At 36.9% G+C, this 71,475-nt stretch overlaps 7 protein-coding genes and 1 pseudogene across 9 annotated transcripts; 2 read left to right on the forward strand and 6 right to left on the reverse strand.

Annotated features, from left to right (window-relative positions):
- Window positions 1-8,757: 8,757 nt before the first annotated feature.
- Window positions 8,758-12,680, reverse strand: LOC143571637 (histone-lysine N-methyltransferase ATXR4-like). The gene is made up of 7 exons (XM_077057013.1): window positions 12,286-12,680; window positions 11,111-11,166; window positions 10,647-10,773; window positions 10,360-10,429; window positions 10,083-10,262; window positions 9,909-9,980; window positions 8,758-8,921 (listed from the first exon to the last, which is right to left on the reverse strand). The coding sequence occupies exons 1-7, from the start codon at window positions 12,670-12,672 to the stop codon at window positions 8,803-8,805; spliced, it is 1,011 nt and encodes a 336-aa protein (XP_076913128.1). The 5' UTR covers window positions 12,673-12,680; the 3' UTR covers window positions 8,758-8,802.
- Window positions 12,681-13,360: 680 nt separating this feature from the next.
- On the reverse strand, window positions 13,361-15,101 carry LOC143571649 (serine/arginine-rich SC35-like splicing factor SCL33). The gene is made up of 5 exons (XM_077057020.1): window positions 14,814-15,101; window positions 14,658-14,735; window positions 13,979-14,143; window positions 13,781-13,903; window positions 13,361-13,694 (listed from the first exon to the last, which is right to left on the reverse strand). Exons 1-5 carry the CDS (start codon window positions 15,008-15,010, stop codon window positions 13,472-13,474), a joined length of 786 nt encoding a protein of 261 aa, XP_076913135.1. The 5' UTR covers window positions 15,011-15,101; the 3' UTR covers window positions 13,361-13,471.
- Window positions 15,102-25,948: 10,847 nt separating this feature from the next.
- On the forward strand, window positions 25,949-29,631 carry LOC143571638 (IQ domain-containing protein IQM6-like). The gene is made up of 8 exons (XM_077057014.1): window positions 25,949-26,336; window positions 26,429-26,543; window positions 27,448-27,513; window positions 27,593-27,681; window positions 27,990-28,077; window positions 28,187-28,426; window positions 28,669-28,770; window positions 28,846-29,631. The coding sequence occupies exons 1-8, from the start codon at window positions 26,095-26,097 to the stop codon at window positions 29,440-29,442; spliced, it is 1,539 nt and encodes a 512-aa protein (XP_076913129.1). The 5' UTR covers window positions 25,949-26,094; the 3' UTR covers window positions 29,443-29,631.
- A 330-nt stretch (window positions 29,632-29,961) lies between these two features.
- Window positions 29,962-35,029, reverse strand: LOC143571651 (homogentisate solanesyltransferase, chloroplastic-like; annotated as a pseudogene). The gene is made up of 10 exons (XR_013142132.1): window positions 34,795-35,029; window positions 32,844-32,964; window positions 32,612-32,758; window positions 31,066-31,291; window positions 30,910-30,983; window positions 30,731-30,823; window positions 30,535-30,652; window positions 30,393-30,455; window positions 30,287-30,319; window positions 29,962-30,214 (listed from the first exon to the last, which is right to left on the reverse strand). The product of XR_013142132.1 is annotated as a homogentisate solanesyltransferase, chloroplastic-like (transcript).
- Window positions 35,030-36,968: 1,939 nt separating this feature from the next.
- LOC143571650 (putative receptor-like protein kinase At2g39360) lies at window positions 36,969-39,633 on the reverse strand. 2 transcript variants are annotated; one of them, XM_077057022.1, is made up of 2 exons: window positions 38,176-39,633; window positions 36,969-37,137 (listed from the first exon to the last, which is right to left on the reverse strand). In XM_077057022.1, exons 1-2 carry the CDS (start codon window positions 39,341-39,343, stop codon window positions 37,031-37,033), a joined length of 1,275 nt encoding a protein of 424 aa, XP_076913137.1. In that variant the 5' UTR covers window positions 39,344-39,633; the 3' UTR covers window positions 36,969-37,030. The 2 variants fall into 2 exon arrangements, with proteins under 2 accessions (XP_076913137.1, XP_076913136.1); XM_077057021.1 differs by having other exon boundaries at window positions 36,969-37,140.
- Window positions 39,634-42,617: 2,984 nt separating this feature from the next.
- Window positions 42,618-45,632, forward strand: LOC143571652 (small ribosomal subunit protein uS7-like). The gene is made up of 5 exons (XM_077057023.1): window positions 42,618-42,709; window positions 42,830-42,928; window positions 44,791-45,062; window positions 45,147-45,350; window positions 45,434-45,632. Exons 2-5 carry the CDS (start codon window positions 42,833-42,835, stop codon window positions 45,486-45,488), a joined length of 627 nt encoding a protein of 208 aa, XP_076913138.1. The 5' UTR covers window positions 42,618-42,709; window positions 42,830-42,832; the 3' UTR covers window positions 45,489-45,632.
- A 1,534-nt stretch (window positions 45,633-47,166) lies between these two features.
- Window positions 47,167-50,597, reverse strand: LOC143571654 (tubulin alpha-5 chain-like). Its single transcript, XM_077057025.1, has 4 exons — window positions 50,261-50,597; window positions 49,093-49,495; window positions 48,062-48,570; window positions 47,167-47,467 (listed from the first exon to the last, which is right to left on the reverse strand). The coding sequence occupies exons 1-4, from the start codon at window positions 50,371-50,373 to the stop codon at window positions 47,167-47,169; spliced, it is 1,326 nt and encodes a 441-aa protein (XP_076913140.1). The 5' UTR covers window positions 50,374-50,597.
- Window positions 50,598-51,017: 420 nt separating this feature from the next.
- Window positions 51,018-56,156, reverse strand: LOC143571653 (pentatricopeptide repeat-containing protein At3g13880-like). The gene is made up of 2 exons (XM_077057024.1): window positions 54,499-56,156; window positions 51,018-51,827 (listed from the first exon to the last, which is right to left on the reverse strand). The coding sequence occupies exons 1-2, from the start codon at window positions 56,154-56,156 to the stop codon at window positions 51,104-51,106; spliced, it is 2,382 nt and encodes a 793-aa protein (XP_076913139.1). The 3' UTR covers window positions 51,018-51,103.
- Between the last annotated feature and the right edge of the window lie 15,319 nt (window positions 56,157-71,475).

The raw sequence follows: 71,475 nt of genomic DNA on the forward strand, positions 1-71,475 counted from the left end.
ACTGCCCCATGCCAGGCACTCGTCCATGCAAAGAGGTGCGACCCCTACGAGTGGGCGGATCAAACCAGCAGTCCCTACCCTTAGAGTTCCAATGGTAAAGTGATCACTTACTCGAGTTCTAGCGCACATACATTGAAAACCTTAGATAACCGTTTGCATTGCTCATCATGAAACATAACTTAAACACATAATCGCTTGCATAGCTTGTAAGTATACCATGATAAAACATTATTTAAGTACGTGTCCCTCGCCCCGAAAGCAGTTTAAAAACAGTGAAAACAGTGAAAATAGGGGCTGTGAGACTCACCTGTGGTTCTTGTTAAGGGATTAATCGAGATTCGGGTTTTCTTGGTGTTGGCCTCGGAATCGAAGGTCTAGAATACGATTAAATAACAAGTATATATATTAAGATCAAGAAATAGGAGAATATAAGGGTTGGATAGTAGGTCTCAAGGTTATATTCTCGGCTTACCTAGTAACAGGATCGGAGCTGGAAACAACGGATGCTTGGGAAAGGATTAGTGCAAGTTTGTAGTTCTTTGAAGTGTGTTTTGGGTGATAATTTAGGCTACAAATTTATAGGCAAACTCAAGGGAACACAATCCCTTGCTTTAGGGGATTGAAATCTTTTCATATCTAAATGTAATGATGATAAAGTATGGAAGTTATTATTATTTACTTAAGAGTGGAGTGGTGGATAAAAGATTTTGATTTGATTTGGACAGAACATGCAGGTCTGGGGTTGGTGAGAATAGGGTGGCTGACAGTTGACTTTTCATGTTACAGTGTGCTTTTTCAGGTACTTTTGTCAGTGTACAGTAAAAAGTGGAAAATCTCTGAAACACACTACTGTTTCCTTTCGGGCGGGAGTAATCTCCTTAACTGGAGAATAGACCAAGTGTTCTGCGCGTATAACTTGGTGCGCATAGCTTTCTGCGTATAGGACATGTCTTTGCTGCGGGTAGGTGCGTAACCTTCTCGCAGTTAGGGACATTTGAGTTTCATTTGTGGATTCTCCAGGTGGTCTTGGTATTTCAACATAGTGATCAGTCATGTTGAAGTCAATTCCATCTTGGAGCTTCAGACAAACTAGCTCTCAACGTTCCCGCCATGCGGGTAGGTTAGTTCCCTTCCGCACGCGCATAAACGATGTAGGATGCACCCGCCTTAGCATCATGCGGGATGGCCAAATCATTCACGCATGGCGCATATAACATATGCTCACGCTGGTTCTTAACATGGTGCGCTCGCGCAGGTTGCACATAACAACTGCACGCGCTGACTAACATGGCGCGCTCGCGCAGGGCGCACATAACAAATGCACGCGCTTAATATTTACAATCACCTAATTATTAGGTTGATTACTTAGCTTATGGGTTTGGGAAATTACCGGTTGTCACACTTGAAGAGGTAGGTCCCAGCAGAGCCCAGTTGGACCCGCAAGACTCACCTTGAAGAGGGACGTCTGCGCAACGACCAACTGCTTCCGCAGGACCCACCATGCTCAGAGAAGACCTTACGCGCAGTACGCCAGCTGTTCCCGCAGGGAAAGCCTCCCGATGGTAAAGTACCCCGCTTGTTCCCGCAGTTGCGGATACAAGCCATCAGGGAAGGCTACCCGCACTGATAGCAAGGCTACACGCATAAGGCACTAACTCTTGATACTTCAGTAATGTCACCTGAAGGAATGAGGAAGGCGGGAATACTCCCGCCCAAATGAGCCAGTCCGTATGCTTCTGGAAGATCTTTTGTACTATACCTGCCAAGGTATGGGCAAAACAGACGATCTGACCAAAACAACCCGTGAACCAATCACAGGGTGACAGCTCACCGACAACAGTACGAGGAGGAGCACCCTCTAGTACTGTTTGTCACTATTAGCCGCTGCCTACTCACCAACCCTTACTATGGGACGTGCGTAGCCTACAGTTGGTGGAACAGTGCATAGCCGGCAGCACTATCGGCCGCAGCCTATCCACCAACCAGCATGGCTTGTACGCAGCCCACTGTTGGTAGAACAAGAATACTATTCAGCCGGCTGTACCTTCTTGGAAACCTACCTTCGGCTATAAATACTCCAACACCTTGGAATGGTAAGGACATCATCTGATATCTCATTATCTTATCTTCTCTAGCAATCTCTTAATATACACTTATATTCAGAGCAATCTAGTCTGATTCTCACGCCGAAGGGTGGTCACAAGGAGGAACCCCCCCTTCTCAGTGACGAGCTTACGGTGTCTGTTTTGCAAGTCACCTGAAGAACAACTTTCTTTGCTGGACCTCATCCTCGTGGGAAACATCTATTTAACCTCCAGATTATCCGTAATCTGCCCGGGGTCGATTAGTGTTTCTTCAGTTTTCTAGCAAAACACAAGTGACAAATGATAAGTGATTGTTAACGTGGCCACAAGGGCTTACACACAAATATGTTTGTAAAAGCAGGAACGTAATTATGAAATAATGTTAGTAAAAACACAAATGTGTTCAGATTAATATATAGATATAATATAACATAGTACAACATTAATCATAAAAAGGATTATGTGAATTTGGTGTTTGGAATCCTATACCACTTTTACAGTAAAAGTTGAACTTACTTTGCCTTGATTTTGCCAAAAACCTGAGTGCATGGGTGTTTCTGGACTGTCCTCAGCCGCTAAGATTGAGCAATCTTATGCAACATTTTGGGACCCATTTTTTATTATTTTATTTTTAATATAGTGTATTTAAATAATCAGAGCAGTGTAACAAGGAAGTATAAAAACATTAAAGAGTAAACTACGGTTTAATACCTGTGGTTTGTTTAAAACTGTAATTTTAGTCTAATAGTTTCAAGTTTGTAATTTTCGTTTATGTGTTAATTTTATTTCACTTGCAATTAAACGATCTCACTAATCCTGTTAAATCTGGCCGTTAAACCCATCAACGTGCCCCTCTCACATGAGGTGCAGTTGTGTCCTTTTTTTTCCTAAATACACCCCAGCCCCTCACGTAAGGGGGCTTGCAAATTAGGTTTTGGGTTTGTTTTTGGAGAAAAGTGGCAAAACTGTCTCTCATGTGAGGAGCACGCTGATTGGTTTAACGACAAGACTTAACGGGGTTAGTGGAACCAGGTTTAATTGCAAGTGAAATGAAAGCACAGAGACGAAAATCGCAAATTTAAAATTATTGAACTAAAATAGCAGTTTTGAACAAACCACAGAGATGAAAACCGCAGTTTACTCAACATTAAAAATACACGTCTACTCAGTTAACACATCATAAAAGCTTTCTCTAAAAATATTCAAACCCCACTCAATAACTTTTTTTTTAAAACACTAAAAAATAATATCACATCATCACCACCTTTGCACCCATACCCCCCCCCCCCCAACCCGACCTCACCACCTGAAAAAGACCCCACCTTCATCTCATTTTTTCCCGTTTTTACTCAAAAACGTCTATTAAAAACAAGTTGTAAAAATGATGTCTATAATAGGTAAAAGTTATTGACATGTAAAAAACACCTAAAAATAGGCCGTAAAAACTCTTTATGGATGCCCTCTTGCATGACTTATTTAACATATCCGTCCTTTCTAAGTAGTTTATATATGCTTTCATTAAGAACTAGCGAAATCAAACCTCTGTGTATTGTGACGAGCATAAAGTTTTTCGGTTTTGATATATTCGCTATAACATATGAAAAAGAGACCCAAATTTATAGTCATAATATAAGCAAAAAGGTATCAAAACATGTTCATTTCGTTGGTTTTTTCTTTTTAATTATTATGTGACGCCCAAACTCATATGGTGTGGCGGTACTAAAAGAAATAAACTCAAACACTATAGCATGCTCGGTTATTTGGTTAGTTTGAGTTAATTAAAAGAATGAATAAGAATAAAAAATAAGAAACAGAATAGATAATTTCCAAAAGTAATTAAAAATAAGAAAAAATATGTGATTAAATTGTTTTTTTTAATTTACATTTAAATTTGTTTGCGGTTTGACTTCTTACGCTAACTCCATTCATTATCTAAGCAAGAGATCGTGAATAGAGTTTATCTAAGGCTATGCGTAGTGAAGGAGCTATAAATTGGGGTGAATTGTGACACGTGACGTGTCACACCCCGACCAAAGGCGGAACATGTCGGGGTGCAACGTGATTGGACAAATACACAAGACACTGTTTAAAGTGACAATATTTATTCAACTCATTTTATTTCAACAAATCAGTAATCAACACATCTCGTTCACACGAACAAATTGAATACAAGTAACAATTATATTATTCGTTTTACTAATACCCTAATAGTCTTGGTAACGTTTTCATCAAGTCCTCGAGTCAACAAAAGTCAAACATGTAACATTTCATAAAATAAAGTTTATCAACACAAAGGTTGGTGAGCAATTCATAAGTTTGAGCATCTAAGTATATAGTAATAAAGAGCCACAAAACTTGTATACAAAACAATAAATAAAAGCTATAAATTTGGATAAAATAGTTATCGCTAACAAGTTAGCGACACCCAACTATAAGGGGTTGCCAAATAGTTTAGGATTTTATAGACAGTTGCTAAACACATTAGCACCACCTAGCTACAAGGGGTTGCCGAGTAGTCTAGGATTTAATAGTTATCGTTAATTGATTACGTTAACGACACCTTGCCATAAGGGGTTGCCAAATGGTATAGGGTTTATAGTTCCACCATCCAAAAGCGATAAACACATAAGCATATAAGCATGTAAGCATAGAACACCAAATCGAGCAATTATTCAAGTAAGGTATACAATCACGTTTGTGGGTTTAAGATTCAAGTATATAAAGCATTTAGTTTGATAAGTATGAAATGTCACCCCAAAACGAAAGATGAAAAAAAGGGGTATGAAAGTACTCACCTCGATTAATGAACCGAGAAATAAATAGATAAATAAATGAAGCTCGAACGGTAAACGAACAGATCCGACTTGAAACGATAAACACCTTAGCTAAAATAAATAACGTAATATATATTAATGAACTTGAAACCATAATGAAACTATATTGGAAAACATTGAACGATGAGGTTCGGTTGTTAATCGGGTTACCGGTTAATTTGTTAATGATTAGGGACTCATACTAAATTGATAATTAAAATAAGATAATATTGTTTTATTGGACTTTTAAATAGCTAATCCAATATTAAAAGAAACAAGACGAGCTTAATTTAGGAGTTTGGTTTTATAAAACTGAATAAATAATAAAGCTTATAATAATATTATTGATGATAATGATAGTAATGATAATAATAGTTTTAGAACCTGTTATGAATATATATATAGATATATAAGATAATGATAATAATAATAATAACAATAATTATTGTTAATAATACTAATATAGTATAATACTAATAATATTAGTTAAAGAATAACGATCTTAGTATTAATTAAAATGTTGTTGATAAAAATAATAATAATAAATAATATTGATAGTAAATAATGATACCACCCTCGATGTCGGTTCGAGTTCTAAACGAGTTCACAAAATAAATATAATAATATTATTGCTAATAATAAATGATAAAAAAATAATTTTAATAAATAATAATAATATGATCTTTAATAATAATAACTTCAATATTTATAATAATAATGATAATAATATTAATAATAATTAATAATAGTAATACTACATAAATGTAACGATAAGTTAAACATAATAATACTAATAATAATTTTTGTGTAATAATATTAGTACTAATGGTAATCGAGATTTGTTATGTATAAAAATAATACTGACACCGTTCTAGAATGAGACCTGAACCCGTGACCTCTAGTTCAACGACTTATGTACAAACCAACCGAACAAAAATATCAATTGTTAATTTAAACCCATAAGAAAATTTATATATCCATTACCCGAGTATTTATCCTTTCCCCAATTCAAACCAACAACGCAAACCCGATTCGTTTCAAAGTATTTAACCAAAATTAAACGATACTACCAAACCAATTATTAACAATTTAAATCCGACAATCGATATATGAAAATTAATAACACCGAAGCCTAAATTATTTACCGAGGGATAACGAACGGCGCTAGCGAGCGACACGAGATCCAACAAAAAAAAGTCCAACAACAACAGCGGTTCACAGCGGTGGCTGCGCGGCTGTGAGTGGTGGCGCTCTGACGGCAGCGGCGGAGGTCGGAGGATAACGGGGCGGAGCTCGCCGGCCCCCGGAAAACGAAAGTGAAAGAGAGGGGCGGCTGTGGTTTATGATTTAGGTTTAGGTTTTTTTTTCTTTTTATATGTAATATAAATATTTACAGAATGACCCTCCAAGTTTCAATAAATGTTTAATATGAGTTTAAAGGTTCTAAAAGCTTATAACAACTTAACGAAAATTAGTTTGAACCCCCTTATGTTTTTTTTCTTAACGACATTATAATATGACCAATATCGATTTATTGCTGATCGAGATATATAATAATATTATATATTAATTAAATAAGGTTCTAAAAATGTTTGAGCGGTTTTATAAAATAAAAGTTTATAATACGAATATAACTCGAGACTCAAATTTGACGAAATGACGCCCAGTCAGCAAAGAGTGGGAATTTGTTTTTGGGGTGTAATGGTGTAGGGGCTACAAACTAGGCTCACGGTATCTTTTTTTATTATTTTCTTTTTATAATTAAACTAATCAAATAAAAATCAATTTATTTAAATAATTAAATAAAAATGCATTAAAATTAAAAAGAAATAAAAAAAATACATAAATAAAAAAAGATATAACTAAAAAAAAGATACATAACTTAAAAAAATACTGATATCCATAATATTCGCGCATTTTTTCGACTCGTCGTCGTTGCAACAATGCGGCCTCTTCGTGTGACCCGGCCGCTTTGAGGGATTCGTATTCTTTACTCATTTCCCGCAACTCCATCATAGCGGCAATCTTTTCGTGTTGTTTGTTGGTTTCTCTCATGGTATCGTTGAGTTTCTCAGCAAACTTTTCGTTTTTTTATTATATAGGTACCGATACCGGTACGGTACCGGTATCATTCGGTACGGGTACCGATTTTGCTCATCCCTAGCGGTGAGTTTCACGGGTTTCGGTTGGTTCGGGTTGTTTGTAGGATTCATTTTGCTAGATGTTTTGAAGAATTTGGGTATAAATTATGTATGAATTGGATATGAAATGGAGAAGAAGGTGTATGTTTATATATATATATATATATATATATATTGTTTTAATTAAATCTTTTTTGACCTTTTGAAAATGGTCATAATAATAAAATATTATTATTTTTAAACCACGACGGCGACAAAATAACCGCGCCCCCGCCCCTTTTCGCCCACATATCCCGGGGGGGTTGTCCGCGCCTCTTCTCGCCTAAGTTGTAGCCCCACTACACTTAGTCTAGGCCAAAACCACAATCAGCCCTTTAATTTTGTGGGTTTATACATCCCCACGGTTTAATATATTAAAATTCGTATCTTATCGAAGGAAAAAAATGGGTAAAATATCGGTATTGTAAGAAACCGTCCCGTTTCGTTCCCAAAATCTCAAAAAATTGGTACCGAATTAGTACCGTTACATGGTACAATTTTCTCATCACTTCTAGTATAATAATCGCAAAAAGAACAAATATATAAATAAATAAATAAATAAATAAAAGATTATTAGAATATGGGGTTTTGGAATCGTATACCCTCCGTGACTACTAGTAACGCGTGTCAGATTTAACCACATCTTTATATTCCTGTTTATTCTTGTTCCTTCTTCAAGCACATAAAATAACCGAGTCACGTATATGTCAATATATAAACAATAAACATTAGTAGCTAACTAGACATATAAAAATATAATTTTGACATTACTATCCAATTCATGAATTTAGGAATTCGGTTTGGTTCGGTTTTTTCGGATGCAAAACCAAAACCAAACCGTTACTGCAATTTTTACAAAAACATAAAACCAAACCGTCGGTTTTTGTTTCCATTCGGTTTTTTTGGTTTGGATTTTCGGTTTTTTCGGTTTCTTGCACACCCCTAGTTATTAATATCAAATAAACAAAAAATTTAGTTTTTGGTTACAAATATTCAATATTATTTATAAATTTTCATTATTATAAATTTAATTAATTATCTATGTAACCAATGTGGTTAGTGGTCCATTAGCAAAGACAAAACTTTTAAAACAACAATGTGTTGGAGGTATTGGGTTTAAGTCACACTATGACCAAAATTTTTCGTCAAAATAATAATAATAATAATAATAATAATAATAACTCTATGTTACGTTTTAGAATATATTATAGAAAAAAGAAATAAATAAAAGAAAATGTTTTATATATATATGAATAAACGGATTTTTAAACTTCTTACTTAAAATAAATTTAAAAGAGAAGAAAACGAAAATAAAATTAAATATAAAAATCAGTTTAACAAAGTTATTAAAATATTTATATGTTAATAAAAAACAGTTTATTCAAAATATAATATAAAATGTTTTTATACTCTACATGTATATACTATTTTACATAAGAAAAGGAAAGGAAAATGAAGAATAAAAGAAAAATATAATAATCTAGACAAAGAAAACCATTGTATGCAATACATAAAAAACAACAATAAAACCGAGTCCAAACCGAGCTCGGATTTTAGGCATATGGCTGAAACGAGCCAAACTCAAGCTCAAGCTACTTATACCTAAACAAGCTTAGTTAAGCTTGGACTAAAGTCTTTTAACTTATTTTGAAAGTATCTAAAACCTATAACAAATGTAGTCAAGTGAGCAAGAAGCATGTTCAACAAAATGAGTGCATGAATGGATCAATCATTCGACATACAACGAGGGCAATTACACTCGAAACCAAATCCGTTGGACAAAATATTTTGTCTAGCATCGCGATCCATGCTTGCATCGATGTAACATATCCTTAGTTCTTCACCTGCCAAAACAACACAACTATTATTCATGGCTCTTACTACATAACAACATTTCAATATGCATGTTACAATGTTAATGGTTTACGCCTTTACAGTTCAATTTATCATTGTTGTATAGTACTTGGAGGCCTTTGTAACCACGAACTAATACTTAAGCAACGATCGATGAGGAATGGGAATCGATGATTTGAGTAAAACTTTCTCCTAACAGTTCATAACGAATCAACCTATTTCGGGGGGCGATGAATTCTTGTCGCCCTGCATGTGTTTTCTTTTATTATTATTATTATATATGTATGTGTGATATATATAGGGCTACAACATCATTACACCCCTAAAACAAAAACTCACCCTTTGCTGACTAGGCGCCACATAGCCTTAAAGGTTTTGGAGTTAAAAAAGTTGTATATTTTAACATATAATATGCACGCATATGGACTATGGAGAGAGGCCGGTTCGTGTACACTGTACTAAGTGATTTTTCTGTGCAAAGTGTGTGAAGTTACAGACACTTGTTTGTATGATTACAAAACAAATGTAAATAATAAGGCACACCTCATGTCTATAATTACGCATACAAAACACATTTATATACAATAATAACTACGCACGGTAAATGAACTTTTTTTTATAAAATTCATTGTTTAATTTAGCAATTCTGTACATAAAACAAAAGAGAATAAAATACTTGATTTTTTGGTATAATTATTTTAAAAATAATGAAGTATATAAAAGTTATCCGAGTTTTTTTTTTTAAAAAAAAAGTAGTGAAACTAGATAAAAAAAAAGTCACAGATTTTCCTTTTTTGCCAATTTTTTTTTTCTAAACTTAACGAATGATAATAAAGGTTTATGTTGAATTTAAGTGTAAAAAAAGTAAGGGTTTATGTTGAAGTTTATATAAACCCTTTTTATAAAGTACAATAAGAACCTATATACCAACAACAATTTCAAATTAAATCAAATAATTTTAAAAATATTGACCTAACCTGCTTCAATTTCTCTCAGAGCTTTTAATCTTGCTTCCACATTTTCCACCCAAACTATGTGCGTATTCGGATCTATAGCAAAGAAAATAAAACATGCATGTCAAATATGTAATAAAGTCTTATTTAACTTGCATATAGTGTTATGCAGACCGGCGAAAGAATATAAGTAGTTACCACAGTCATGATTATAGAAAGATGGAAGCATGTAAACGGCATTGCCAACAGCAGCTTCTGATTCTACTGATGCAGCAGCTAATGCAAGTAAATCTTCATAACTGTTTCCCGCCAATTCGATACGGAAGGCATTGATACGTATACGTGCCAGGACACCAGCGTACCATTCAATATTTAGAACTGTGTATCAGTTATTCAAAGTTATAAAAACATAAAAGAATATTTTCATCAATTATATTTGTAAAAGTAAGTGTTAATAATAATATAATGAAATTACATGTTAGCTGTTCGTCTTTCAATCCTGAATCTTTTAAGGCGTATCTCAGCAAACAAAGCTCTTCTTCCATCTGGCAAAATATGTGTAGAAAAATATGCTCACTTAAAACTGTTGAAAATAACAAGTGTTCAAATGGCAGCTAAATCTTCTTACTTGCATAGTGTCCTTAGATAATAATAATGATAATAACAATAATAATAATAATAAAATAATAATAATAATAAATCTTCTTACTTGCATAGTGTCCTCGAGATAATAATAATAATAACAACAACAGCAAAGCTTACTTGTGATATCATTTCAGCAGACAAGCGTGCAGGCTGAAGTATGTCCAAACTATTTGCAGAAGTCGCTCCTGATATTACCATGCAGGCCAGTCGTTTGGCGAGAAGTGGATATTTTAAACCCCGGGTTCTTTGAAAGACAGGTTTTGAATCAAAATATGATAAATACATATATTTTTTTATTTTTTATTTTTACTTTTTTCGAAATAGAATTCAACTTTTTTTCTGATAAAAAAATTTAAAAAGTGAAATTAAGATGAGTTCAACTAATAAGAAATTAATAAAAGCATTTGCTTTTACTACCCATGACCAAGTGAATACAAAGTTTATATATTTTCTCAACTTCATGAAACAAATAACAATATCTGCTTCTTATATTTTTGATGCTAATAACAAGATTTCTGAGTTTTTGTTTCACATGTAACTGGCTAAAGCTAAAAGAGAGAGTTAATTCGAAAAACGCTTACCTGCAATGAGCGACAAATGCTGACCAGTCAGCTTCCTTTTCAACTTCATAAAAGCCCTAATAACATACGAGTATCCAATTTCAGGTAACGATTGCAATTCGCATAAAATTTTCAAATTCATTTCTAATTGATGGTTATTAAGATTATAAATTGCAAGCTTTACCAACATTGCCAGACTTCGATTAAATGATTCAAATATGTTACGCTTCAGTTGCAAACTAATGTGGGTTGTATTCTTTCTAAACATGTTACACTGCCAGTAATATAAGTAACTCCTTGTGGTGGAACCAGATGCAGTTAGGGGTGTGCAGAAACATAAAAAAACGAAAAAATCTAACCAAAACGAAAACCGAACGGTTTGGTTTTATTTTTTTGTTTATGGTTCGGTTTTGGTTTTGCATGTAATGAAAACTGAAAAAACCTAATCGAATTTACAGATTTTCATTTTTTTTAAGTAATAATTTATAAGAATTTAAGAAATATGTAACTCAAACATTTTAGCTCAAATGTATAATAATTAATTAGTTATTAAACTAACAAAATGATTTAGACCTAAAATCATTACTTTGTGCAAAAATTTGCCTAAATTTTCAAGCTCAAATGGCAAAACCAAAAAACCGAAACCAAACTGAACCCAACCCGAAAACCAAAAAACCGAAACCGAATAATTTTAAACATTCAATAACCAAATTTCGGTTTTTGGTTCGGTTTTAGCCCACAACCGACCCAATCCGAACCATGTACACCCTTAAATGTAGTCATCAATATTTGTCATAAAGTTTCCGAATCAAGACCGAATTAAAATCGTCACTCGACCACAACTATCTAGTGATCAATTAAGCTTTTCTAGTTCTAGATCATGTACCATTTCATTTAGTGTGAACCAATCCCGCATAATATTTGGGCTAAATTTGGTCTTTCGGCCCAAAATTTTCAAGCTCAAATGGCAAAACAGAAAAAACCAAGACCGAATGTTTTCAAAAATTCAAAACCGAATTTTTTGGTTTTTGGTTTTTGGTTTTTGGTTCGGTTAGCCCAAAACCGAGCCATACAGTCATCAAAAATTGTCAATTAAGATCATGTACCATTTAATAATATTTCATTTAGTATAAACCAATCCCACCCAATCAACTCTTACTCTCAGAGACATATTATCAAACACTTGGTGTGCAAACCTTCGCTTGATCCCGGCATTCTTCGCTACAAAACACCACTCTCCGCGCTTCATAGTCCGAACATTTCGGACTATTCTTGAGACAAAAGTAACAAACTTTATCAACTGAGGAGATAGATGGGTGAGATATTACGGGTTTGGCGGTATGAATGAGCTCGCCCGGGTGTATTCTACGAGTAGCGAATACGCCACGACCGGCTGATTCAGTGAGGAGAACCTGGATAGGAGGCGGTGGTGGTGGTCGGCTCGGGTTCGGGTTAAGGTGGTTATTGGTGGTTGAGAAGAAGTAATAGGCGGTTAGAGGTAGTTTGGTTGGCGGGAAATATTGTTGGGTGATGCGTTTGGAAAGTAACGGTAACATTTTGGACTTTGGTTTGGAAAGAATCATAGACCGGGCTAATAATTTTATACGGCTCGTATCAGCATCAGCTTTTGTTTGACTGATGCTATATGACTTGTAGAGACCTGCACTATAGTCTTGTGTATATTAGTTTCGGTAGAATATTATGTCGTGTCAAATAATCTACGATGGAGTCTTGTACCGAGTTAAATAATTTATAGAATCTTATTTTGTTAGATAATTGGCGGAATTCTATATCATGTCAAATGACTGCTGGCATATCGTATTGTCTCAAATAATTCGTGTCATGTATAAACCGATTAGAATCTTATACGACAAGCAATAATTTGATTTGCATACAAGTTGTATGACTACATCTAAACCCTTATCAGTATTTATACAAGTCCCGTGCATAAATACCTACTTGGGGGGGGGGGGGTCCGAAGGGAGCCCGAATGAACCCAATACCGGGTGGAAACACCCCCAGTTTCTCTTCACATGTTACTCCAAGTTTTATCTCGGATTGCAAAGCAAAATGTGAAGAAAAATGGAGAAGTCGGAAAGGACCCCCAGAGTTTTTATCAGGAGAAAGGTGGGAACACCGCCCTTTTATCGTTGAAATTGTTAAAGGAATAAACGCTTAAATAGCATCCGAATACCAGATTCAAGCATCACGAGATTTGGGCACAATTGTTTTTGTTCAGAAACTTCGAAGTCTAATATGTCATGTCATGATAACCAACTTGCAACATCCACCAAATCAACACACAAAAGCAGGAGACTAACAAACAATTTACGTTACATATAAAAACATGCTTCCGACTTCCTTTCTCGCATCATTCATTAACTAATAACCTTCTGGACTCCTGCTCCTTGCTGGGCTTGGACTTCGATATGGGCTCCTCAAGTAAGACCTTTCTCTGTAGCTTCTGTATTGGGGACTTTGATACGGGCTCCTAGACCCGGAGTAAGACCTTTCTCTCTGCCTTCTGTCTCCAGGACTTCGATAAGGGCTCCTAGACCTCGAGTAAGACCTTTCTCTGTACCTTCTCTCTCGGGGCGAGATGGACCTGTTCATATTCAACCCGAATGGTTAAAATTTTCATAAAAAAAAAGTAGATAATTTTTAAAAATTTTAAAATCTATAAATGCGTACCTTGAGTAACGGCCCTGCCTAGGGGAAGGAGAATAATAACTTGGACTGCGGTGGTACGACCTTCCACGACCTGGCGAACGAGAATAACGGCTCGACGATCCTCTACGGTCATATGAAATTCCCCTGTAATCATTTTTATTTATTAGCAGAGAAATTATTTTAAAATTAAATAGTAATAACTAGACCCGTTTAACTCACCGAGAACGCTCTCTTGCCCTCATTTCTGAAGGCTTTTTCCTATTTTCCTCAGCAAACACAACTGTCAGCTCTCTACCGAGTAGGATTTGACCATCCATATGATATTTAGCCTCAGCAGCATCATCCGGGTCAATATATTGCACAAAACCAAACCCGCGCGGTTCTCTGCAATAAAAACATTTTAAACATCATTTTACTATATATTAACTTCTTAAGAAGCATGCCTATATAAGGCCCATGTATGCACAATTGCACATACAAACATGTCTCTTAAGTTCACCACATACCATAAATATATATCTTTTTTAATAAATAAAGAGTAAAGGTAAGAAAAAAAATCCTAGAGAATGCGGTCTCCAAAGAAATGATACAAACATATGGTTGCTAACCTTGTATTGACAACTTCTTCATTATGTAACATAAACAACTTCAATCTTCAAGTAAATAAAATCATCTTGACAGAAGTCTTGATTACTTCATGTCTTCAACGCTTTCAATAAACAAACCAATGCCCATAAAATATTATAATGTAAAAAGCCACTACATACCGTTGACTCGTTTAGTGAGCAAAAGCATTTTTTTAATTATTTTAATAAATTTAGGTTAATGGTTAGTCTTATAAAGATGAAAAACAGGCAACATGGAGTTAGACAGCTAAGATTATTATTTATTAACTCACCCGCTATAATAGTCGCGGGGCAAGTAAACATCCTTCAAGGGGCCAAACTCTCCAAACGGTCCACGAAGATCTTCTGGTCTGCAAATAAACAAAATTATTAATAAAACGATGTTCAATTAACAATTAATAAGTTTGTAAGCAGAATTCAGAACAAACCTGCAACCACGGCCAAGGTTGCGAACCAAAAGGCTAGTAGGAAGATCTCTAACACGACCGCCATAACGACCCCTAGGGCTAGGACTTCGGTAGTTTCTGCCTCGGTATCTTGGTGGTGAAGGGCTGTAGCTGTAGCTTCTTCCTCTCATTTTCAACCTGCTTATGAAATCAAGACCATATGAGTCAAATACGAACATAACCAGCTAGTATAACTAAAACTGTAAACAAACCGAACAAAACAATGCTTTGCTCATGTTCGTCCGTTAAGCTACTTTCAGACAAGCGAACGGCTCACGAACACCTAACCAAACGAAATTTCGTGTTTGTGTTCGTCCGTTAATCTTTTATCGGGCAAGTGAACGGTTCACGAACACCTAACCAAACAAAATATCTTGTTCGTGTTCGTTCATTAAGAAAATGAGCTTGTTCGTGAACGGTTCAAGAACACAAACGGACGAACACAGACAAACGAACACAAATGAACATAAACAATGTTTTATTTGATTTGTCCAACAAGAATGGTTAGTGTCTAACGGTTTGGTCCGGCTACCAAGTTTATGTTCGTGTTTTGTTTTGTTTTATACAATTATATTCATATGTTAATTTACATATAAATTAATCAATCCCATAATACTCATTTATACTTTAGTTTTATAGTTAATTACTCTGTTTATATCTAAAAACTCTTTAAAAAGGTATTAACTACCTTTAATGAACAAACATAAAATGAAATTCCCTGTTCATGTTCATTCATTTATTAAATGAACAGACTTAGCGCCTAACAGTTCATGTTCATTTGCCGTCCTAAGTACAACGAACGGCAAATCACGTTATTCAAGTTAGTTTAAAAAATATATTGATGAATATAACGCGATCCATTAAGTAAAAAACGAGATCTAACAAACATGACACAAATTAAACTAGGGGTATGCAACAAACAAAAACCCCGACCCAAAACCGAAAAATCCGAACCGAAACAAAAACAGGCGATTTGGTTTTATATTTTTCTAAAAACAGGACTAACGGTTTGGTTTTGGTTTTGCATGTAATAAAAAGCAAAAAAACCGAACCGAATCAAATTCCTAAATTTTTTTTTTTCATATTTTATTTCAAATAACTTATAATAATTTAATAAATATGTAACTCAAATATTTTTGGTCAAATGTGTTATAAATTATAGTAATAGTCTAATTCTATTAGTTAACAATTAACAAAATTATTTACACCTAAATTCTATTATTTTTTGCCAACTTTATTTATTTTACTAAAATTTTAAAGCTCAAATGGCAAAAACCGAAAACCGGACCGAGAAACCGAAACCAAACTGTTTCAACAAATCCAAAAACCAAAGTTTTGTTTTTCGGTTTGGTTCTAGCTCAAAACCGCTAGCCCCTAAATTAAACAATAATAGATTCAAAAATAAAAACAATCGATCCAACACTTAATTATCTATAAATTGTAAGGCGATCGATCATCCATAACAATTAACTCAAATATTCCACATCATTTCGTACGGAATCGTAACAATTTAATCAAAATTCAAAATTAAATCAACACGATAACTAACAAACAGATTATAAATCAATCGTTCGATTCAATAAACATGCATGCAAAGAGATCTAACATATTACGCTACAACAATAATCACCGTAACAAACAGAGCTTAAATAACTTGCAGTTAAAGGATGATAATCGAAGTAATACCTTAATCGATTGAGATCAGTGCCCTAATTAGCTGTGAATTGAATATATTAATTGATTGATTGATTGATTGATTTGATGAAATGAAATGAAATTGATTTTGGGGATTTATTTTATTTTATTTTCGAGAACGTATGCTCGAGAAGCTTCTACAGTCTACATGGCGTAAAACGGTTAAAGTGTTCATATTTTACAGTCCTTTTAGATATTAACTGTTAGCTGTTATAGCCATTAACTTTAATAGTTTGTTATTTTAAGTACTTGGAGAGTTTAATGTTGATAAACCACACCTTGTATTTTATAAAGTGATTGATTATAGGTAATCAAATGTGAGATGTAATCGAATCGTTACCTGAAATCGAACCGAAAATATAATTAGCTGAAAACCGATTAATCAAAACAGAATAAACCGAAAATCGATTATCGGCTCTTTTTATACCTCGGTTAACCGAACCAAACGATCCATACTTTTATATATTTCTAGTTTTCATGAACGTCATGTTATACACATATGTTTCATGTGTTTTTGATCAATATCGAAGACTTCGGGTTTTATCAAATACATCAAAGATCGGTTTTGTCATTCAAAATGGGATGACAGCGCAGCTTTTGCCCGCTTACATGTCCTCTATATTGTAATGGGATTCTTTATTTGTTTTAGTGGATTAATACAACATCAAAGATGTTTTTTTACCTTCAATTTATGCATTTGTATCTCCAGTGCATGTATTTATGCATTCATTTAATATATTTCTAAGCAAAAGTTTTAGCTCGAGTTTGTTTTGGATTATTAACTAAAATTAACCGAACATGACCGACAAACTAATTGAATAAGCCGAACCAGTTAACTGGAAATTGATTGGCTATAAACTAGGTTAATTGATGACTTAGGTTCCGGTTGCGGTGGGGCTAATAAACGAACCGTACATACCCTTATAGATGGTGTGAAAGAGATTGACTTATGAAATATGCTTATAGCATATAGAGTATATGTTTGTGTTTTGGTTATAGATGGTTCATGTTAACAACATAATAAGTTGAAATGATTACCGGTGTAATTCTTAACTCGTTTAACAGGTGGAAAGTATGTGAATTCGACGTCACGACACTCATTCCATGTAGAAAGTACATAAACTCGGCAACGATCCTACATATGTGTCTTTCGTATTATCAAAGATGAGAATCATATTTTATAGTCTAATTTTGGTGTAGCCTTTTTAACAATGTGACTTTACACGCTTTAATTTGTACTTTGTAAGGTTATAAACACGTTAGAATAATCGTATAACTTTTTGAGTATATAAATACTAAATTGATGTATTTTTTCCGTTTTCAACCATCCTCTAGGAAGTAAATTTGTTACAGTCCACCAATTCGAGTTACATCATAGAATTATTATTTTTTAAATCAAATAAAATGTTATCATCCTCACATAATAATGATCCACCATGGTTGTCCACATATACTATACAAAACATTTTTTTCACATGTGTTCAACTAGAGTAGCCAATTAGGATCTCAACTAATATTATTACAATTGATATAATTACTAATAAAGTTACAAATATTACTTTTAAATATTTTATTAAATGAGGTTTTTAAATATTTATCATTATTAATTATATTTATGAATTCATACTTTATATTATTATATATATTATTAAATTTATTTATTTTTATTATATTTTTTAATCTCCCGTATATTACACGGGCTATATCCTAATTGGTGTAATATGTTTCATAATGTTCATTCTCCAATATTCTCCAATACTTCACATGTTACATAGTTATTGATTTTTGTGTTAAATATATAGTCAAAGGGTAAAGTTAAAATACAAAGGATAATAAAAATGAGAATGGTGAGAATCATTAAACTTATTAAAGATTGACTTAACATTAGTTGATAATAGGTTTGCATGTTTGTGTGGCGAACTAGAAAGCTTTAAGTGGAGGGTATAGATAAAATTTGTTTTACATTCATAAATCATAATCGTGTTTCGCCTATTAGTCGACGTACTACATTATCAAGAATAAATGTCAACTTCTTTTAATATTGCTTTAGATAATAATTTAAAAGTCATAATAATATGTTAGAAAAATGTTTATCTATTAGATTAATAAAATGTTACTAAGATATAAAAAAGCCCAACAAGCTTATTAAGATTAAGAAACTAATTAAAGTGAATTAAGCTAATAAAAAATAAATTAGAAAATAAAATAATAAGAAATTATAAAAATAATTATTAAGTTAATAAACTAATAAAGAAATAGATTGCTTATCTTGTAAAATGTAAACTTTTGTTTGGTTTTTTAATTTTATTTGACTAAAACATAAATTTGGGCTGTGTTTTCAAAAGGCCCAACTCCAGATATTAGCCAATATTAGCCACTAGGTTATCTTCTCAACTCTCATTTCTCACGTCTAATCACAAAACTCAGGTGGTGCCGACATTGGAGAATTTGGCTCTTAACTCAATTATATTTTTCACTCTGGTTCTACCAACAAGAACTTGTGGGGTCAAATTAAAGGAAGACAACGAAGTTATTGCCCGTTAGAAGAATTTTCTCTCATATATATCGGGTATCGGTCCTTGAAGGTTTTTCAGACGACCCGACCCGAGACCAACCCGATAACCGAATGTGATAAAATCCAAGACCGACATTCTCTACAATACATTAGGGTCGGGTCAGTTTAGTCCTTTTTCGGTCCGGGTTTACGTGTAATTTCGGGTCAGACCCGAATCTGCACACCCCTAATTATTACACAACGGTGTTATTAGTATTTAAAAAAAAACACAATGATAAACAGAAAGATATAATGACGAAAAAAAACACAATGACGTAAATTACTTTTTATTTTTATATAACAAAATTATACTCATATTAAAGGTAAAAAAAACGCTTGTCATTGGTGAATTTTATTTTTTTTTAAAAATATCATATGAAAAAGTTAGAGACGTTTAAAAATAATGGAGGAATTAACATGTGACTTTGATGTGAAGAGAGAAAATGTGTAATATTACTTTTATACCCTTTTTCATTTGATTCTTACTTGACACATGTCAATTAATTATGGCTTCTCATCCTTCTTATTTTTATTTCCCTTTGTAAAATAATTTAACTCTATTGTCAAATACTAAGTATACTTTGTCCGTGGAGTAATTATATTATCTTAAATAGTTAAATCACATGGCATTGATATATGTGAATGATAGAAAATAGTTTGTTGCTTGGCCTTCTCATGAATTCATGAAACGTGATTTTAAATTATTTGTATTTTTATATCTTTATTATGATATGCACCATTCGCAAATCAACTGAAATAACATAGCTTATAGCCTTATAGAGTTATATGCTTACTGAAATAAACATAAATAAAGTAATTGAATATGGAGTCACCACTTGTGACTTACCCACTGATCTGACTAACTAACAAATATATAGCACAAACAAGATCATACAAGAGATAAAATCAATTGAAGTAGCATAGCCTTTTTAGGCTTACAAGATCAAGTGAAATATTGAGTCACCACTAATCCACTAATATAATTATTATGTAATTAACTAGCAATGAGCCTAAACAAGAAGATATATAGGAAACAAAGTCAATTGAATTAGCATAGCCTTTTATAGGGTTTGAAATCAAGTGAAATAAACTGAAATAAACTAACAAAACATGGAGTCAGCACTGACCCACTAGTCTTATCAACTAAGAGCACGCAGAGTGGTATATGTGACATCTCGGCTTTGCGTGCGCTCGCCGAGAGGGAGGGGGTTGGTTGATATGGGAACACCAGCCCCAGGATCTGGGAGTTTTTTTTACGGAAATTGTGGTGTACTCTGTAACATCCGGCCCCTCGCACCACCAATATTGTCCGCTCTGCCCACGAAGAGCTCACGGATTTGTTTTTGGTTGCCCAAAACGCGTTGGTGATTGAAGAGGCAGGACATTTACTTATGAATCAAGGATCTCTCTTGTCCACGGCCGATGTGGGATAGCCTAAGAGTGGGACGATGTTGTGTTTGTCAAGGGTGTTACAGACAACCCCCCTTTGGACTCATCGTCCTCGATGAGGCGTGTCCCAACATCCCGAACGGCACAAGAGTGGCTCTGATACCAATCTGTAACACCCCGACCGATGGCGGATTATACATCGGGTCGCCACGTATTGTTTCATTACTCGTGACACTATTTGGGCGTCAATATTTAATAAATACATTTTCATTGCGCGTGCGCAATGAAAATGTATTTATTAAATATTGACGCCCAAATAGTGTCACGAGTAATGAAACAATACGTGGCGCCCCGATGTATAATCCGCCATCGGTCGGGGTGTTACATACTCCGTGATTTTTCAAAAATGAGGGATCGAGACCGCTCCATGTCCTCTAACAACTAGCCTAAACATCAAGATATATATATATATATATATATATATATATATATATATATATATTTATTTATTTTTTTAACAACCAATAAAAGATTAAACAGTTAAACTAGTTTTGAAATTTCATCAATCATATGGTTTGTTAGTTATAGAATAATGTTATATAAAAATGATACGTAAGCACGTTTTTTAAAGTTTGAGAGGGAAAACTACATAAATCATACATTTTTTCATAGGCCTAGCTTTTATTTTTGGCTTATGCTTATATTTTGAAGTAGTTTATAGCTTATTTTTTATTAGTTGATAAGCTTTTTTTTAAGTATTTTGATTAGCTTATATTCTACAAGTTGATTATGTGTCTTAATAAGTTGTTAAATCTATCATTCTTTAATTTGTTATAGTAATAAGTTGCTTCAATAATTATTAATCCACCATCATTTGAGGACAAATAAGTAACTTATACACCCTTACACAAATAAGCTTATTCAAATAAGCTAAAAAAAACCATCTTTAAATAGGCTTCTTCAAATTAGCTTATATAAGCTCATAGACATAAGAAGCCCTGCTTGCGGTGCGCACATATGATGTATATATGTGTGAACTCTCGGGTGGGCAAAAGTGAAATTGCACTAATTTTGACGTTATTTTACTAATCTCGTGAAAATAACGTTAAAAGTGACGGACGGTTAATCAGGCATCATGTAGTGGCGTTGATAGCCTAAAGACAAGGGTACATGCACCGATCAGCCGGTGTCCCGATGATTGAGTGCTATGTGCCTTATGTCCAAGGCTTGATGCAAAACTACTATCGAGCCGGGGGTCTCACCGGAAGCAGCCTCTCTATCCTTATAGGATAGATGTAAGGCTGTCTACATCTTACCCTCCTCAGACCCTACCATAGCTTTGCTATTGATGGGATATACTGAGTACGATGATGATGATGAAGCTCATAGACATAAGCTTAAAAGTCTAAAACAAACACCAAGTTAATCTTATTTGTAAAAAAAAATGGCTAAAACTTTATTATAAAAGCTAGGCCAAACACCCCCATAGTAATGTCATATCAAAATTATATTTCTAACAAAACAAACAAACATACCAAATAAAATTTTAGAGTGAGCAAACAATTATTAAAGGCTTGAAGAGTAGCATGGAACAAACCTTTCATTCATCGTTAAAGATGTATCATGATATAGGCCAACAAACTTTATGCATTCACCATGCGTCATACCAAACCACAATATATTAACATATATACAAACATAACCCCTTTTTAATAAATTAAAGTATACATGTGAAAAAAATAGTAATAAAAAGACTACAATCCACTAATAGTTCATGTAGTATGTTAACTTTTGCACTTTCTCACTATGGGAAAAAATAATAGTTTTAATATAATTTACGTTTGCAACTTGTAACGCGTTTGGTCCATAAAACTAACTGACACTAAGGGTATGTTTGGCAAAACTAGCTGGTGGCTGGAAGCTGAAAGCTGGTGGCTGAAAGCTGTAGCTAGTAGCTTTTAGATTTATTTAGGTGTTTGGCAGAGTAGCTGTAGCTTTTAATAAACTATATAAAATGACCAAAATGGGCATAACGAAAAAAAAAAGATAATACTAAGCATAATCTCACACACACATACTAGCAGGAAGCCCGCGATTCGTGACAGATGTGAAGCACGATCACATTACTCTTGGGTTTAGTATTAGTTGATATCACAGGTTGATCTCGAGCATCTTTAATCTTGGATTCAAAACTTTTAAGTTTTAGCTAAGATTATATTCACTAAACTTGTGATCATGAGTATCATTTTTTACATAAACATGAGATGTGACTGTATTAAAATTTTCAAGGTTATATACTTCCTAAATTTCACTTACTATCTGACAAGCATGTAACTGTAAATTGTAACTTAAATATCTACAACATTTTTCTTTGAACTGCAATGTTAATAACATTCAGTTTTCAAGATTATATACTTTCTCACTACCTTTTCCATCAAAAATATGAAAGGAATACACACATCCTCACAAAGTTTTTGTAAGTGGCCAAAATCAAAAAGAGGGTATTTTCTTGTGATTGTTTCACCGGGCGTTGGGATAAGGGGGGGCTACGAAGGGTGACTTCTTGGTCGTATGACATGTGCACTGACTCAGTCCGTTGAGAAGTATGAGGTAACACAAAAACTACCTTTAACCTGGGTGACTCTCGTTATAGTCAAAACACACATGTAAATATGAACATGTCGCCTTTGATAAGGGTAACAACTAACAACCCCCCTTTTTGAAAAATTGTAACAAAATATCATCTTGTGATGCATATGAATGCCCACATATCCCCTCATCTTTTCCTCACACAGTCATAATCACTAGTGTTTGTATGATTGACAATTCATTTAATGTTAGAGAAACACTTTACACCATTTTATTCTAGCTATACATCACTACCATTACAAGTCAACCACTAGTTAGAGTCAAAACAAGTAATGGAGAAATCGCTCCTACCACGTGGGACTTCTTCTTGTATTCAATTCAATGAATGGGGAAATTGTCCCAACCAGGAACAACCACTCAGGGTTTTTCAAACCATATGTTCGGTTCAATGTGCACATGTTTTAAGACCAAGAAGTCGTCTTTGATAGATACATCAACCCCGTAAAAAATACAATCGTGTGATGCATGTATTAGATGACTACCCACTTACAAATTAACAAAAATCCCCTCCTCTCTTCCTTACAAGTAATAATAATAATAATCACTCATGTGTAGATGATTGTCAATCCATTCAATGTTACTATGTTAGCTCATCACATTAGATCATTTTCTTGTTGTGATAGTCTACTACCATTACAAGTTGACTAGTGTTGAATATGCGGTTACATTTTTCTTTTACAATCATGTGCTACTCAACCCCAATATGCCTTTGTATTGCGCTAAGATCCTAATACCCAAAGGACTATGGAGGCATTGCATTCGCTGCCATGAAGTCCGAATAAATGTTACAAGTCACAACTTTATCGTTTATCGTTCATACTTCATAGCATGTTGAAAACGGATATAAATAGAGTAAATAACTAATACTTTTCATGCTCATACGATGAATCATTTATTATTAGAAAACATCACTCTCATTAAACTTCCGAAACACAAAATCTATTTATTATCATCACTAATAACTAACATATAGAGACATTAGATATACTAAAAAGATATTTAGGATGATTTTCTTTTATGCAAAGTTACTATAAAATATGAGTTCATATATATCTTACTTTCTATACACTTTTCCTTGTAAATCCATCCTTATCTAGAAACAAAAGTAAATTAGCCAAATTACAAATTAAATAACATTATAAAACCACATGTAACACAAGATAAAATTCATTACCACCTTTCCTAACAAAAAGTCACCTAGGAAAAATGAATTTCAAAACACATAATAAAAAATAAACACATATGTAACACGAGTTGAATTCATGAATCCATATGTTCATAAAAATTTACTGCACCCAAGGTCAACATCATCAGTGCCACGTGGTTGGAACCATTCCATTTCTTCATATAAACCTCCTTCATCGTCCCCATTGTGGGTACCCTAATTTAATCTTGATCATTAAAGGACCCTACAGGTAATAATAATTATTATTATGCATTTATCATTTACTTCTCCACGATCATCTTTTGTTGAAATCTTGAAATGGGTCTTGAAAATCTTGCATTTTGCATTATGGGTTTTGAATATTTTGCATTTTGTCATATGGGTTTTGTTTGTTTGTTCCAAATTATAAATGGGTATTGAAAATCTTGCATTTTGGTATATGGGTTTTGAAAATCTTGTATTTTGGCATATGGGTTTTGAAAATCTTGTATTTTGTCGTATGGGTTTCTTGTATTTTTTTATGTGGATCTTGAAAATCTTACATTTTTTTCATATGGGGGTTTTGAAAATCATGCAGTTTTTCATATGGGTTTTGAATATCTTGCATTTTGCCATATGTGTTTGAAAACCTTGCAGTTTGCCATATGAGTCATGAAAACCTTGCATTTTGACATTTGGGTTTAGAATATCTTGCATTTTTTATATATGGGTTTTGAAAATCTTGCATTTTTTCATATGGGGGTTTTGAAAATCTTGCATTTTGCCATATGGGTTTTGAATATCTTGCATCTTTTTCCTATGAGTCTTCAAAATCCTGCATTTTGCCATATGGGTCTTGAAAATCCTGCATTTTGTCATATGGGTCTTGAAAATCTTACAGTTTTTCATATGGGTTTTGAAATCTTGCATTTTGTTATATGGGTCTTGAAAATCTTGCATTTTGCCATATGGGTCTTGAAAACCTTGCATTTTGCCATATGGGTTTTGAAAATCTTGCATTTTGCCATATGGGTCTTGAAAATCTTGCATTTTTTTCATATGGGTCTTGAAAATCTTGCATTTTGCCATATGGGTTTTGAATATCTTGCAATTTTTTTATATATGGGTCTTGAAAACCTTGCATTTTTTCATTTGGGTTTTGAAAATCTTGCATTTTTTTCATATGGGTCTTGAATATCTTGCATTTTTTTCATACGGGTCTTGAAAACCTTGCATTTTACCATATGGGTCTTGAAAATCTTGCATTTTGCCATACGGGTTTTGTTTGTTTCAAATTATAAATGTGTTTTCTTTATTCTTGATCCAAAAATTCAAAATGGGTTATTTAAATCTTGCAGCTTGGTTCATGGATTGTATTTGCCACAACTTTAATAATCTTATTTACATATAAATGTATAATATACTCTTTTTATTGATGATGATGTATATAATATAAAGTTATAAACCTTCACTAATGGAGCTTTGTTACCACCAACATTTGCGGCATGCATTGAGCTAGTTGTAACATCTAAATACAGCTCTTGTTATCTGCTAGATTAATTATTTAGTGGGTTCATGTGGAATTTAATTCAGTGTGGGAACAGATAGGGATGTTTAACCTAACATGTTTAATGCTGAGATATATTATGAAAGTTGACAATTTTTTTTTTTATAATCAGTAAATATTTTAATATGTTTTTCTTACATATCTCAGGTTAAACAAAAAGGTTGCTGATCTCAAAACACAGCTAACACTTGAATTGTTTACGCGTATAATAATATATAAATAGTTCATCGCGATTCGTATGTCAATGTCACAAATATGATGAAAGATGGTTCTTCAAGGATCTTTAAGCTTTAGTGGCAAGAAAATGGATAGTGCTCTTTTCATTGAATCTCCTTCTGCAAATCACGAGTTTAACAGGCCCGACCCGAACTTTATCGGGCCAGAATCTCCGTTGCCCGACGCTGTTATGAACCAACATCTTGCAGCATTGAAGCTGCAGAAAACATATAAAAGTTTCAGAACCAGAAGACAGTTGGCTGATTGTGCAATACTTGTGGAGCATAGATGGTTAGTACTAATGTTTATGCATAGAGTACAAGTCATTTAAAGTGGGATTATTAGTATTGAAAGTTTGATTCTTTTTTTTTTTTTTAATGTAGGTGGAAACTGTTAGATTTTGCGGTGCTTAAGTGCAGTTCGGTTTCATTCTTTGAAATTGAGAAACCAGAAACCGCAGTTTCTCGTTGGTCAAGAGCGCGAACCAGAGCTGCAAAGGTACAGATTTAAAACGGGCCGGGCCTTTTTATTTTATGATTTATTATAAGATTATAGATACTATAGTAGTTCATATTTAGTAATCTAATTTTGTGAAAAAAATGACCCATTTGACATGGTCAACCCATTCGACCCGTTTGAGCCATAACCTTGGCGATAAATGGCCCGTTTGACATGGTCAATCCGTTTGACCCGTTTGAGGTAACCTTGGCGATAAATGGCCGGTTTGACCCGTTTAAGATAACCTTGGGTGATAAATGGCCCGTTTGACCCGTTTAAGATAACTTTGGGTGATAAACGACCCGTTTGACCGGTTTAAGATAACCTTGGGTGATAAATGAACCGTTTAAGTACCTTGGCGATAAATGGCCCATTTGACCCGTTTAAGATAACCTTGAGTGTTTAATGACCCGTTTGACCCGTTTAATATAACCTAGGGTGATAAATGACCCGTTTGACCCCTTTAAGATAACCTTGGGTGATAAATGACCCGTTTGAACCCTTTAAGATAACCTTTAACCTTGGCGATAAATGACCCGTTTGACCGGTTTAAGATAACCTTGGGTGATAAATGACCCGTTTAAGATAACCTTGGCAATAAATGGCCCATTTGACCCGTTTAAGATAACCTTGGGTGATAAATGACCCGTTTGACATGTTTAAGAATTAAGATAACCTTGGCGATAAATGGCCCGTTTGACCCGTTTAAGTCAACCTTGGCGATAAGTGGCCTGTTTGACCCGTTTAAGATAACCTTGGCGATAAATGGCCCGTTTGACCCGTTTAAGATAACCTTGGGTAACAAATGACCCGTTTGAGATAACCTTGGGCAATAACTAACCCGTTTGACAAGGTCAACTCATTTGACCAGTTTTCTTAATAGTTACATTTTGTAATTTTGCAGGTTGGAAAAGGTTTGTCACAACATGCAAAGGCATGTAAACTTGCTTTACAGCATTGGCTTGAAGCAGTAAGTCTTTATATTCTTGTTTACTTAGAATACGTTTTCGAATATAATTTTGTGATATAATTTTTTTAAATGAAAACAGATTGATCCCCGACATCGCTACGGTCATAACCTTCATTTTTATTATGTCAAATGGCTTCATTGCCAAAGCAGGCAGCCCTTTTTCTACTGGTAAGATCAAAACCAACCGAAACATAAATTATAAAATATTAATGGATCGATTCGGGTTGTGTGTTATCCCAAACGGGTCAAGTCAAAAAGTTTAGCTAAACATGGAACAACTCAAATGGGCTCACACATATATAAAAAAAAAACTAAACTTTGTAAAAAAGAAGTAATCGCGGGTCAACCAGCCTAGCCCATTTGACCAGTTCTAAGAAAAACCCGTTTCAACCCGAGTCTGTTTTGACCCGTTATCTAGCCACCTCTAAGAAACATATCAAGTTGACTAAAATGCATATTTTGTGACAATATTTTAGGCTTGACATAGGAGAAGGCAAAGAAGTGAGTATTGACAAGTGCACGCGCACAAAGCTTCAACAACAATGCATCAAGTATTTAAGTCCCGTAAGTGATACATATCCGTGCTTCTGCGTATAGGTTCTTTAAGCAAAATACACTCAACAAAAATAGAAAAAAAAATATTTTTTTTTAATTTTTTTTTATAAAATTTCAGATAGAACGAGAGGCTTACGAGGTTACCGTGGAAGACGGGAAGTTAATGTATAAACTGAGCGGGAAATTTGTTGACACACGAATGGGCCCTGCTAATTCCAAGTGGATATTTGTGCTTAGTACATCAAATGTTTTATATGTTGGGAGAAAACAGAAAGGCAAATTTCAACACTCGAGTTTTTTGGCGGGTGGAGCTACATTGTCGGCTGGACAGTTGGTAGTTACAGACGGGATCTTGAAGGTGCGTTTATATAATATCAGCGGCGGAATTGGTCGGGTCGGGTAACGGATCAAAAGTCAAACGGGCCGACCTGAAACACTTTTTATTGTAATTTATTGTGGCTCGCATTTTGACTTTTTATGGTAGTGTTTTGGCTTAACCCGTTAGAGATAAAACATAACCCGAATTGGCCCGTGTAAACGGGTCGTGAATCGGGAGCATAATGTATTAAAATGTGGTTAATATTAGTCTCGTGTTGATAGGCTGTGTGGCCTCACAGTGGACATTACCTTCCAACCGAAGAAAACTTTGGCGCGTTCATGTCGTTTCTTGAACAACATCAAATTAATGTGCAAACTATCAAGGTAAGACAATATCAAGTGACTTGTACTTGATGCATTAAAAGTTGTACACTGCTAAAGTATATGTTGATCATGCAGAAAAGCCCAGATTATGATGAAGAAGTCCCCAATGAAACAGTGACCGGATACGAGATGCGAAACTGTGTATCCGAGCCCAGTATCTGTTCGTCTACAGAAGAAACCGGGCCCACGTGCAATGATCACGTAAGATTGTCAACAAGTTCGATGCCAACGATCACTAAACTTGAAATCCCGACAAATAAAGACATCATTTTGGCCTTCCAAAACAAAAAGCCCGATCCCAGGCCCGACCCTGAGCCCGAACCCGAACCCGGGCCCGATAGCAGTTCAGAGAACGATGACGAGGCAGCCGAGGAACTGTTGTCGAGTATTCAACTAATGGCATCAAAACGAAACCTTTTCGATTTCGGTGAAGAAGCGTGTGCGGGCCCGATCCCGAAAGAGAAGATTATGCAAAGGATAAATTCACATAAAGAAACAAAGTCTTTTCAACTTGGTAACCATCTTAGTTGTCGATGGTCAACGGGGGCGGGCCCACGAATCGGGTGCGTACGGGACTACCCGTCCGAGTTGCAGTTTCGGGCTTTGCAAGAAGTGAGTTTGCCACCTAAGCAAACTGCTAGTTCTAGTAATGGTAACCAAGAAGTAATATGATGAAGAAAGCTTATTCTCTGGATAATGTAATCTTTCCAAGTATAGAATAGCTATGAGAAACTGTTATTTTAATTTGGGCTTTTTATAAATTTTGAAACTTTAGATTAGGAGTTATGTTTTAGGTATTCTTTTTTGTAATAATATGTGTGCTAATTTATGTCCTTTTTTATATTAGTAACTTTTGGTTTGTATCAGCACTCAAGATTGACTCGGTAAAATCATGAATCAGGTATCTTAAGTGAGCCCAAGCTCAAATTGGTGCTTCATATACGGCGTTTGACTAGGAGCGTGACCCTAGACGACACCATTACTGGATATAAAAATAAAATGTATTAATCTAAAACTGTAAAACTATCAATATGTATAAAAAAGCTATCATATATACATAACATAATTATATAGTTATATGATTAATAAACAAGCCGAGATCGGGTTGTTTACAGCCCTACTCGTTCTTTCGATCAAACACTTCACACATTGCCATAACTACAATTGTATAATAAACCTTTAAACGTTGAAGCCGCTAAACAAGAAGTCAACTTTTCATCTTTATTTTGAAAAATAAAAGTCAACTCTGGTTTAACTCTCATATGCTTACATTTGTAGCAAGGAAGCTAAGGATACATTTTTAGCCTTTATTAGGCTGTATATTATAATGAACAACATATATTACAAAAAATTTGAAAGAGAAGAATAATCAGATGAAAGGGAATATGATGTACTCTGCGTAAAACAAATTCCATATAAAACGGTAGTATCCCGCTATCGCCTCCTGCAAATCAACAAAAAGTCAACAATAAAAGTCAACATAACATAAACAATAATCTGAATCTATCTACGTTACCTGAGTATAATTGGCACGCTCAAGTACCCAAACCTGCACAAAGTCAAACAAAGTCAACAAAACAAATGTGACCGGTTAGATTAATCTAAACCGAGATTAAACAAACCTGGAAAATCAGACAGGAAGCCAAGATTGCATGAAACGGTATCATCAAGCTGCTCCTGAAAGCCTGCACTTAAAAGATAAAAAGGTCAAACGGTATGAAAAAGCCTTGTGGGTCGACCCACACCATTAAACCGCACATTCACCTGAGGGATGTATAATGCTGCAAGGATGGAACCAATGTAATTGATCAGAAGAAGCCCGGACCCGAGTAATGCAATGTTTCTTACTCCAAGTTTTGTTGCAAAAGTAGATATCTGAAACCTAATTTATATAAATAAAAAAAATTAATAATTATTGCAAAATGTTTAAACTAAGAAAAAAATGAAAAAAAAAACTTACTTTCGGTCACCCTCTACATCGGGAAGATCTTTAGTAATAGCGATTACTAAAGCAAACATCGTAACAAATGTTGTGATAAAAGCCACCGGTGAGCTGTGTAATTTTAAAAACTAATATTAAAATAAAATATAACGCTTTTACACATTATTAAAATAGTAAAACATATAGTGAGAATTAACCTCCATTGAAATGTCAATCCAAGAGCAGCTCTAACCGCATAATACACGCCAAAATTTAGAAGAAAGCCTCTCACCTAAACAAATAAATCATAAGTCACAAATACGCCAAATTATGATAACTTTAAATCATAATTACTTCAAATAGAATTTAAGTACCGTGGCGATAATAAGAAATGCAACAACAGGAAATCTCTTCATTCGAAGTGGCGGAACCGAATAAATGGTGCCCAAAAACAGACCAAAACAATAAAGGGAAGTGATGAACGGGCCGAAATTCAGCCCGACAATAACAACGCCTACGATCGCAAACGATAGCACCAAAAACCATGCTGACTAGACGGAGAGATCACCCGCAGCAATAGGTAAATAGGGTTTGTTCACCCTGTAAATATTATTTCAAAGTTACATTAAAATAGAGTTAAGTGCCATTTTATTATCTATGGTATGGTCAACTATGCAACTTTGGTACTTATTTTTTATTTTGTGTAAATTGCTACCCCAGTTTCAAAAAACTTGCATTTTTAGTATTTTTTTCTAACCCCGTCTATTTTTTCCGTTAAGTCAGAGATAATTTGGTAACTACGTTATTTTCTTTGTTTTTTCCATTTCTTTTAAACGCTTATATGTTGTAAACGCCAAATCCAAAATCATAACATCAAAATCCAAATCCTAAATCCCCAAACCCTTTCTCCATATCATCATAGGGTTTGAGGTTTTACGATATTTTGGGATTTAGGATTTGGATTTTAATGTTTTGATTTGGGGATTTAGGGTTTATAAGCTATAAACGTTTAAAAGAAAAGAAAAAAACAAAGAAAATCACGAAGTTACCAAATTATCCCTAACTTAACGGAAAAAATAGACGGGGTTAGAAAAAAAATACTAAAAATGCAAGTTTTTTGAAACTGAGGTAGCCATTTGCACAAAATAAAAATATGTACTAAAGTTGCGTAGTTGATCAAACCACAGGTACTAAAATGGCACTTAACTAATTAAAATAAAACACAAGTTGTATTGTGTTAGGGGTTAAAGTTAAAATACAAAGGGAGACAAAAATGAGAAGTGTGAGAAGGATTTGTGACCACACAAAAAACCCCTTAAAAATAAATTCAAAAAAAGTAATTAAAAAATCATAACTCAAAATATAAATAAAAAATGAAAAAAATTAAAAAACTAAAATGTTTCCGCCATCATTCCCGTTCAAAAAATAAAATAAAATAAATTACAAAAAAATAAAAAAAAAATTGACGAAAAGACACAATGACGAAAATGAACAAAAGACACAATTATAACTGAAAAAAGACACAATAGATCGCAAAATATAACACAATGCCGAACAAATTACAGCACAATGTTGAGTAATATAACACAATATAAAGAAAAAAAGCGACAATGTCAAGGAAAAAAGACGCAATCAATGACGAAAATAAACATAAAACACAATGATAAACAAAAAGACACGACGACTTTTTTCACTTACCATTGTGTGTTTATTTTTTATGAGAACGAGAAAGACGATGAAAACATTTTTGTGTTTTTAGTTTTTTCGTTTTTTTATTAAATTTTGAGTTATGCTTTATTTATTTATTTTTTTCTAATTTTTTTAGGTGTTTTTTTGTGTGGCTACAAATCTTTCTCATTTTTGTTCCTCTTTGTAGAATAATTTGACCTTGTGTTAGGGTATACAATATGATATGCTTACTTATCAATTCCAATATCATAAATCTGATTGATGCCGACTATATAACCGTTCCCGCAGATAAGAGCAATGAGACCCGAAAAGGCTTTGAATAAAAGCGACCACCGAATCAGGTTAGGGTTTTCAAGCAGTGCTCTAGATACTAAAGACCTATCAACGAAACACATTAAAATTTTTATTAATTTTAGATGTCATAAAGCTTGTAATTAGTCAACAATTAGTGGTAAATGCTTACACTGATCCTAATGCTGTTCCGCGGATAGTGTGGGGTCTTAAGAATCTCCAGAACGCGTCTTTAAAGTCTGCGACTTTGTTCATGGTGTGTGGGATTCAGCAGCACCAGCTTGATTGCAAGCCTGTTGGTCAAAATTGTATTTTGAGGATTTTATTGCAATAATAACAAAGGTTAAAACCGTTGTAACACAAATTAGGGGTGAGCAATAACTGAACCAAAAACTGAAATACGTTATTGGTTTTGTTTTGTACCCTCGGTTTACCAAACTGAACCATTCATATTTTCTTATATTTCTATCTTTAATACCTCCAATTCATGCATTTCAAAGAAATAATTTTTAAACCAATTTTGGTTTCTGTCATTAACTGAAATTAACCGAAGCAGACTGCAGACCGACAAACTAACCAAATAAACCGAATCTCATCATCATCGTACTCGGTATATCCCACCAATAGCAAAGCTTTGGTAAGCATCTGAGGAGGGTAAGATGTAGACAGCCTTACCTCTGCCCCATAGGGATAGGAGGCTGCTTCCGGTGAGACCCCCGGTTCGATAGTAGTTTTGCATCAAGCCTTGGACATAAGGCACATAACACTCAATCATCGGGACACCGGCTGATCGGTGCATGTACCCTTGTCTTTCGGCTATCAACGCCATCACATGATGCCTGATTAACCTTCCGCCGCTTTTAACGTTATTTTCACGAGATTAGTAAAATAACATCAAAATTAATGCAATTTCACTTTTATATATATTATATGCGCGCACCGCAATAAACTAGATTAGTCTATGACTTCGGTTTGTGTTAGGGCCAACAACGGAACTGAATGGAGCCATGAACATCGTCAAATAGATCAAGTTAGGGGTGTAAACGAACCAAGCCAATAGCGATTTTGACTAGAATCAAGCTCGGCTTGATTTGACTAACAACAGCTCGAGCTCGGCTCGGCTCGTGAGTCGTTTATTCAGGCTTGGGCTCAGCTTGTTTATTATTTATTAATAATTATATTTTTATGCATTTTTATATATGCTAAAAAAAACCTTAACGAGCCTAAGCTCGGCTTTACAAAAGGCTCGTTAAGGCTCGACGAGCCTCAATGAGCTTTCCATACAAGTTGAGCTTAGGCTCGATTAGGGGTGCAAATGAGCCGAGCTGCTCGATATCGGCTCGTTAAAAAGCTTGTTCGAGCCGAGCTTTATCGAGCCCGAGCCCGAGCTCAAGCCTAAAAATAAGCTCGTTAAATAAACAAGCCCGAGCCCGAGCTTTACTTATCAAGCTCGAGCCAGCTCGCGAGCCTGCCATTTATATAATTTTTTTAAAATATATATTTAATAATTATTAATTAATAAATATAATGTTATGAAAAATAAATAAAAATAAATAAATAAATAATATATTCTTTGTACATAAAATTATAATAGAAAAAAATATATAACATAATTATAATTATATAAAAAAATAATTGATAAGTAGTAAACGAGCTGAGCCCGAGCCGAGCTCGGGCTTGGCTCGGCTCGGTTCGGCTCGGCTCGGCTTGGCTCGGCTTGGCTTGGCTTGGCTTGGCTTGGTTTGGCTTGGCTTGGCTTGGCTTGGCTTGGCTTGGCTTGGCTTGGCTTGGCTCGTTTGCACCCATAGGCTCGATAACTAAATGAGCCTAATCTGAGGCTCGGGCATTCGAGCTTTTTACCAATCCAATCTCGAGTAGTTTGCACCCTTAATCGAGTTTCAAAGCACATGAAAATGTGGCAGTTTTCTCACCTAAACACTAAATTGAAATTAATTAATCAAAATTTCATCTAAATTCTAAACTTTTCTGAACTCATATAACAGATATTATTGTTAACCAAAATCAAGCTCAACACCACCGATCGCATCAAATTAACAAAATTTAATAAAAACCCAGATCATAATTCACACTAATTTATCACAATTGGAGTTAATTACACATACCGTAATGCAAATTGGGTTCGTGGGTTTGTTCGAAACAAGATTCTGGGTTCTTCTGGTGATTAAGAATCTGGGTCTTGCAATTGAGTTGAAATGGGTGCCACAGAGGTTGCATTTGGGGTTAATTGGTGGTTTGGTGTGACGTGAAGAAGAAGATGAAGAAGATGTAATTGTACCGTACAGTTGCAGGGTAGAAGGTGAGAGTGATGATAACTCCATTGTGATGTGAGGGGGAGAATCAAGTAAAGACTAGTGGCCATCTCCACTTTGGTGGGATGGTAAAGGCTTAGGCCTTTGGGTGAGAGGTCCAGGGTTCGATCCCTGGCAATGACGGTTTATTATAAACAGTAGGAGGCAAGCTTAAACATTCAAAAAAAAAAAAAAGTAAAGACTAGTGGTTGGCCATTTGTTTGTCTTTTTCAGTGGTTATATTATTAAGTTGAGGTGCACTAACGGGTCGGGTAGAAATCGGTTTTGGATATAGTCGGGTATTTAACCGGACTTTTTTTAGATTTTGGGTATGGTTTGGCCGGGCAGAAATTTGTTTCGGGTATAGTCGGGCATTTGACCGGGCTGTTTTTGGGTATGGTTGGGTCGGGTTTTAATTGGGTATAGGTGGAACTGGTCTGGCGGGTCTTGATCGGTTCTGGTTCAGAGAAAGGTCTGGGGAGAAACCCAATACCAGGTCGTCACGGGGTTGAGTCCGAAACTGGGTATTTTGTGACCTTTTGAAAATTTGTTTATTGTTTTTTTAAGAAAACAATTTAGCAAATAAGTCTTTTACAAAAGCTTCAAAATAAAGCGTTTTCAACGGACTTATTTGCCTTTTGAAAGCAAACAAGTAATTTTCAATTTTTTTTCTTCCATCGTAGTTGTTTATTCATCTATTAGTTTTTGTTCTTCATAATTTGTTGAAGTGTTTTTTGAGATTCGGCTCGTGGAGAAACCAATTTTGGAGATTTGGTTCTTGTGTTTTTTTATTATTGCAAGTTAAGGATTGCAACTACGATTTTTCGTGAAATCTATAGACTCCCTGGAGGTTTCTATATTGATTAATGTTACCCATCATCGAAGATACCGTTAGAAGCTGATAAAGTGATTGTGGGTGGTGGAGTGTCATGAGTGTAGTAAAACAAAGACAGGGTTAGTGTTGGAGATTATGAATGACGGGTAAATGTTATTTTAAATATATATGTTTTTTAATAAATTGATAAAAAAAACAAAATACCCTCATATGCATTGCACAAGAGATGTGGCTGTATTTAACGAAAATATAACGTTCGTTAATGGAAATGACGAGAATTACAATACGTGTTGAAGTTTAGGGACGTTCATCACTCCTATTGAAGTTAAAGTACATAACACGAAATTACTACTATATACATTTAAGAAATTTGGTGCCGCAAAGTCCCTATTTGGCCACTTTGCGGCACCTTATTGGTCAAGGTTTTTTTTTTCAAGGTTTTTTTTTCCCATTTTTGGTTTGCTTTACTTCCGATCCATAACAAACGTAACAAAACCGGTTGAATGTCGGTTTTGTTTTTAGTTTCAGTAATGTGACAAACACGACGGAAAACGACCAATTTCGTGTAGACTCGCTGCATTTTGTTTTAGTTTCAATACCATAACGAACGAAAGCCGACCGAATGCCAATATTTCTTTTCTGTTTTAATTTCGGGACCTTAACAAACGTGACAGAATCCAACCAAATTTGCAGAAACCCGCCGCCTCAATTCCCAGGATCGACAACGATCGGGTTTTACCAACGTCACCCCATTGGTCCACCTCAATTCTTATAATCCATTTGTTTTAGTTCCGGCACAATAACACATGTAACCAAAACCATTCTAATTCATATCGACTTACCGCTTCAACGCTTGGATTTTATACCGCCCGGGTTTTACCGAACTGTCCCGGCGCGGGAACACTAGTTTAGCATAAACATAAATGATGTAATTTGCAATATACTCTAATCACAACATACAATATTAACATTAAACATACTTTATCATAATTGCATGAATACCTATAAGGCTATAAATATAAGTTTAGTTCAATCCAATAAATAGTGAAGCAAACAAGAAACACAATGTGTAGCATTCCCATAACCATGTGTCAAGCAGATTTGATACGTGCCAACATTAACCTCTACACACACTAGAAGTGTCACTAAAACAACTACATGACATACTAAGAGGATCAATGTAACTTGTACACGCGCATTTGATATGTGCCAACATCAACGTTTACGCGGCCGGTTGATCACTTTTTTCTGAAACAACCCAATAAGTGATTTCGGTAACATGTCTTGAGGAGAATGAATGAACGGATAAGATGGGATACCCACTGCTGCAAACACAAATCAAGTTATATTTCGTTACACATAAAAGACTACAATTCTTCTTAACATTAGAGAGGTCAAATTAGTATTATAAAAATATATAACTATTATTTTTTTTAGAACGGAGCCGTTTTTTTAGCCACCGCACTTTTCAAATTGGAGAGTCATGTTGCTCCACATTGGTCAAACAATATTGTCTTAACCGGGCCAATGTTGGCTTCAAAGCTTGGATTGAGCGTTTTCCCGGGAAACCATACCATCGGCTGCCACTTGACTGTCGGTGTGTCGCCACAAGAGCAGAACTCTCTGATGTAACACAAGAGCCAATAAGACAATAAGACCGTTCGTAATGGCAGCTTTGCCACCAACGTTTGGGAGGAAAACGCGGGGGGTACACCCCCCCCCCCCCGCGTTATGTAATTTTATTTTTCCGAACGTTTTGTATAAAACGCTAGATCTGGCTCAAATATCAAAAAACTATGCGTTGGGGGTTACCTTTGGAGATGGAGATGGGTTACTATTCACCGCCGGTGAGTAACTCCGGCAGCTGCTATGGAGGAGGAGGTGTTGGAAGGAGACCTTGTTTTCTGATTTGGCTTCGAGCTTGCGGCGGCGGAGGAGGCGGCTGCGAAGAAGGAGGAGGTGTCTTGGGTGTTGGGTTGGTGTGTTGGTGGATAACAAACCGGCGAAGAAGGAGGTTTTAGATTTGGTTTTGGAATGAAAAGGAAGAAGATCTGATTTGGTTGGTATTTTTTTAATATTAATGTAGTTTTTTAATTATATATTTAATTATTTAAATGATTTATAATTTAAAAAAACAAATAAAATTAATAGTGATTGGGCGCCACGTGGCGCATAACCCCTGGTAGTGGAGAGTTATGACTACAGCCTGTTTTTGTACAAAACCATAACTCTGATTGGGCGCCACGTGACGCATAACCCCTGGTAGTGAAGCTTTACGACTACACATGGTCTAAGTACTTTTCAAACTCAATTCCAAACATGCTGCAAAGGGTAGTATTATGATTAAAGCATATACTCACATGTGTTACTCCTAGTTGGAGTTTGCAAATGGCTTGTTCGTTGGGATTCACTGAAAAAATCATGAGTAACCGAGGTATTAGAATTGGTCTGATCAATGCTGAATATATTATAGTCTCCAGAAGGATCATCGGAGTTATCGTTTCTGCTGAATATATTATAGTCTTCATCTGGATATTGGGAGTCGGTTCTCCTTAGTTTGTTAAAGTATCCATGAAGATGTTTGTCGATTATGGAAGACGACGGCATTGTGCCATTTTGCATTGCCAATGCACGATCAAGCTGAGCCACAACATCCGACATAGTTGGCCGTCTCCTAGGATCCTTTAGCAAACATTTACTCAAGATATCTACGAAACTTTTTCTACAATTTGGAGCAATTTCACCCACAATGCTTGGATCAATGATACGCTTAACACTTCCATCACTTATCTTTTGTTGGATCCATACGGCAAGGTCGGTGACATCTGGATTAGGGATGATGAACCCACTCGTGACGTGTTTCCCAGTCAGCAGCTCCAATAATACAACACCAAAAGCGTATGTATCTGTTTTGGTTGAGCATTTGTGGGACATACGGTAGTGAGGATCTATGTAACCCTCGGTACCATGAACAAAAGTTGTTTGTGCCTCACCGTGGTTTGCAGGGATTGTTTTAGATAATCCTAAATCTGACAGTTTAGCATTCAGATCATCATCTAATAAAATGTTGGAACACTTTACATCAAGATGAATGACCGTATCTGAGTGTCCAGTGTGAAGATATTGCAACGCTTGTGCAGCTTGAACACATATGTTAAGGCGTTGCGCCCATGTCAAACTAGAGTTAGGAAACTTGAATAGTTGTGTGGCAAGGTTACCACAAGACATATACTCATACACCAAGATCATCTCTTCATTCTCGTCACAATAACCCATTAGGGTCACAAGGTGAGAGTGACGACACATCAAAAGCATCTCGATTTCGGTACGGAACTGTAGAACCCCTTGCCTTGATCCTGGTTTCAAACGTTTAACCGCCACATCAGTCATGTCCCATCCGATGCAAAGCATACCCTTGTAAACCTTTCCGAAACCTCCTTTTCCGATGACTTTTGACTCATCGAAATCGTCGGTAGCACTTTGTATCATATCCAAGGGGTATTTTTTGCATTCAGAAACTAGGGACATATTGAATGCTAACTCAAGTTGGCACTAGCTGTTGATATATGATGGTGCAAATGAAATAATATGTTTAATTACATGTGAAAGTGGATTGATGGTATTGTGAGCTCCATGTGAATTATTTATATATGGTGATTAGCCAACAGGAGAGTGGATCCAGTCAACTTTCACGTCAACTCGTGACCGATTCTACTTAGTGCATGTTTATATCAATCACTCTTGTTAAGTTGGACTTGTATACTTCAAAACTTTAACTTTATATTTATGTATGTTTAAAGTTGTGGTGTTAAATCAGCCACATTTCTAAGGCGGCTGATTGGATTTTAATAATCATAATTTAAAGCAGTTGGCTGGTAATAATTTTAACTTTGAAAATAGTTGTCATTGGTCTCAACTTTCATACTATTTGTTTTCATTGGACATCCGTTAAAAAAACTTAACAACGTTAAATTTTTTCCAAATTTCAAAATGATATGTTAGGGTTTTTGATCGGAATAGGAATACGAGTCGATTGATGTAAAACTTACATTAAAATGGTGGTCCAAACGACTAAAGGATGCTTCAATTCCGGTGTTTAAACTTTTAAGTAACAAAAATCAAGTTGTTTAAAGTGCCGTTTCGAGTTAAGTTTTACATCAGTCGATTCATATTCTCATTCCGATCAAAAGCCCTAAAACATCAATTTAAAATTTGAAAAAAACTTAACATCGTTAAAAAAATTTTAACGAATGACCAATGAAAACAAATTGTGTGAAAGTTGGGACCGGTGACACCTATTTTCAAAGTAGGAATTATTATCGGCCATTTGCATTAAATTGGAATTATTAAAATCCAATTATTATCCACGTTTATTGAGTTATACACATCAATAATTGAAAATTTAGAGACCAAGTCAATCTCCACTTTCCTTTAAACAACCAATGAAAAAAGCCTTGCTAGAGTGCTACACCGGGTAACCCAATTTAACAAGTGGCAACGAACACTCATGATCACAAACAACAAGGCCTGTTGCGAAAAACTCAGTTGAGATCGGATTTAAACTTGAGACTTTGCGGCTTTTAGCCCAAAACTCAGTGTTATAAAAATCGCTAGTCGGGCAGTAGAGTGGGACTATCGATTAATCGGGGTTTAATCGGAATTTATCAGGACTAAACGAGATTAATCAGGATTAATCGACAATTAATCAATGATTAATCAACGCCTAGTTAGGATTTTTATAACACTGCCAAAACTTTGATTCCCCTTGGATGCTAGTTGAGCTTGCTAAAGCTCATCGGCTGTTTGTGGTTATCTGATTGGGAACTTTGGTCATCAACAACATATGGAAGTTTGTAGGCAAATTTCTAAAGTGCATAATGAAAAATTAAAAAAAATAAATCTCTTTTTTATTTAATTGTAGTACTTAACTAATTATCTAAATTCTAAATGTTGGTTGGCAAAACGTTTTTAAGGGTATTTTTTTTCCGTTCCGACATGCTTATTTTCATCGACGTTCTGGCATTAAGATTTTTAATGGTCTCATTTTATACAAATAATCTGAATATTATCAACCCCCATCCAGCACACGGGTTTGTGACGGTTTCGCTTTTTTATATAAAGTTTCGAATGTGATCAACAATGTCAAGGTTTAATTTTTTTATATACAGTTAAGCATTTTGTCAACATGTTCACGACAACATTTCGACATTTGTTTTTTTGTGGTCTTACAACCACATTGCAATGCGTGGTTTCATGGAAACTTCTCGATGTTATTTTTTTCACGTTTTATTTCATTCAATGTCCAGGTTTACATTGTGAGTTTTTTCATGGTTTAACACCGAACCGGCTCTGAGAAGTGAATTTTTTTTTTGGGACGAAGACGAAGTATTTTTGGGCCTTAAGAAATATTTTGTTGCGTTTAACAATCTAATTTTTAAATGAGCTTACTTGATTATGATTTTGGTTGTGTAAATAACTGTTGTATAAAAAAAAGGCCTAACATGTCTCAAATGAAACTAGAACCCACAACCTTTTGGTTGAAAGTCATGATCCTTTGCCAAGCAAGCTACTTGTTATGTTATTGAGTTTAAACATTAAATATACATATCGTTTTTCATGAAAATATATATAGTTTTTTTAAAAAAAATTTGGGGCCTAATGGGGTGTCGGGTTAGGGGCCGTCGACCACCCAACCCCACCCTAGTTTAGGCCCTGGTGTAACATCCCAACACAACGCGGGGTCATTAATACTAGCATTTTTATATATAAAAGTGATAAGTTCGTAATTAATTACTACAAATTGTAATTTTAGTTATTAATGAATAATGATGTATCTTAAGTAGGGGAGTAGCTTTTTGGGGAGTAAGAAAAGTTGAAGGATGGAAATTGCCAAAAGTGAAAAGCGGTATTTGAAATACCCGATCTATACCCTGAAAAATATACAACACTACTTAAAAAAGTGTACCCCCTTAGAAAACTCAATCTATACCCAGAAAAAACTCGAATATAGGGTTTTTTCAATACCCGAAAGTAGGGTATTCAAATACCCGATTTTAGAATACATGATTCTATACCCTACCCGAACTCAAAGCCGGTGCATAGGGTATGGTTTCAATACTTGGGTATTGCCAATACCTGTTTTTCCAAGTTCCAGTCGCACTCGAACCCGGTTCTATATTCGGAACTAGAGGTGTACAAAAAACCCGAACCCAGAACCGGTTTTTATTATATCTGGGTTTTTTAATACCCAAAACCGTACTCGACCATACTCGTAGGGTATGGCTAGGGTATGTATATAAGTACCAAAACCCGTACCCGGACCGGAATTATACCCGATAATACCCAAAAACCAGAACCGGTTCCATACCCGAAACCGGGTTTTTCCAATACCCGAAACCAAGTTTTTCAAATACCCAAAAATACCCTTAAAATACCCCTAAAAAGTGTAACCACTTAAAAATCAATCCATACCCGAACAAAATATCCGAAAAAAAGCATCCTGACCCGAACCCGATGCATATGGTATTGTTTTCAGTTATAACACCTGGACCCGAAACCGACCCTATTTTTGCCAATACACAATTTTCTAATACCCGATCATACTTGAACCCAGTTTCATACCCGAAACCAGGTATTTGAAAAACCCGATTTTTTCACCTATGCTCGAAACCATGTATAAGAAAAACCCGATTTACACCTCTAGTTTTAAGTTAAAACCCAGCCCAACAAAACAATAACAATTAACAATAACCATTTACACTTGAAAAGCCCAATAAGAAGGCCCATAAAGCCACTATAAACTCAATTAGGGTTTACATCTTCTCATCCTCTAATATCTCTGAAGAACTAACTAAACAACCAGCAGCCGTCTTCATTTTCAAACCCTAACTCAAGGTTAGCATTAACCTATCAATTCCATTACAATTCATCATCATCATATTATTATTATTATTATTATTATTATTTTAACATTTTGTGTGACTGATTCAATTTTGAATTCATTTACTGTTATAGAGAATGGAGGTTTTACCGCCACTTGATGCTGCTGGTGAAGACGGAAAGTCACACAGCGATGTGTTGCTGTTCAACCGGTGGACTTACGATGACGTTCAGGTTAATAATATTATAAGTTAATTAGTTAATTCATCATCAGATCTGTGTATTGTTCGTGTATAATTTTGTATTAGTCTGTAGGTAAATTAGGTTAAAATGATTTCAATTACATGTATTTGTTTGTGTATAATCCATATTTTGGCTTCATTTTTTAAGTAAACTAGCTTCAAGAGTTTTTTGTAGATTATTATTATTATTATTATTATTTCTTAGTTGAATTATCAACTGATTTATGATGATTGTATGAGAAATTTAAATGAGACAGTAGGCTGTTTATCACTTAGATTTATGATTATTATTATTGCTTAGTTGAATTATCAGCTGATTTATGATGATTGTATGAGAAATGTAATTGAGACAGTAGGCTGTTTATCACTTTAGATTTATATATAAGTAAACTTACAGTCAAAATATCGGTACCGATAATATCGTCAATATAGACCGATATATCACCAATATCAATGTTTTAATGTTTTAAGTTTTTAAGTTTTTAAGTTTTTATTATTAATTGTTAGTGTTGAAATGTTAGTGTTTTAAGTCTTAATTGGTTCTTACTTGCTACGATTGTTTGTGTTTTGCAAGTTTCAAAGGTTACGCCCTGCTTGCGGTGCGCGCATATAATGTATATATGTGTGAACCCTCGGGTGGGCAAAAGTAAAATTGCACTAATTTTGACGTTATTTTACTAATCTCGTGAAAATAACGTTAAAAGTGGCGGAAGGTTAATCAGGCATCATGTGGTGGCGTTGATAGCCGAAAGACAAGGGCACATGCACCAATCAGCCGGTGTCCCGATGATTGAGTGCTATGTGCCTTATGTCCAAGGCTTGATGCAAAACTACTATCGAGCCGGGGGTCTCACCGGAAGCAGCCTCTCTATCCCTATGGGATAGAGGTAAGGCTGTCCCTCCTCAGACCCTACCATAGCATTGCTATTGGTGGGATATACTGAGTACGATGATGATGAAGGTTAATTAGTTAATGGTAGGAAAATACACATAATTATTAAAAATGCCAAAAAACATATAAATCAATGACATGAATTGGTCAACTTGCAAGTAATAGTAATCAAATGTTCACAACACTTTGCATAATTTCTAGCAAATACATATATGAAGCAAAACAATTAATGCAGAAAAAAATCAGCTATCGATGTAGGACCATTTTTGAGATATCGGTTATCGTAATGCGATATGGGTGGGATATCAGTAGATTTGATATCACGTAAAACTCTTAAATTTATAAACATATGAATTTTGTCTGATAACATATCAACTGATATCCACCTCTGTCTCACTGCGATAACTGAGATCTTAATTATGGTTTTTGATCGATAGCCGATATTTTACTGCATTAACCGCCTAGCTTCAGATATGTATTTGTTACAACGTATGTAAGTGTTTAAGCATTTGTCTACTGTTATTTGCAAGTTGACTGATTCACAAAATTGTTTTGTTTGTTATTTGGCATTTTTAATGATTATATTTAACAAGTATGTAAGCATAATAACACTAATTTATTGAGCACATGTATTGTTATGTATTTGATCATATTTATTTGCAAGTATATGAACATGTAATTTGTAAATATATTCAATATTTATTTATTTTGTGAGGGTATAGTTTGTATTTTTTTTAATATTTTTGAAGTTTTTTACTCTTTTTTTGCAATAACTTGTATAGAGTCTAGTTACTATCTGAATCACTAACGATGAGCCTTGTTTTTTGGCTATGACTATTTCATTTGCAATTATTGGACAAGTTGAAACAGAGGATATGAAAATAAGTTCTGAATCAATAATCAACTTCTGTATGATTTAAGATTCAAAGTCATGAATAGACAGAACATTTTTTTATTTGCAGGTGTCTGATCTTTCTGTTGAGGATTACATCACTGCCACCGCTTCCAAACACCCGATCTACATGCCTCACACTGCTGGAAGGTACCAAGCTAAGCGATTCAGGAAGGCTCAATGCCCCATTGTTGAGCGTTTGACCAACTCGCTTATGATGCACGGGAGAAACAACGGTAAGAAGTTGATGGCTGTTCGCATTGTCAAGCATGCCATGGAAATCATCCACCTTTTGACCGATGCTAACCCCATCCAAATCATCGTTGATGCTGTCATCAACAGGTAGTTCACTTATATTTTTATTAAAACTCGTTTGACTTATATAGACACATGATGTTTTTTCTAATAATTTATTAATAAATATAGTGGACCAAGAGAAGATGCTACTAGAATCGGTTCAGCTGGTGTTGTGAGGCGTCAGGCTGTTGACATCTCACCGTTAAGGCGTGTTAACCAGGCTATCTACCTTTTGACCACCGGTGCACGTGAGAGTGCGTTCAGGAACGTTAAGACTATTGCTGAGTGCCTTGCGGATGAGCTTATCAACGCTGCTAAGGGTTCTTCAAATAGGTACATTTTGAATAAACGCTTGTTTTTGTTTAAGGTTGTTTTAGTTATGTTTTGATGATGGTTTGTTGTTTGTTTAAATGTAGCTATGCTATTAAGAAGAAGGATGAGATTGAAAGAGTCGCCAAGGCTAACCGTTAAAGAAGATTTAATGTTAGGGCACTCGGTTTTGGATGTTGTGTTTTTTTCGGATTTATGAAAAAGATTTAATTATTAAGACTGTTGCCAGCTTTTGTTATGGATTTTGTTGTACCTTTATTTGGTGATTTTCTTATGTTAATCATATGCTTGTTAAGTAAAATTTTGCATTTCTATGTTTATTAGTATGTTAAAATACTGACTTACAGTTAGAGGTGCACAAAAAACCCGAACCCGGAACCGGACCCGAAATAAATTCCCGGAACCGGTTTTTCTAATACCCGAACCCGACCCTACCCGTAGAGTACGGATAGGGTATGCATTTTGGCACTAAAACCCGAACCCGAACCGGACCCGATTTGTACCCGGTAATACCCGAAAACCCGATTTGTACCGGTAATACCTGAACCCGGAACCGAGTTTTTCCAATACCCGAAACCGGGTATTTAAAATACTCGATGTATACCCGAAAAATACCTTAAAAATATCCGAATAATACCCCTAAAAAGTGTAAACTTTAAAAAAAATCCAATCTATATAAAAAAAATATCGGAAAAAAACTCGAAAAAACCCGTAAATAGAGTTTATTCAATACCCGATAATAAGGTATTCAAATACCCGGTTCTATACCATACCTGAACCCGATGCATAGGGTATGATTTTTAGAGACAATACCCGACCCGAACCCTTACCCGGTCATACCCGAACCCGGGTATTTAGAAAACCTGATTTGTGCACCTCTACCTACAGTAGCCTAAAATTGTAAAATGTGGTAAAAAATCTAAACTTAAAAAATAATAATTTTACAACTGTAAAATTTAATCTGATAAAATCTCAATCATAATTTTGGAGTGAAACATGTTTTAAGATATGAATTGATTGTTTTAAATATAGTTTTAATACCAAAACACCAACTATGGTTTTAAGAACAACAAACATAACCGATATGGTTGGCGTATTGCTCCATCTACCGATTATACTTGATATACATACTCATTACATATTTGATGATATGATTGGCGTGTTGCTTGGTCATACTCGATGCATATTTGGTGGTGGTATGATTGGCTTGTTGACCGGTCATACTCGATACATATTTTACGGTACGATTGGCATGTTGCCTGGTCAATATATATTTGATGGTTTAACGGTACCTTTTTATGATCTCTACACATTTTTTTATTTTTCTTTAAATAACTTGTATAAAATAAAATTATTTTTAGTTATTGTAACAGTAAATAAACATAATTACATGTTTAATTTAGACCGATTTCAAGTTTCAAACCATGAAACCGTTAAAGCTAAACCATGAACCGAACAATTTGGATCTCTAACCCACCAAACAAGACAACTTATACAGGTTTGCAAAATTCGATCGGTTTTAACGCTTTATGAATACCCCTATTTCCAAGTTCCAAACCGAACGGACCGTTTAGACCAAAGGTTTCATTCATATTTATTTTCTTTAACTAAACATTTAACTGGTTTTATATATCTATTTACACTATATCAAAATTTAAATAGTTTATCAGATTCAACTTTGTTTCAAGTATTTAAGTTCCATTTTCTCATGAAATGCATAATAATAAGATTAAAAACTATTAGTAACGGTTTTTTAAATATTTCATATATCTTTCGGACAAATATGATACATTTACATGATATATTGACGCCATTAATATTAATATTCCTCATCCTCCTGACCATCTTGAACAATCTCTTCATAATCTTTCTCCAGTGCTGCAAGATCTTCACGCGCCTCGTTGAACTCGCCATCTTCCATCCCTTCACCCAAATACCAGTGCACAAACGCTCGTTTCGAAAACATCATGTCGAATTTATGATCAATCCGACTGAATACCTCTGAAACCGCCGTGTTGTTGCTGATCATACAAACCGCTCGTTTCACCTTCGCCAGGTCTCCGCCTGGCACCGCCGTAGGAGGTTGGTAGTTTATCCCGCACTTGAATATCGTCGGACACCTATAAGTTCATACTTCAGTTAACAACATATCGTTCATGTTCGTCTGTTAAGCTTTTATCAGACAAATGAACGGTTCACGAACAACTAACTGAACATAATTTTTTGTTCGTCTTCACTCGTGAGGAAATGAAATTATTTGTGAACGGTTCATGGACACAAACGAACGAACACAAACAGTGTGTTATTTTATTTGGCTAACCGAGAATGTTTAGTGCCAGTGGTTCGGTTGGCTACAGAGTTTGTGTTGATTTTTATAACATTCATATTCATATGATAATTTTACATATAAATTATCACATGATACTCAAATATACTTTTGTTTTATAGTTAATTATTTAGCTTAAATTGTGTTCGTGAAAGTTCGTTTAAGTCTGTTTATGTTCGTTGATGTTTGTTTAATACTTTTTAATGAACAAACATTAACGAACGCAATTGAACGGACATGGCCTATGTTCGTGTTCGTTCATTTAGTTAATCGAACGAAATTCCTTGTCCATATTCGTTCATTTATTAAAAAACAAACAAACATAAATGAACTTCCCACCGAATAGTTCACAAACAGTTAGCTAAACGTTCGGTTCGTTTTTACTCACCAGTCGACGAATTGAATCGATTTTTTGGTTTTAATCGATCCGACAGCCGAATTAACATCTTTCGGAGCAACGTCTCCACGGTACATGACGCAACACGCCATGTATTTTCCGTTTCTCGGATTGCACTTAGCCATCATGTTCGAAGGATCAAATACGGCGTTCGTGATTTCAGAAACTGAGCATAGCTCGTGGTAAGCTCGCGAAGATGAGATGACTGGTGCGTATGATGAAAGCATGAAGTGGATCCGTGGGTACGGGACGAGATTCGTTTGAAATTCCGAAATATCAACGTTCATTGACCCGTTAAACCTCAACGAAGTCGTTAAAGATGAGATCGTTTGCGATATTAATCGGTTCAGGTTCCTGTAAGACGGTTTCTCGAGACGTAAACCTGTCCTGCATATATCATATATCGCTTCGTTGTCTAATTGCACCACAATATCTGTGTATTCGATCAGCGAATGAGTCGATAACACTGCGTTGTAAGGCTCCACAACTGCAGTCGAAACCTACATTCCACAACAATGCATAAAATGAGATGTTAGAAAGAAATTTAGGGCAAATTATAGCAATACGTAGGGGTGTGCATGGAACCGAATTAAACAAAAACCGACAGTTTGGTTTTATGTTTTTATATAAACTGAACATACAGTTCGGTTTTGGTTTTGCTTGTTATAAAAACTGAAAAAACCGAACAGAACCGAACCGAACCGTATTTATAGATTTTCATTTTTTTGCCTTTTGTTTTATGTAATTTATACAAACTTAAAAAATAAATATGTAACTCGAATATTTTAGCCCAAATATTTAACTATTATTTATTAGTGTAAAAAATGATTTAGGCCCAAATTCATAATTTTGGCCGAATTTTTTCGTCCCAAAATTTTTAAGCTCAAATGGCAAAACCGAAAATGAACCGAAATTAAACGGTTTTCAAAACTCAAAAACTGAAGTTTAGGTTTTTGGTTTGGTTTTATCTCAAAACTGACCCAAACTGAACCGCGCACACCCCTAAAATACGTATGATTTACCTTCGGAGACGGAAATATTGTAAAGCCTAGCTTCAACGTCTTCCCATACTCGCTGGACAAGCGTTCTAGCAACAACGATCCTAAACCAGAACCGGTGCCACCGCCCACGGCCTTGAAAACCATAAACCCTTGCAGATTACTGCAATTGTCTGCTACTTTTCTCACACGATCAACACATTGATCGATGATTTCTCTTCCCACCGTGTAATGTCCTCTGGCGAAGTTATTGGCTGCATCTTCCTTACCGGATATGAGTAGATTCGGATTGAAGAGTTTCCGATAACTCCCGGTTCTCACTTCATCGATCACTGTGGGTTCGAGATCGAGAAGGACGGCCCGTGGGACGTACTTTCCTCTTCTGCCTTCGCTGAAGAAGGTCCCGAAGGAGTCGTTGGAGGTGTTACTGCGTATTCCAATGGCGGGAAATTATAAGATGATAACAATATTTTGAAAAATGAACTAATAACTGAACCAACCATTTTACCAGTATATTACAAAATATCCATTCATAGCAAAAGCTAGTAGTTGGTAAGGGTGTAAACGAGCCAATCCGGCACGTGAGCTACTCGAGATCGGTTAGTTAAAAGTTTAAATCAAGGCCGAGTTTAAACGAGCTCGAGCCTTAAAAATAAGCTTGTTTGACAAACGAGCCCGACCCTAAAAATAAGCTTGTTTAACAAACGAACCCGAGTTATCGAGCTCAAGCTGGCTCGCGAACCTATTGTTTATTAAACTTCTATTTAATGTATTAACTATATATGTATGTAATAATATTTGTTATATATAAAACTATGATAAAGATATGTAAATAATATATATTATGTCATATATAAAAATATAATTAGAAAATATATCAAAATTATAAAAATGTATATAAATTAGTTAATAAATAAAAAAAGAGCCGGGCTCGAGCTCTTGTAAGTGAAAACGAGCTGAGCTCAGGCTCGGCTCTTTTACACCACTAGTAGCAACTAGTGGTCTGGGAAGAGTGAAACGAGGACAAGCGTATAATCTATCCTAAAAGACCTTTTTTTCCAAACAACAACTGGTTAGACCGCCTCTCGGTCCAAGTAATTGACTCTCCGTCCAACTAATTGACTTGGTTTGATTTTAACAGCATTGGATAATATATAACCAAAAATAAATAAATAAATGTACGTATACGTACTTTGGCATAAGTCCATCAGGTTGAATGCCATGTTCAAGGCAATAGAGTTCCCAACAGGAATTACCGACTTGAATTCCGGCTTGTCCGAGATGTATGCTTACGATTTCTCTCATTTTCCTCTTTTTCTTTCTTATCTCTCTGTGAAACGATAACGATAACGATAACGATATGCTATGATACCGTTTCACAAGGGAGATGGAAAAGAAAAGGAGGAAAATGTTTACTTAAACCGCTTTATTGATGAATAAACAACAAAGATTGTTGGTTATTATATAGGTTCAATCAAAAATATGTTTGGTAAAGCAGTTGTTATGGGTTACCTCTAGCTATATATAGATATACATACAAACCGTACGTTGTTATTCCACAATACATGTCTTAAAATATCAAATATCCTATATTTTGGATGAAGCAGATTTTTCATAATCGATTTTATGGTTCGGTTACAGTTATATGTGTATAAATTCCCAACATATCGAACCAAACCGACACTTAAAGCCTTTATATTTTTTGTTTTTCATTAATAATATGTTATGTACCAGTAAAGTTTTTTTATGTTTTTTTTATTTTTTTATAAATAATATAAGTTCGCTTATTCTCATTTATAAATTAAATTTTATTTGACCCAAGACAGGTGGTTAACCAAATTAAAGAAACCATCTTTTCCAATAGCCGAATTAACCAAACTGTTTATAACCGAAACCAATCAGTTATAAAAATTTTAAAAACCGAAACATCTATTACAGTTTCGGTTTTAACACATAACCGAACTGAACCGGCCCATACCCAGAATGAAGTATACCGTCTTAAAGATAAAGAATTACCATATTAGCCCTTTGACGGTTACCAATAATCCCCACAAGAACAACTCCCATCTCTAAACCGATGAAACCGAATTGGGTCACGTAGAACTATTTCCCGGTTTTCGATCTTGGAGATCAGTTTCATTACATTATGACAATCTTGGCACACTCTCAAATTCTTCATCACTCTCACAGGAGCAGATAATGGCAAACTTATCAAACCCAAGACAACTGCCAACTTCTCACTATGATGATTTACCATTAAACCGTCATTTTTCCCGCCATCATAACCGATTTTCTTGATTTTCTCGAGCACATCGTATAACTTTTCGTATATTTTTTCACTTCGCAGGTGAGATTTATCGCCAACTAAAAAAGAATGTACTCGGTTTTCCACCTCGATCCAACTTAACCCGGGCTCTTTCTTGATCCTACGGTTACTCATCAAGTCTCTTACTTTTGTAGCTTGTGTTTCCATTCCAGCATCATTGTAGATATTGTAAAGGAGCACGTAAGATGAAGATGCTTGTGGGTCGAGTTTGATTAATCTCTCGGCTACACGTTTCGCAATCTCTGTGTTTTTATGAATCCTACATGAACTTAGCAGGGCCCGCCGCATTACAGGCGCGTGACTGAAACCTGAGTCGATGATAAATGATTCAGCTTCGGATAACCTTCCGGCACGCCCGAATAAATCTACTATACATGCAGAGTGCTTTTCGGTTGGTGTGATAGCGTAGTCTCTCTTCATTGTTTCATAACGCCTGGCCCGTTGGTAAATATGGTTAGCAGTTTACATCATTATAAAACACATAATATGAAATGGAGACAATTTTGACCTGTTTGCTTATGAGTAAGTCAATTCGGGTTGGGTTTTAGACTTTTATCTCAAACAAGTCAAATGGTCAAACGGGTCGAACTGAACCTGATTAGGGGTGTGCATTTGTTAGTTTGAGCGTTTTTGGCTCAAACCGAACCAAAACCGAAAACTTGGTTTTTGTACTTTTGAAAACCGTTCAGTTTCAGGTTTTCTGGTTTTCACAATGGGTTCGATTTGGCTTCTAACTTTTCGGTTTTATCATTCGGGCTTGAAATTTTTAGATTGAGAAAAATTGGCCATGAATAATTAATTTTAGTCTAAAACTATGTGCCTAAAATTTTCTGTTTGTTAATGATTAGTTGATTATTAAACATTTGAACCTAATACTTTTATTTATTAACTTTATAGAAATTACTTAACATTAAAAAATCTATAATATATATAAACGAAACCATAAAAATCCTATGTGTCGCGATGTGGTCGCTCCCCATTTTTTTGGAGTCACCAGATTTGCTTGATTTTTAAATGGAGGATTCTCATGCATTTGACCCGAATTCATGGGTATGGGTCTCATCAAACCCAGATATTTCTTAAACGGGTTATAACATCTCATTAAATTAAAAACTAATCTCACCGAATATTTGATTTAAAAATCCTATAAAGTAGGATATACTAAAAATTAATATCAGATTTATTAAAAAAAAGATATATATTATTTATAATTAAAAAACCAATTTTATATTAATAAAAATAAACGGGTCTTGGGTCTCATCAAACCCATATAACTTTTAAACCGGGTTATAACATCTCATATTTTGTGAAACAATTTATCATCAAACATTGAGTATATTATTAACTTTCATATAGGGATGGCAACGGGGCGGTTTCGGGGCGGGGAATGCCAATCCCATACCCGCCCCGGTTTATAAAACTCATTACCAAAACCGTCTAAAAACCCGCGGGGACTAAACGGGGAATCCCCATCGGGGATTCGGGGAAAACCGCGGGTATTCGGGGAACCCGTCTAGCATAAATGGTTTTTAAACGGGCTAAATTCCCCGTGGGGATCCCCATTTAACCGTCGGGTTCACCGTTTAAAACCCGATTGTAAGAAAATGATACAAAATTACAATACAATATTAATACACAAAAAGTTCAATATCCAAACACATTACACATACAAAAGACATTATTAATACATAAAAATGTTTATTTCTCCCATCACAACGGAAATTAACTTCATGATTGATCCTTCTTACACGTCCATACCGCACCCATTCAACCATTCAAACACTTGTCACGCCGGATTGCTATGATAATCAAACATTAACATATTAATTGGAAACTATATAAGAATCAATGTTAAACCATATTAAAATGTAAACGATAAACCATATATATATGTATTACCTCAATACCATCGTCACAATCATATTCAATAGTTTGGCAATATGCCTCGGATTCTTCTGAACAAGTTGCTATATTCATATCACAAAAGTCAAAAGTTTATATAGTAGCTAAGTTAAAAATAAAAAATAAAATGTTTGTTTACCTTTGATTTCATTCAACAACCAACTTTGGGCGCACATTAACGCTTCCAATGTTTTTGGATGAAGACGGCTACGATGTGGACTTACCAATCTACCACTTGTACTAAAAGCGGACTCGGAAGCAACGGTAGATATTGGAATCGCCAATATATCTCGAGCAATCTTTTGCAACCTTGGGTACTTGACACCATTTGTTTTCCACCAAGCTAAAAGGTCAATCTCAGTTTCTTTTATCCAAACTTTCTCTTGTAGATACAAATCAAGCTCCGTTGTGACACCTAATATATAAATAAAGTTAATACAATTAATGAATAAAGTTAAATTAATGTAAATAATAAGTCATACCCGAATATAAAAATTATATTTAATAAATAATATATTATATATAAATATAAAAATTATATTTAATTAAACGGGTTTTAAACGGGTATACGGGGCGGGTATACGGGGCGGGTACAGGCTATACCATACCCGCCCCGAACCCGATTAACTTAAACGGGGAAAACCCGAACCCGGACCCGTCCCCGATTAAGTGTCCCCGAACCCGCCCCGTTCGGGGCGGGTTTCGGTTTTCCCCATCGGGTTTGGGTTTTTTTGCCATCCCTACTTTCATACAATAAAAAAAATAAAAATTCAAAAAATAAATAAATATTATAAACAAATAATATAAAACAACCCCCGTAATACGGGGGATAAAAACTAGTATATACATATAATGATTATAATCCATAAGTTCAATACGAAAAATCGGTTTCTATGGGTTTGTTTCCGCCTTTTCAGTTTTCGGTACATGCAAAACCAAAACCAAGCCATAAATTCGGTTTTTGAAGACATATATATATATATATATATATATATATAAACGTTGGTTTGAGTTGGGTTCGGTTATTTCAGTTATGGGTTGCTTTTTTGTGGTTTCATGCACACCCCTACTGATTAAGAAAAGCACCTTAGATCAAAAGTATTAGCGGGTCAACCCAACCAGCCCGACTTGTATTGACCCGTAACCCATTTACTTACCCTTCTTACCACCTAATGAACTCACAAACAGAACGAAACCGTTACCTGAACCCTTCCTCAACAAGCCCTCCATGACTACACGCAGTAAGAACTCCAAGAAACGCCACATCATTCGGTGCAACCCCGCTACTTACCATCAAGTCAAACATGGTTAACGCTTCCTTCGCACATCCATGATATGCAGCACTACATATCATCACACTCCACGAAACCACATCAAACTTATCAGCCACCTCAAACATCCGATTTGCAGCGTCTATATCACCCGACTTTGCATACATGTACACCAAAGAATTCACAACCACACTCGAGTTTACAATCCCGGTTTTAACCGCATAACTTTGAACCTGCTCACCAAATCTCACACCACCCAAATTAGCGCACGCACTTAACACGGTTGAAACCGTGAACTCATCTGAATTTAACCCAAAACTATAAAGTTCACCGAACAAACCTAATGCGCGTTCATATTCACCGTTTTGAGCATAGCCCACGATCATAGACGTCCATATCACTATATCTCGTTTCTTAGTCGAATCAAAACATATTAACGCGTCATTCATTAACTTCCACAAAGAGTAAAACTCCACAAGAACACTTCCAATATACTCATCACTCTGAAGATTATTCTTAATAACATGCGCATGAATTTGTTTCCCAAACTCCAAATCCTGAAACGCGATACACGCCTTAACCATTGTCGAAAACGTAAACTCTGAAGGCCTTAACCCGTACCTTTGCATATTAATAAAAAGATCCAACGATTTCTTCACTAACTCATCGTTAACACCCTCCCCACGAAGCAGCCCGGCTATCATTGCATTATACATAACCACATTCTTGTCACGAAGAATATTAAACACCAAAATCGCGTCGTTTAAATCCCCCGTTTTCGCATACATGTCGAGCAACGCAGTCCCGACAATAACATCAACATCCCACCCTACTTTCACCGAGCACGCGTGCAACAACTTTCCCCACGTCAAACAAAAGCTAAAACCCGTACAACACGCGTTAAGAACACTCCCCAACACATAACTACCGAATCTCACCCCACGTCGATGCATTTCCACCAAAACTTGCAACATCTCGTAATGCAAACCGGCATTAACATAACCGGAAATCATCGAGTTCCACGACACCTCATCCAACCCATCGCACACATCAAACACAACCCGCGCTTGATCCACTCGTCCACATTTCGAATACATCCCAACCAACGGATTACTCAAAAACGCGTCGAAACCTACACCACTAACAACAATCAACCCATGTACAACCTTCCCGAGCTCCAAATCACCGGTCCGAGCACAAACGCTAAGCATACTCGCGTACGTATACTTACTAACACAATTCTCAACCCGAGCTACCCGAAACACTTGTTTCGCATTAACAAACCGACCCGTTTGCGTATACGCAGAAATCAACGAGTTCCATGACACAATGTTTCGTTCGGGCATTTCGTCGAACACTTGGAGTGCATTGTCTGGTTCTTTGCATTTTAAGTACATGTTCATCAGTGTGTTGTTTAAGAACAATGGTGGTGTGTAACCTGTTTTGATTATGTGTGATTGTACTAGCTTGCCACGGGTTGGTGACCGTGAATTGGTTGATGATTGAATCAGTTTAGTGAATGTAGTATTGTCTAATGTGATCATGGTTGATAAAGATCGAATCTTTGTGGGTTTTACTTGGGGCAACATATTATGTATGTTAAAGGGCTTGAAGATTAATATTAATATTATTAGAGAAGAAAAGCTTGGACCAAGTTGTGTGTTTAACCATGTTTTGTGAGTCGTTTTTTATAATTTAAATAAATAGATAACTAAAATAAAGAGGTTCGTAGACTTTCATGAGTATTAAAATATATTAGCTAAAGCTAATTTTTCAAATTATAATTGACGATAAATATTTTTAAAGTTTTTAAATTTGATTTTGGCTAAATAGATTAAATGGGTTATGAATCGGTATCGGTCCAATATATTTAATAAATAAAAATTGGGACGTTATTTTTATTGCAAAACTGTGTTATTTTTTAATAAATAAAAGTAAAGCGTTACAATGTTTTTGGTTCATAATACTTTTCATATTTTCAATATTTAGAGTTGTATCAATATATATATTTATAAATATTAATAGTTAATAATCTTTTTTAAGTGAATATTTTTAAGTCTTCAAATTTGTAACAGTTCTACGACTTGTAATCAATTAGTTATATTTTGTTAAAACTCGATAGAAACATGACGGGTTTGGAGTAGGTATATCCGATTGTTATTTGTCAAATCCAGATGAATAATTATCCGTCTGAGACAAACTTATCAATCAGATATGGGTTTTAGAGTACCTATACCCGTCCAAACTTGACCCATTACCATTCGTCACTTCTTTCTTATTACAATATGACTATAAAAAAAAAAGATAAAAAAACGAGCCCATTAAACAATACCATATATTCAAAGCCTACTAACTTCCACTACAAACTGTGACTTAGGGTTTGTGAAAATAACAGAGAAAGCAACATCACCACACTATCTATTCAAAACCCTAACTAATTCTATATTATCTTCTTATATCTGCTCATTTTCGCTAAGCATTTTGTCCAATTAAATCAATTTCGAGTTATATGTTGTATCATGCTAGAGGATGGAGGTTCTAGTTTCTACCACCACTTTCTACAAGGCGATGTGTTGTTCAACTAGTTTCTACAAGGCATTTTGTCCAATTAAATCAATTTCGAGTTATATGTTATGTAGGGGTATGGTACTAAACCCGGTTTTACGACCCTAAATTTACTATGTTTGGCTTATTTTATTATATGGACTAATACAATGTTATTGGGCTGAGGGGGTTTTGTGGAGGTAACCCTAACTGGGCTAGGCCCATTAGGGTACCATGATGGTGGCCATGAGGCTCCCTATATAAGGAGGTCTCCACCTCCTTATTAGGGGTTGGTCATTCTCAATAAGGGCCACCACCATATTTTTGTGTATGTGAACAAGAGATCCTCGAGATTTCTTAGCGGTCACCTCCACACCCCCAAAAAGTCATTGCAGATCCCAAGCAGCCGGAGAGGAAGATCAAGACGTGGTTCGTTCATCTCGAAATCCGTGGAAACATCGTCATGGATCAGGTCAGATTCATTTCGTGCTTCGACATTGGCGCCATCCGTGGGACGGCAATGAACCACATTTCGCTTCTCGCCTCGGCCCTCCGATCTGTTCATCAATATCTCGGGTCTACGGTTTCTTCTTACAGATATGTTCTATGGAAATCCAAAAATCCGTAGATCTAAAAAATACTTCCAGATCTGGAAATACACAGGAAGAAATACCACCGAACTTTTGGGGAAAACCCTTAGATCTGTGTTTTTTCTAAGTGAAATATACCAAATCTAGTTATGATTTTTTCAGATCTGAGTTCGTTTGAGAAACAGTCACACTTCATATTCATAGATCTATAAATCCTATCAGATCTGTTGGTTTTACATAAAACCTACCTGATGTGAATATTCAAAATCTCTAGACCATGCGCGCCACCGCGGATCAAAATCGCTCCCTGTGGATCAACTTCGGATTCCGCATGCGCGCTCCCGGCGATCACTCTACGCCACAGCGGGTCGCATGCGCGCTCCCGGCGATCACTCTGCGCCACAGCGGGTCGCATGCGCGCTTCCGGCGATCACTCTGCGCCACAGCGGGTCGCATGCGCGCTCCCGGCGATCACTCTGCGCCACAGCGGGTCGCATGCGCGCTCCCGGCGATCACTCTGCGCCACAGCGGGTCGCATGCGCGCTCCCGGCGATGACTCTGCGCCACAGCGGGTCGCATGCGCGCTCCCGGCGATTGCTCCCGGCGATTACTCTGCGCCACAGCGGGTCGCATGCGCGCTCCCGGCGATTACTCTACGCCACAGCTCACGCATATCACATGCTCATGAAGACACAAAGCCAAAACTTATGCTCGTCACGCATATCACATGCTCACGCATACCACGTATGCTCACGCATCACGCATGCTCACGCGTATCACATATGCTCACGCATACCACATATGCTCACGCATCACGTACGCTCACGCATCACGTATGCTCACGCATATCACATGCTCACGCATCACATATGTTATTGGGCTTCACGTATGCTCATGCATATCAGATGCTCACGCATCATGCACGCTCACGCACCACATCTGCGCGTGAGAATAAAGAAGACCTTGCGCAGGCCGCGCGTAAGCGACACAACAAATGAGGAACAGTCTAATCCAAATCAGGATAAGAACCATGATTGTACTCATATGGCTACGCGCCATACTTAAAGGTCGGGAATCCTCATAATATCCCATATGGCTACGCGCCATGCTTAAAGGTTGGAAATCCTCATAATATCCCATATGGCTACGCGCCATGCTTAAAGGTTGGGAATCCTCATAATATCCCATATGGCTACGCGCCATGCTTAAAGGTTGGGAATCCTCATAATATCCCATATGGCTACGCGCCATGCTTAAAGGTTGGGAATCCTCATAATATCCCATATGGCTACGCGCCATACTTAAAGGTTGGGAATCCTCATAATATCCCATATGGCTACGCGCCAAACTTAAAGGTTGGGAATCCTCATAAACCCATAGGCCACGCGCCAAAACTTAAAAGGTTGGGAATCCTCATAAACCCATAGGCCACGCGCCAAACTTAAAGGTTGGGAATCCTCATAAACCCATAGGCCACGCGCCAAGCTTAAAGGTTGGGCACACCTCATAATTTGCCCGAGGATGGGAACCATGCAATACATCCACTTTTAGTTGACATGTTTTTGCAGGTTCGCCTACGAGCCGCACAAGCACCTATGACATCATTATTATTATCTGGCCATTTGTGCCACCATTATTATTTTGAAAACAGGCCGGGATAATCATCCTGCGCAGAAGAGGCCCTTGTGGGCCAGTCATTATCATCATCTTATAGCTCGTAAGACGCCTCGCGCGCAAGCTTTTATTATTCTTATAGCTCGTAAGACGCCTCGCGCGCAAGCTTTTATTATTCTTATAGCTCGTAAGACGCCACACGCGCAGGCTTCATTATTCTCATAGATCCGTAAGTCGCCTCGCGCGCAGGCTTTATTATTCTTATAGCTCGTAAGACGCCTCGCGCGCAAGCTTTTATTATTCTTATAGCTCGTAAGACGCCACGCGCGCAGGCTTCATTATTCTCATAAATCCGTAAGTCGCCTCGCACACAGGCTTTATTATTCTTATAGCTCGTAAGTCGCCTCGCGCGCAAGCTTTTATTATTCTCATAGCTCATAAGTCGCCTCGCGCGCAAGCTTTATTATTCTCATAGCTCGTAAGTCGCCTCGCACGCAGGCTTTTATTATTCGACGTGCTATATCTTATTCATGCTAGTGCACCATCATTATCATAAGGACCACAACACGTCACCATCATGAAGAAAACCTCCCAAAACTCAAAGACAATAAAGATAAGGCCGAAGAAAAGGGAAAAAACCGCCTCACGCCCTAACACACCTCATAAAGTCCAGCGCTCCACCTAAACGCTTGCGCGCCTAGGAGCAACGCTGGACTTGGGGGGCTTGTAGGGGTATGGTACTAAACCCGGTTTTACGACCCTAAATTTACTATGTTTGGCTTATTTTATTATATGGACTAATACAATGTTATTGGGCTGAGGGGGTTTTGTGGAGGTAACCCTAACTGGGCTAGGCCCATTAGGGTACCATGATGGTGGCCATGAGGCTCCCTATATAAGGAGGTCTCCACTTCCTTATTAGGGGTTGGTCATTCTCAATAAGAGCCACCACCATATTTTTGTGTCTTTGAACAAGAGATCCTCGAGATTTCTTAGCGGTCACCTCCACACCCCCAAAAAGTCATTGCAGATCCCAAGCAGCCGGAGAGGAAGATCAAGACGTGGTTCGTTCATCTCGAAATCCGTGGAAACATCGTCATGGATCAGGTCAGATTCATTTCGTGCTTCGACATGTTATATAATGACTTAACTCATCATCAGATCTATACTGTTTAAATCTCATGTATATGTTTGTATATTGTAAGGCCCCGAACCCGGGCACCCTACTTTAGCGTCGGATTTACTCATAAACACAGTTCTTCAAATCAGAGTTTATTAAAACTTTTCGCGGAATATAAAACATCAATCATTTGTTACAAAGCATTAAATCTTTTCTTTGATACCATGACACAAAACTTTATATTTAAAACATCTTTACTTCTTTCTTCCGATGCCAGCCGTTCAATCCATGCCGTGTGTCATCCTCATGCTAACTCTGTAATCAGCTCACCTGCGTGCATACTAAAAGTCAGCTACGCTGAGTGAGTTCTAGTTAATCATGCAACTTATCATACAACCACTACATGCATCATATACGTATTTGCAGACACGTAGTCCACTATCTAACCTACTTACATTACCACTTAGCCTCTTATTTACGCCTACCACTTTGCCACCTTGCCACTTTAATAACGTATAACGTTATGCCACTTTGCCACTTTAATAACGTATAACGTTATGCCACTTTGCCACTTTAATAACGTATAACGTTATGCCACTTTGCCACTTTAATAACGTATAACGTTATGCCACTTTAATAACGAAGGCACGTATAGGCTTACCCTACCACGTACTATCGTTATGCCACTAACACTCTTACTAGACTCTTGCCACTTCTAACACGCTCTACCTCTACTTGTCTACAACACGCTTCATATCATTTACATAATAAGCAAGTCACATCAACAATCATACACACATAATAACGATGGCACGTACAGGCTTTCCCTATCACGCGCTCACGTTATGCCACTAACACCCTTACTAGACTCTTGCCACTTCTAACACACTCTACCTCTACCTGCCTATATCACACTTCATATCAGTTCGGTATTTACGTAATAAACATGTTACATCATAACATTCATACACACTATCAACCACTTGGAATTTACTATCCTTGGCGATACGTGCAATATCCGAAGATCGTTCACGTACCGACAAGCATTATAAAATATATGCCTCGTATAACATCTATAGCATACACTTACCACTTAAGGTAAGTGTATTCACACTTCACATCGAGTATGCACACAGCCCCGAAAACATAACAAGGAAATGGGGCTAGAAACTCACCTGAACACGGTTACGTTCTCCGTTGATCGTAATCCCTTTCTTCAGTTGTGCACGGCTGACTGTATAACAAGTATACATATCAATTTAACTATCACTACTTATAACATCTTTCTAGTCTTAATTACTACCCACAACGAACGGGGGTCCGGGGGCAGCGCCCCTGGCAGCGGGGTCTAGGGGCGGCAGCCCCTAGCAGGGTCCAAGGGGCAGAGCCCCTGGCTGGGGTTAAGCTGCCAGGTCAGCTTGGAAAAATTTTATTTTCGATAACTGCCTTAACACATTTTCCATTAGGTTTTTAATTTATTTTTTAAACGAACTTCACTTCAGGCGAAGTTAAACCTTAGGCGAACTTGGCTTCAGGCGAAGTTAAACCTTAGGCGAACTTGGCTTCAGGCGAAGTTATCCTTAGGCGAACTTGGCTTCAGGCGAAGTTAAACCTTAGGCGAACTTGGCTTCAGGCGAAGTTATCCTTAGGCGAACTTGGCTTCAGGCGAAGTTATCCTTAGGCGAACTTGGCCGTAGGCGAAGTTATCCTTAGGCGAACTTGGCCGTAGGCGAAGTTATCCTTAGGCGAAGTTACGCTTGAAGGCGAAGTTCATCAGGCGAACTTAATCTTGCAGGCGAAGTTATCGCGCTGCAGATCTGTTTGCCCATAAATCCTTCGTTTCTTAGCCAAATAACTCGATTTTGGTACCCATGGAATCGTATGATCGGCGCCTACAAATCCCAACCATCAAATCGGCCTAAAATCGACGTTTTAGGGGTCCGATTTGGGCAGTTTGGGTTTCGGGTCCGGTTAACCCATCCAATCCTAACCATTTTCAGTAATATTAGCTTTGGTGGATTTGTTCTTACCTTACCAACTCAGATCTATCAACAAAATCTCGGGTCTCGGCTTCGAATCTTGATCGGTTAGAATGTGTGTGTGTTGAGTGTGTGAAGAAATAGATGTAAATGAAGAGATGGTTGGGATTTTGGGGGTATTTATATCCCTGAAATCCCATTCTTATTTAACCCATCTCAATTAATCCAAGTCCACAACCCACATCCATTACCCAACACTAGCCCGACCCATACCAACTCATATTCTATTATTTATTTCCTAATAACCCGGGTAAACTTTCTCTCTAATATTAAGTAATATAATTAATATTACTTGGAAATTTCGGGATGTTACAAGTCTTCCCTTCTTAAAGAGGTTTCGTCCCCGAAACCTAACTTATTCCCCATAAAAGGAAAACTTCTTATATTTACACGCTTTATTGAATCGCCTTCGCTTTCTGAGTTATCCCTCTTACTCCTGACTTGTAGTCATCGAGCGGTGATCATGTGTTTTAGCTATTACGGTAGCTTGTCCATGAAGCCCTCGATGTACCAAGTCTCGTATCGCCTTCCCGAGGAACCTTGTTTTATACAATAACGCTAACTCCTAAGGCGACGCTTTACCATCACACAACTATTTATTATAACCAACATGCATTCAAGTTAAATTCATAGATCGTTCATACAAAAGCACAAGAAGTCACAAGTACTTCATAACATAAAAGGAAATCATTCAAGCTTGCTAAACAAACATAGGTTCAACTGTAACATAAAACACTCTTTAACTACTAAACATAAAACAACTGTGACATGCCACTTATTCTCCTGCAACCTCCTCAGCAGCTAATAGACCATCCTTTCACGCGTTTCCTCTTCCTTCCCCCACTGCCACGGCTTCTCCACACTCCCTAGCTATGTGACCTGACTTACCACACTTGTAACACTTCTGGTCCTCGGTGCATTCACGGGAGATGTGCCACTTCCTCCCACATCGGTAGCACTGATTTGGACCAGCCTTGCATTCCCCCAAGTGCATCTTCCCGCACACCTTACATGCTTCCCTTCCTGCTATCTTCTGTGTCTTTCTCCCTACACGCTCCACGACATCCCCAGCTCTTTTAGTTCCCTTCCCTTTTTCCTCATCTTCCACTTCCACATCATCCGCCGCCAGATCATCATAGACCATCTCCGCCAACTCGACCGCAGACTCAAAGGTAACAGGTTTGTTGGCCCTGACCAACATGCGGACCTTCTGGGGAAGTCCTCTAACGTAGCACTTGATCTGTTTCGCCTCGGTGTTCACCATGTCAGGTACCAACCTAGACATGCGGTTGAATTCAGTGGTGTACTCACGATGTGTCATCTTGTCCGCCTTTAGATTCAGAAATTTCATCTCGGCCCTCTCAACCTCAGCATCAGCACAGAACCTTTTCATCACCATGTCCTTTAGGTCATTCCAACTCATCGCCTTGATCTCTTCACGGGTCTTCCTTTGCTCCACACTCTCCCACCAATACATAGCCTCATCTTCAAAAGATTGAGTGGCATAACCGACAGCTTGGTCAGGACGGCACTCGCTAATGCGGATAACCTTATCCATGGCGGTTATCCACTGAAGAGTAGCGATTGCGTCTCCTAAACCAGTCAACTTAGGCGGGTCACAACCTTTGAAGGACTTATAGTTGCAACCGCCTCGGCCCTTCTTCCTATCATCGTCTTTCACAGACTTTACCTCACTCGAGTCATCCCTTTCCCTCTCGCCATCCTTTCTATTATTACCACCTGCTCCTTCAACGGTTCGTTCACGGCTTCCAGCAGATCCTTCGGGATTCAGGTTCTTCACAGCAGCAACTACAGCTTGAACAATGGCTGCTTGAATTGCAGGGCTAAGTTGAACTTCTTCGTTGTTGTTCTGGTCTCCTCCAGCGGCGCTCCCTTCATCTTCGGTGTGGGAAGCTTCTTCTACCGAGGGTTGCCGGACAAGACGAGGCCTGCCACGACGTCCAGTGCGACCCCCAGTTCCCACATCTTCTCCAGCTCCAGCCATCAGTATTCTTAAAGGGACAACACAAACATCATCACTCAAGGAACTATCTAGTACAAGGATAGCAAGGCTAACAGGTAATAACAGTGGCTAGCTGTGACTAGCTGATCACGTTGCTTTCCGTGTCCTATTCGCTTCCCTTTATGAGTCTATTTGTGCAGGTTCTACTTAAGCAGTTAGTCAAATCAAACAATCAATTATTCCTATCCCTATCGTTCACGTATCTTTTCTTTCTCATTAACATATATCATTTAATCATACACCTTACCTTTACTGATTTTTTTTTTTTTTTTGCTTGAGCGACACATGGCATTCTTGAACTGGCATCTTCTTTCTTTTCTTACTTAAATCCCATTCTCTGTTCGAGTCTAAGCATGTAGGATGCTTAAATCTCTCGAACTTATGCTCTGATACCAACTTGTAAGGCCCCGAACCCGGGCACCCTACTTTGGCGTCGGATTTACTCATAAACACAGTTCTTCAAATCAGAGTTTATTAAAACTTTTCGCGGAATATAAAACATCAATCATTTGTTACAAAGCATTAAATCTTTTCTTTGATACCATGACACAAAACTTTATATTTAAAACATCTTTACTTCTTTCTTCCGATGCCAGCCGTTCAATCCATGCCGTGTGTCATCCTCATGCTAACTCTGTAATCAGCTCACCTGCGTGCATACTAAAAGTCAGCTACGCTGAGTGAGTTCTAGTTAATCAAGCAACTTATCATACAACCACTACATGCATCATATACGTATCTGCAGACACGTAGTCCACTATCTAACCTGCTTACATTACCACTTAGCCTCTTATTTACGCCCACCACTTTGCCACCTTGCCACTTTAATAACGTATAACGTTATGCCACTTTGCCACTTTAATAACGTATAACGTTATGCCACTTTGCCACTTTAATAACGTATAACGTTATGCCACTTTGCCACTTTAATAACGTATAACGTTATGCCACTTTAATAACGAAGGCACGTATAGGCTTACCCTACCACGTACTATCGTTATGCCACTAACACTCTTACTAGACTCTTGCCACTTCTAACACGCTCTACCTCTACTTGTCTACAACACGCTTCATATCATTTACATAATAAGCAAGTCACATCAACAATCATACACACATAATAACGATGGCACGTACAGGCTTTCCCTATCACGCGCTCACGTTATGCCACTAACACCCTTACTAGACTCTTGCCACTTCTAACACACTCTACCTCTACCTGCCTATATCACACTTCATATCAGTTCGGTATTTACGTAATAAACATGTTACATCATAACATTCATACACACTATCAACCACTTGGAATTTACTATCCTTGGCGATACGTGCAATATCCGAAGATCGTTCACGTACCGACAAGCATTATAAAATATATGCCTCGTATAACATCTATAGCATACACTTACCACTTAAGGTAAGTGTATTCACACTTCACATCGAGTATGCACACAGCCCCGAAAACATAACAAGGAAATGGGGCTAGAAACTCACCTGAACACGGTTACGTTCTCCGTTGATCGTAATCCCTTTCTTCAGTTGTGCACGGCTGACTGTATAACAAGTATACATATCAATTTAACTATCACTACTTATAACATCTTTCTAGTCTTAATTACTACCCACAACGAACGGGGGTCCGGGGGCAGCGCCCCTGGCAGCGGGGTCTAGGGGCGGCAGCCCCTAGCAGGGTCCAAGGGGCAGAGCCCCTGGCTGGGGTTAAGCTGCCAGGTCAGCTTGGAAAAATTTTATTTTCGATAACTGCCTTAACACATTTTCCATTAGGTTTTTAATTTATTTTTTAAACGAACTTCACTTCAGGCGAAGTTAAACCTTAGGCGAACTTGGCTTCAGGCGAAGTTAAACCTTAGGCGAACTTGGCTTCAGGCGAAGTTATCCTTAGGCGAACTTGGCTTCAGGCGAAGTTAAACCTTAGGCGAACTTGGCTTCAGGCGAAGTTATCCTTAGGCGAACTTGGCTTCAGGCGAAGTTATCCTTAGGCGAACTTGGCCGTAGGCGAAGTTATCCTTAGGCGAACTTGGCCGTAGGCGAAGTTATCCTTAGGCGAAGTTACGCTTGAAGGCGAAGTTCATCAGGCGAACTTAATCTTGCAGGCGAAGTTATCGCGCTGCAGATCTGTTTGCCCATAAATCCTTCGTTTCTTAGCCAAATAACTCGATTTTGGTACCCATGGAATCGTATGATCGGCGCCTACAAATCCCAACCATCAAATCGGCCTAAAATCGACGTTTTAGGGGTCCGATTTGGGCAGTTTGGGTTTCGGGTCCGGTTAACCCATCCAATCCTAACCATTTTCAGTAATATTAGCTTTGGTGGATTTGTTCTTACCTTACCAACTCAGATCTATCAACAAAATCTCGGGTCTCGGCTTCGAATCTTGATCGGTTAGAATGTGTGTGTGTTGAGTGTGTGAAGAAATAGATGTAAATGAAGAGATGGTTGGGATTTTGGGGGTATTTATATCCCTGAAATCCCATTCTTATTTAACCCATCTCAATTAATCCAAGTCCACAACCCACATCCATTACCCAACACTAGCCCGACCCATACCAACTCATATTCTATTATTTATTTCCTAATAACCCGGGTAAACTTTCTCTCTAATATTAAGTAATATAATTAATATTACTTGGAAATTTCGGGATGTTACAAGTCTTCCCTTCTTAAAGAGGTTTCGTCCCCGAAACCTAACTTATTCCCCATAAAAGGAAAACTTCTTATATTTACACGCTTTATTGAATCGCCTTCGCTTTCTGAGTTATCCCTCTTACTCCTGACTTGTAGTCATCGAGCGGTGATCATGTGTTTTAGCTATTACGGTAGCTTGTCCATGAAGCCCTCGATGTACCAAGTCTCGTATCGCCTTCCCGAGGAACCTTGTTTTATACAATAACGCTAACTCCTAAGGCGACGCTTTACCATCACACAACTATTTATTATAACCAACATGCATTCAAGTTAAATTCATAGATCGTTCATACAAAAGCACAAGAAGTCACAAGTACTTCATAACATAAAAGGAAATCATTCAAGCTTGCTAAACAAACATAGGTTCAACTGTAACATAAAACACTCTTTAACTACTAAACATAAAACAACTGTGACATGCCACTTATTCTCCTGCAACCTCCTCAGCAGCTAATAGACCATCCTTTCACGCGTTTCCTCTTCCTTCCCCCACTGCCACGGCTTCTCCACACTCCCTAGCTATGTGACCTGACTTACCACACTTGTAACACTTCTGGTCCTCGGTGCATTCACGGGAGATGTGCCACTTCCTCCCACATCGGTAGCACTGATTTGGACCAGCCTTGCATTCCCCCAAGTGCATCTTCCCGCACACCTTACATGCTTCCCTTCCTGCTATCTTCTGTGTCTTTCTCCCTACACGCTCCACGACATCCCCAGCTCTTTTAGTTCCCTTCCCTTTTTCCTCATCTTCCACTTCCACATCATCCGCCGCCAGATCATCATAGACCATCTCCGCCAACTCGACCGCAGACTCAAAGGTAACAGGTTTGTTGGCCCTGACCAACATGCGGACCTTCTGGGGAAGTCCTCTAACGTAGCACTTGATCTGTTTCGCCTCGGTGTTCACCATGTCAGGTACCAACCTAGACATGCGGTTGAATTCAGTGGTGTACTCACGATGTGTCATCTTGTCCGCCTTTAGATTCAGAAATTTCATCTCGGCCCTCTCAACCTCAGCATCAGCACAGAACCTTTTCATCACCATGTCCTTTAGGTCATTCCAACTCATCGCCTTGATCTCTTCACGGGTCTTCCTTTGCTCCACACTCTCCCACCAATACATAGCCTCATCTTCAAAAGATTGAGTGGCATAACCGACAGCTTGGTCAGGACGGCACTCGCTAATGCGGATAACCTTATCCATGGCGGTTATCCACTGAAGAGTAGCGATTGCGTCTCCTAAACCAGTCAACTTAGGCGGGTCACAACCTTTGAAGGACTTATAGTTGCAACCGCCTCGGCCCTTCTTCCTATCATCGTCTTTCACAGACTTTACCTCACTCGAGTCATCCCTTTCCCTCTCGCCATCCTTTCTATTATTACCACCTGCTCCTTCAACGGTTCGTTCACGGCTTCCAGCAGATCCTTCGGGATTCAGGTTCTTCACAGCAGCAACTACAGCTTGAACAATGGCTGCTTGAATTGCAGGGCTAAGTTGAACTTCTTCGTTGTTGTTCTGGTCTCCTCCAGCGGCGCTCCCTTCATCTTCGGTGTGGGAAGCTTCTTCTACCGAGGGTTGCCGGACAAGACGAGGCCTGCCACGACGTCCAGTGCGACCCCCAGTTCCCACATCTTCTCCAGCTCCAGCCATCAGTATTCTTAAAGGGACAACACAAACATCATCACTCAAGGAACTATCTAGTACAAGGATAGCAAGGCTAACAGGTAATAACAGTGGCTAGCTGTGACTAGCTGATCACGTTGCTTTCCGTGTCCTATTCGCTTCCCTTTATGAGTCTATTTGTGCAGGTTCTACTTAAGCAGTTAGTCAAATCAAACAATCAATTATTCCTATCCCTATCGTTCACGTATCTTTTCTTTCTCATTAACATATATCATTTAATCATACACCTTACCTTTACTGATTTTTTTTTTTTTTTTGCTTGAGCGACACATGGCATTCTTGAACTGGCATCTTCTTTCTTTTCTTACTTAAATCCCATTCTCTGTTCGAGTCTAAGCATGTAGGATGCTTAAATCTCTCGAACTTATGCTCTGATACCAACTTGTAAGGCCCCGAACCCGGGCACCCTACTTTGGCGTCGGATTTACTCATAAACACAGTTCTTCAAATCAGAGTTTATTAAAACTTTTCGCGGAATATAAAACATCAATCATTTGTTACAAAGCATTAAATCTTTTCTTTGATACCATGACACAAAACTTTATATTTAAAACATCTTTACTTCTTTCTTCCGATGCCAGCCGTTCAATCCATGCCGTGTGTCATCCTCATGCTAACTCTGTAATCAGCTCACCTGCGTGCATACTAAAAGTCAGCTACGCTGAGTGAGTTCTAGTTAATCAAGCAACTTATCATACAACCACTACATGCATCATATACGTATCTGCAGACACGTAGTCCACTATCTAACCTGCTTACATTACCACTTAGCCTCTTATTTACGCCCACCACTTTGCCACCTTGCCACTTTAATAACGTATAACGTTATGCCACTTTGCCACTTTAATAACGTATAACGTTATGCCACTTTGCCACTTTAATAACGTATAACGTTATGCCACTTTGCCACTTTAATAACGTATAACGTTATGCCACTTTAATAACGAAGGCACGTATAGGCTTACCCTACCACGTACTATCGTTATGCCACTAACACTCTTACTAGACTCTTGCCACTTCTAACACGCTCTACCTCTACTTGTCTACAACACGCTTCATATCATTTACATAATAAGCAAGTCACATCAACAATCATACACACATAATAACGATGGCACGTACAGGCTTTCCCTATCACGCGCTCACGTTATGCCACTAACACCCTTACTAGACTCTTGCCACTTCTAACACACTCTACCTCTACCTGCCTATATCACACTTCATATCAGTTCGGTATTTACGTAATAAACATGTTACATCATAACATTCATACACACTATCAACCACTTGGAATTTACTATCCTTGGCGATACGTGCAATATCCGAAGATCGTTCACGTACCGACAAGCATTATAAAATATATGCCTCGTATAACATCTATAGCATACACTTACCACTTAAGGTAAGTGTATTCACACTTCACATCGAGTATGCACACAGCCCCGAAAACATAACAAGGAAATGGGGCTAGAAACTCACCTGAACACGGTTACGTTCTCCGTTGATCGTAATCCCTTTCTTCAGTTGTGCACGGCTGACTGTATAACAAGTATACATATCAATTTAACTATCACTACTTATAACATCTTTCTAGTCTTAATTACTACCCACAACGAACGGGGGTCCGGGGGCAGCGCCCCTGGCAGCGGGGTCTAGGGGCGGCAGCCCCTAGCAGGGTCCAAGGGGCAGAGCCCCTGGCTGGGGTTAAGCTGCCAGGTCAGCTTGGAAAAATTTTATTTTCGATAACTGCCTTAACACATTTTCCATTAGGTTTTTAATTTATTTTTTAAACGAACTTCACTTCAGGCGAAGTTAAACCTTAGGCGAACTTGGCTTCAGGCGAAGTTAAACCTTAGGCGAACTTGGCTTCAGGCGAAGTTATCCTTAGGCGAACTTGGCTTCAGGCGAAGTTAAACCTTAGGCGAACTTGGCTTCAGGCGAAGTTATCCTTAGGCGAACTTGGCTTCAGGCGAAGTTATCCTTAGGCGAACTTGGCCGTAGGCGAAGTTATCCTTAGGCGAACTTGGCCGTAGGCGAAGTTATCCTTAGGCGAAGTTACGCTTGAAGGCGAAGTTCATCAGGCGAACTTAATCTTGCAGGCGAAGTTATCGCGCTGCAGATCTGTTTGCCCATAAATCCTTCGTTTCTTAGCCAAATAACTCGATTTTGGTACCCATGGAATCGTATGATCGGCGCCTACAAATCCCAACCATCAAATCGGCCTAAAATCGACGTTTTAGGGGTCCGATTTGGGCAGTTTGGGTTTCGGGTCCGGTTAACCCATCCAATCCTAACCATTTTCAGTAATATTAGCTTTGGTGGATTTGTTCTTACCTTACCAACTCAGATCTATCAACAAAATCTCGGGTCTCGGCTTCGAATCTTGATCGGTTAGAATGTGTGTGTGTTGAGTGTGTGAAGAAATAGATGTAAATGAAGAGATGGTTGGGATTTTGGGGGTATTTATATCCCTGAAATCCCATTCTTATTTAACCCATCTCAATTAATCCAAGTCCACAACCCACATCCATTACCCAACACTAGCCCGACCCATACCAACTCATATTCTATTATTTATTTCC

The sequence above is a fragment of the Bidens hawaiensis genome, unplaced genomic scaffold (assembly GCF_021521415.1).
Source record: "Bidens hawaiensis isolate Kalapana, Puna unplaced genomic scaffold, B.hawaiensis_p1.1 tig00025457_1, whole genome shotgun sequence".
Taxonomy (NCBI): Eukaryota; Viridiplantae; Streptophyta; class Magnoliopsida; order Asterales; family Asteraceae; genus Bidens; species Bidens hawaiensis.

Coding starts and splice junctions, on each gene's coding strand:
- LOC143571654 (XM_077057025.1), bottom strand. CDS start 50,373: ATGAGAGAAATCGTAAGCATACATCTCGGACAAGCCGGAATTCAAGTC. Junction 49,496..50,260: donor CCTGATGGACTTATGCCAAA/GTACGTATACGT, acceptor TGGAATACGCAG/TAACACCTCCAACGACTCCT. Junction 48,571..49,092: donor CAATATTTCCGTCTCCGAAG/GTAAATCATACG, acceptor TGTGGAATGTAG/GTTTCGACTGCAGTTGTGGA.
- LOC143571650 (XM_077057021.1), bottom strand. CDS start 39,343: ATGTCCCTAGTTTCTGAATGCAAAAAATACCCCTTGGATATGATACAA. Junction 37,141..38,175: donor TCCAACTAGGAGTAACACAT/GTGAGTATATGC, acceptor TTGTGTTTGCAG/CAGTGGGTATCCCATCTTAT.
- LOC143571649 (XM_077057020.1), bottom strand. CDS start 15,010: ATGTTCGTATTTGACTCATATGGTCTTGATTTCATAAGCAGGTTGAAA. Junction 14,144..14,657: donor CCCCGCGACTATTATAGCGG/GTGAGTTAATAA, acceptor TTTTTATTGCAG/AGAACCGCGCGGGTTTGGTT. Junction 13,695..13,780: donor AGGCAGGGCCGTTACTCAAG/GTACGCATTTAT, acceptor GAATATGAACAG/GTCCATCTCGCCCCGAGAGA.
- LOC143571653 (XM_077057024.1), bottom strand. CDS start 56,156: ATGTTGCCCCAAGTAAAACCCACAAAGATTCGATCTTTATCAACCATG. Junction 51,828..54,498: donor CTTGTTGAGGAAGGGTTCAG/GTAACGGTTTCG, acceptor CCAACGGGCCAG/GCGTTATGAAACAATGAAGA.
- LOC143571637 (XM_077057013.1), bottom strand. CDS start 12,672: ATGATTCTTTCCAAACCAAAGTCCAAAATGTTACCGTTACTTTCCAAA. Junction 10,774..11,110: donor GCATTTGTCGCTCATTGCAG/GTAAGCGTTTTT, acceptor TGTCTTTCAAAG/AACCCGGGGTTTAAAATATC. Junction 9,981..10,082: donor TTTCTATAATCATGACTGTG/GTAACTACTTAT, acceptor TCTTTGCTATAG/ATCCGAATACGCACATAGTT.
- LOC143571652 (XM_077057023.1), top strand. CDS start 42,833: ATGGAGGTTTTACCGCCACTTGATGCTGCTGGTGAAGACGGAAAGTCA. Junction 42,929..44,790: donor GGACTTACGATGACGTTCAG/GTTAATAATATT, acceptor TTTTATTTGCAG/GTGTCTGATCTTTCTGTTGA. Junction 45,351..45,433: donor GCTAAGGGTTCTTCAAATAG/GTACATTTTGAA, acceptor GTTTAAATGTAG/CTATGCTATTAAGAAGAAGG.
- LOC143571638 (XM_077057014.1), top strand. CDS start 26,095: ATGGTTCTTCAAGGATCTTTAAGCTTTAGTGGCAAGAAAATGGATAGT. Junction 27,682..27,989: donor AGGCAGCCCTTTTTCTACTG/GTAAGATCAAAA, acceptor ACAATATTTTAG/GCTTGACATAGGAGAAGGCA. Junction 28,078..28,186: donor GCATCAAGTATTTAAGTCCC/GTAAGTGATACA, acceptor ATAAAATTTCAG/ATAGAACGAGAGGCTTACGA.